At 52.5% G+C, this 70,180-nt stretch overlaps 1 protein-coding gene and 1 long non-coding RNA gene across 4 annotated transcripts; one reads left to right on the forward strand and one right to left on the reverse strand.

Annotated features, from left to right (window-relative positions):
- Positions 1-4,297: 4,297 nt before the first annotated feature.
- On the reverse strand, positions 4,298-44,138 carry KIAA1614 (KIAA1614 ortholog). Of its 3 annotated transcripts, none has more exons than XM_039460262.2 (10): positions 44,050-44,138; positions 39,188-40,134; positions 38,382-38,445; positions 27,656-27,799; positions 20,400-21,967; positions 18,408-18,564; positions 15,945-16,185; positions 11,390-11,517; positions 10,417-10,601; positions 4,298-5,539 (listed from the first exon to the last, which is right to left on the reverse strand). In XM_039460262.2, the coding sequence occupies exons 2-10, from the start codon at positions 40,098-40,100 to the stop codon at positions 5,346-5,348; spliced, it is 3,594 nt and encodes a 1,197-aa protein (XP_039316196.2). In that variant the 5' UTR covers positions 40,101-40,134; positions 44,050-44,138; the 3' UTR covers positions 4,298-5,345. The 3 variants fall into 3 exon arrangements, with proteins under 3 accessions (XP_039316196.2, XP_039316195.2, XP_074245650.1); XM_039460261.2 differs by lacking the exon at positions 44,050-44,138 and adding an exon at positions 43,001-43,118; XM_074389549.1 differs by lacking the exon at positions 44,050-44,138 and having other exon boundaries at positions 39,188-39,448; positions 39,927-40,056.
- LOC141582128 (uncharacterized) lies at positions 32,532-43,037 on the forward strand. The gene is made up of 3 exons (XR_012514967.1): positions 32,532-37,606; positions 37,698-37,861; positions 40,764-43,037. It is a non-coding gene; the product is annotated as an uncharacterized LOC141582128 (long non-coding RNA).
- Positions 44,139-70,180: the final 26,042 nt, after the last annotated feature.

The following is a 70,180-nucleotide window of genomic DNA, read 5'->3' on the forward strand; positions in this document are numbered from 1 at the left end:
TATGCAGGTGGCAGCAGCACCTTTTGAGTAGCTCCAGAACTGGCCTGCGGACTGGGGTGGGAAATGGGTTGGGCAGATGGACTAGGGAAGTCTACTTCTTGTCAGTTAAGTTTGGTGAAGGATAAAGCAATTCTACCTGAAGAATCACAGTAAAGAGCTCTTGGTACAAGATCCTGTGGGATCTAAGGGGAGGAGCTGAAGTCAGCATGCAGTATTGGGAATGCTTCCAGAGACAGATACCTCTAATATTTTTGAAGGCTGCCATGGGGTCTATGCGTGGACAGGGAAAGGGCATTCCAGCCAAGGCATGAATAAGCATGAGAGAGTAGGGGGCGGATGGATGGGTGGAGTTGGGGCTGGTGGGATCCAGGAGTAAAACCAAAGCTCCTGCCAGTAACACCCGCACGGGAATCCCGTGCCCAGAGGCAGTTTGGAGGACTAAGAAGTCCACAGTCACACCACTGCCCTCCTCTCCTGGGTCACAGGCCTCTTCTTGGCACCCCCAGCAAAGAGTGAAAACAAACAGCTGCCCAGGGCACCTATCGAGGATGGAGGCCTCTTCGCCCTACCCCAGAGGCCGGGCCATGGCTCTACGGTGTCTGCCTTCCGCAGAGCACAGCCATGACCCATTTTAAATTACAACTCGGTACACACATGCAGGAGAAGCGTTTCTCAAAACCTAACCTACCCTTGGCTTGTGTAAGGCACTCTAATTTTTATTTTCTATCCTGTCCTTTTTTTTTTTTTTAATGATGGTCTCAATCCGCGGAATTGCTTTTATACCATGAGTGAATTTTGCCTGCAGTTCGGAAACACTGCCCTGGAAAGGGATGGGCCTGCCCTTCTCCAGCCCTAGTTCCCAGAAGGAAAACCGAGATGAAGGCCTTGCATCCTGGTGAGGGTCAGTGGCGGGCAGGCCCAGCAGGGCCTCCAGAGCTGCTCGAGGGTGCCACTCTGCCCCGTAGGCTGTGCAGGCCAGGGAGCCGGGGCTCGAGGGGCTCCAAGCAAGGTGAGCTGCAGTGGGACCCAGGAGGGTGGAAGGATGTGGGCTGGAAGTCGCAGAGGGTCAGGTTCAAATCCTGCCTCCTCTGTTGACTGGCTGTCAGACCTTGGATCTGTGAATTAACCTTTGAGCCTCGGACTCCTCGTGCGTAAGTCGGGCATAATAGTCTCTCCCTCGCAGTGCTGCTGTATGGACTCAGGGTGATTTAATGACCCCCTACAGAGCTCTGGAACATTTGCCGTGCTGGCAGGAGGGCAAGGCAAGGCAAGGGACGGCAACCAGGGCAGGTCCCTGAAGTCCTGGTTAATACTGGTTTCCAAAATTCCAGCCGGCCTGCGGTCTCTCCAGCACGCTTGACATGGCATGCACCAGGCACTCATTCCTGCACACCCCGCCCCCGCCCCACGGACCCGAGGGTCCCTAGCTCACCCCACTTCCTCCCCATCCCTCCAGCCAGCCCCAGCTCCAATTCGTCCTGCCAGTCTGGCTCTCGCGCTGCCTCCACAGCACCTTTCAGCGAGGCCGGGGACCGTCATGCGGTCCTCCAGTCAGTTCCTGTCCCCATCCCCAGCCGCGTTCCTGAAGAACGGTGTGAGTCCAGCAGTGTGTGTGTGTGTGTGTTTGTGTGTGTGTGTGCGCGCGCGCGCGCTTGGGGCGGGGATGTGCAAACCCGGTGAGCCCGCCCTCTGTCCACTCAGGCTGCAGGCCCCCGCGGCTCTAACAGCCGGTGCCCTGCTGGACACACCCTGCCTCGCGGATGCGGCCTTGGCAGGAAGGCCCTGGCGACCCTCAGGCAGGGCAACAAACCCGGCGCCTCTCACCTCCGCCCGCGCCAGGCCCCGCGGGAGGAAGAGGACAAAGGCCGAGCTGCCTGGCCCCGCGCCTCCTGCCGGCGTGACGGGAACACTCTCTGCAGGCGGCCGCTTGGCCGGGAAGGCGCGGCTGGCGCGGAGCCTGCCGGTTGCAGAGCGAGCGGCTGCCCGCTGCATGCCCGGGCCGCAGGGACCGCCCGCCCGGCCGGGAAGACTTGCGAGCACCCGCGTCGCTGTGAGGTTGCCTCGATGGCCTGAGGGCGGGGAGAGCGCGGGGCGGCTGCGGAGGGCACAGTCAGTCTCCTGCTTGTAGGGCACGCGACAGACCTCAGGCCTCACCCCTCGCAGAATACCGGGTACCTCCGTGGCACCCCGCAGCGACGGGGCGGGAGTGGTGGGGGGAGTCCGAGTGACTTCTGAAAGTGCCCCCAACCCCCACGGAGATTGAGGTACCTGAGGCAAAGATGGTGCCACTTTCTGCTCCGTGTAGTCCCAGTGTCAGGGCCTTCTGTGAACCGCGGGATGGATGTACATTAGACACCAGAAACCCCACACCTTTGCACGTGGCTGTTTCTTTTCTGTGCCTGAGCCACTTGGTCCTTGCTGTAGCTTCCTATTCGTTTTAGAAAGTCCTGCTTGGGCTCACCCGCCTGGTCTGCGCCCTCGCCAGCTACCCGGCCAACCACGAATCACGGCCCCAGGCTGTCCACACGCACGGTGGACTGGACTGTAGCTCCTCTTGCAGCACACCCGGCCTCCGGTGCTGTATTGCGCGTGTACCTCCCTCTAGGCTGGAACCCCCTGAGGCTGCGGGTCTTTCTTAAATCCGGGAGCTCTTGCCTGGTGCTAGGCCTGGCTCCTGGTTAATACGTTCTCAGCAAGAAAGTTCTGATGGGCCAGGTGCCGTGGCTCAGGCCTGTAATCCTAGCACTTTGGGAGGCCGGGGCAGGCAGATCACATGAGGTCAGGAGTTTGAGACCAGCCTGGCCAACATGGTGAAACCTTGTCTCTACTAAAAATTAGCCAGGCATGGTGGCGGGTGCCTGTAGTCCCAGTTAATCAGGAGGCTGGGGCAGGAGAATCACTTGAACCTGGGAGGTGGAGGAGGCAGAGGTTGCAGTGAGCCAAGATTGTACCACTGCACCCCAGCCTGGGCAACAGAGCAAGTCCCTGTCTCAAAAAAAAAAGATTCTGATGGTCCAACGTGTGAGGCAGGGCTGCCCCAGGCCTTCAAGGTTAGCAGCTCCCCAGGCAGGCAGATGCGGGCAGATGGGGAAGGTCAGACAAGAGGCTGGAGGAACCAAAGCCCCCTCCCATCCACACAAGGCAGGGCCTACACATTGGGCTGCCCCAGGGAGGCGCTGGGATGCCAGCGCCTTTGCCTCCTTGGAATTAGGTCACCATCCAGAGGCCTCGTACCCTTCCCCTAGCACCAAGCCTTTTCTGGTTTGGGGAGGCAGCTGCAGTGGGAAACGTGGACCCCAAGTCAGAGGGGCAGGATTGGATGCCCTGTCACTGCTGCTGAACTTTGTTCCCCATCTATGTAAACCGAAGACAATGAGCAGCACACACCTGGCAGGACTATTTAAGAGCTAAGTATGTCGCCAGCCCGGGGGTGATATGCCTGAGGCCTTTGCACATCGTCCTCCCAGCCCCAGTGCACCCCTTCCACCTCCTCCCAGTTGGGAAGGCAAGTTGTCCTGGCCATACAGAGGAAAACAGAGCTGTCTTTGGCCCCCAGAGCTTTTCTCAACATGAAATGTCTCCATTTTTGTGATCTTAGGGCTAGGAATTGCGGTACAGGAGGAGCCGGGGTCTCCCCACACTTGTAGTTTCTTGCTGTGGGGTCATTTCTATACTTTGGGGTGTGCAGGTGCTCTCTCACAGCCTGAAGCCCCAAGCACTTGTTTTTCTGGCGCCTCTGCTCACCTGCCAGAGCCGCCGCATTCCTCCTTCACACCCATACCCCATTCTGTGAGCCATGGGGCGAAGGCCCTGGGCAGGGGAACACATCCCAAACCCTGCACAGGACTGCCTCCCCACCCCCACCACCGTCTTCCTGGGCCACAGGCCTGCTTCAGTGCCCTTGCCTGATGAAAGCTGCCCTGACACTCAGGTAAACCCAATTCTGCTGGAGGCTGGGTTTCTTGTTTCCAGGATTTGTTTTCCTAACCACAGCTGGCACCCTGGCAAGTTCTAAAACAGCTCTGGACTTCCTGTTCTGCTCCTCAGTTGTGCCCAGCCAAGGCCCCTTGGCTGCTTCTCTCCTGATGAAAAAACTTGCCCAAGGCTTCTCTTCCTCTAAAGGACGGTCTGGAGGCTTCTGCATCTACCCTACCGTCACCCTAACTCAGGGCCTCCCGGCCTTTCCTCTGGCATGCCCACCACCAGCGCCCATGCCCTCCCCCACTCCCCGGTCCTGCCCATGGCTAGTGAAGGTCAGGTGAGTATCCAGCCCAGAATTTAGCAACTCAGAGTGGGAGAAACTTCAGCCTTGCTTTTTAATAAGTTAAGACTGACACATGGCCATCCACTCCCGAAGAGGAGCCGTCCAGGCAGTGCTGAGGCCCAGGCAGATGGCCCATCCACGCTCTCCACAGCCACTCACCTGCCCACTGACAGCACTGCCAGGAGGTCTGGGAAGAAAGTGTGCAGCTGTGTGATGGCCAGGCACCGCCGCAGCCCTGTCTCCAAGCTGGACAGGAGAACTAAGACGAGGCTGCACAGGGCCGGCTGCAGCAACTCCTGCCTCCATCTGGGCAGAGGCAGCAGGTGGGCAGCTTGGGGCTGGTCTGGCCGGTCCTACTGGCTGGATCCTGGCTACTACAGTAGCATGTCCTGAAATTGGTCTTCATTTTTTTTTCCAACTTTATATCAAACAAAAAAATTTCTTAGAAATGGTTAATATTCTGGCTACCAGATAACATCTCCCAGGTGTTCCCATACCCAGAAAGGGCACAAAACTGTCAGACCACACGTTCTGATTTTGGTTGGGCATATGTTGTCAATGGCTATAAGGCTGGTACTCCAGGACACTGCCCATTTCTGGATAAAGGGCAAAGGCAGTGAATGGGAATAGGGAGGAACATAGATGAAAAGGGGAAGGGTCAAGGCCAATATGGACGTGAGCTTTCTTTGGTTCCACAGTGTTGGAGGCTGGGGTAGCCTTTGATGGGGAGTGGGACCAGGAGGTGGGCCTCTCAGGCATCAACCAAAGGGTCCACTGAATCTCCCTCCCCGCCTTGCCAACAAAGGTGCAAGTCGATGTTGACACCCCCTTAGACATGGAAGGAGACCCATTTTTTTTTTCTCTAGTTCTGCACGAATGGCCTTAAAACACATAGGCAACCAGGCTCCTTGCCTCTCCCGAAGGCAGTGCATCACAGAAGCCCTGCCACAGCGCAAGGGGTTGACGCCAGCAGGATCCGTGTTTCCAGCACAGGGCAGCTCGGCAGCACGTTCCCGGCCAACCACCCTTAGTGGCTCAGGGCTTCTGAGGCGGTGGCAGTGAGGGCAGTGGCACTTCTGGGTCACCGTGGTACAGGTCTCTGCCTCAGGACACGGATTGACAAGCTCTCTGAGTGGGCCAGCAGCTCCTTAATGTGAGCCAAGCCCAGCCCCGCCACCTTGGCCCCGTTCACCTCCAGGATCTCGTCGCCCACCCCCAGCAGCCCCGAGTACAGCTTGGCCGTGCTCGTGTCGGCCATCTCTTGCACGTAGATCCCTGCAAAGGAAAACGGGAGAATTTCACACTGACACCCAAACTGAAGCTGTGCGTCTCTGGCGTGCTGATCATATCAGTGAGGGGCTGTTTGTGTGGCACAGGGAAGTGGTGCTCATTACAGGGTACTTCACAACTACAACTGGCTTTAGGCACAGATACACTGCGCCTCCTCCATGTCTAACTCCATTCCTCTGTCTCCGCTTTTAACGTGGAAATGCTCCTAGTGCAAATAATGTTAAGCTGCTGTTACTCATTTATACCCGACTGTGAGTGAGCTGATCTTTTTCTGAGATGAGCTTTTCTTATAGAATAGGGAGGAAAATACTTTTTAAGAATTAAGAACCATACCTACTCGGTGCCTGGCACTGTGATCCAGTTGCTGCCCTCAGGTCGCCCAGGCCCAGCGTGAAGGCCGGGGTGGTGGGAGGGTATTGTCAGAAGACTGAAAGTGGCTGAGCTACATCCAAGCCTGGTCTGCTGTGCTCTGTTGCCAAGGACTGACCCTGGCCTCAGTCTTACTCAGACATGGTTCCTCAGTTGGGATGGGGAAGCATCTGGGCAAAAAATTCTAGCCACGTATTTTAAAGCTCCGGTGGCCCCACCTCCAGTGGAGGCCTCTGCCTCCACACTGCCTGTCGAGGGGGCCCTGTCCTGCTCGCCTAACAGGAGAGGAGGCTACGGGAAGGCCTGTGAGGACAGACGTTTTGCCTTCCTGAGCTCCAGAGTGGGGAGAGACCTGTCCTCTTCCCCTCACACGCACGTCCAGCTCATCAGCAAACAAATCAACCAGAATCCAACCGCTCTCCCCTCTCCCATATCCACAGCCATTCCCAGCCCAAGCACCACCCCTCTTCTGCACATGCCCCTCCTGCCCACCCCAAAGAGGCCCTGCCTGGGTCTAGGAAGTGCCAAGAGCCAGCCTTGGGGAACCAGCTTCTCTGCTGCTTTCCCAGGCTCCGGCTCTCGGGGAGCCCCGTCAGTGGGCAGGCCCTGGGGGGCTCGGGCTGGCTGGGTTAGCTCCCCTGGCCTCTCTGGGAAGCATCCAGCTGAGGAGGCCTCCCCTGGCCTCAACCACAGCTGGAAACATTTTCAAATTCCCCTCCAGCTGCTCCCACCTGGGAGGGAAAGTGAGGTGCCAGCTCTCCCAGCGCAGGCTGGAGCCCCTGATGCCCATGCTCTGTGCCGGGTGCACACACAGGCTGAGACACAAGCCAAGTTTGCTGGAGGACTGCAGGGCACGCACCTGGCGCGGCCGCCAGCACTGGCAGAATTCACCAGGCCGCTCAGTGCAGCCTTGGCACCCTCGCTGTTCCCAGCCCAGCTCGGCTCACTCTGCATTTCAAAAGCATGAGGCCACTGCCCACACGTTACCGTCTCCACTTCCTTCTCGAATCAGGTTCTCAGCAGGGGCCCAAAAGGGCGGCAGGTCTGTACCTCAGTCTCTGGCTTGACACTGCTCACCGCATCTTGGACTGGTGGAAAGCCGTCTCTCGGGTCCCCCCAGCCCTGGAGGGGCTTTGGGCAGCCCAGCCTCTGGCCCTGACAGAAGTCAGGCATTTTAAAGCCTGCCTCTGAAATGTGGGTTTGCAAAAGCACTGATACCTCCTCCTTCACTGTGGTACCTGAAGGTTTGGGGCTCTGAATTTAGCAAATCTAATCTTGGTGTACATTCCCCCTCCCCGGGCTGAGGTGTGGAATCCCTTTTGTTGCTTCTTGGCCAAGCTGAGCCTTTTCTGCTGGGCTGTCTCCCCTGACAGTACGTCTGCCATCCTGGCTGCACAGGGCGTTTTCGTCAGCCTTGTCTTTTACCTCCTCTAGCTGGAGCTTTTACTGCTTGTCCTCCCTGTTTACGAGTTGGTGGCGCGGGGAGGGGCAGGTAAGAAGGGGCCCCTGGGGTAAACCCAGAGAAGTGTCTGATGTGCAGCAGTTGTTGCAGGTGGGGAATAATGATAAACCCTGAAAGAATGCAGCCAGAGCCAGGCCAGGCACTGACGTCACTCCTGCCATTTTGGGGAGACGGGTAGATTTCACAACCTGAAAGTCACGACACAAATATGACAGAGAGCCTGCTGTCGTAGGCATTTATTGTCTGCTGGAAATGGCCTTTGTTGAGGATGTGTGATCTTTATGTTGTATCCAATTAGAAGCAGAAGGCAAAGCCTGCTGTTCTCACAGGCTCATATAGAGTCAGATATGAACGCCAGCAAGCTAATACGACGACAGCAGGAGCAGGGAGTGCCTGGGCAGGACAGGGAAAGCTGGCACCAACCCAGCGAGGGGGCCAGGGACCCTGGGTCACTAGAGACCCCTGCCCAGCAGACCTCCTTAACAGGTGACAGGGAGGGGCTCCCACTGCCTACAAGGGAGCCAACAGGGACTCTGGGGCGAGTTGGGGGCCGGGTATAAGCCCTGTTGTGCACTCACAATGACAGGTGAGTGCGGATCACCCTGGTCCCTGTCTGCGCTTCTCTTCCCCAAACAGACTTTTTCTTTCTGAAGGGAAGGAGAGAAAATGCTAGGCCTTTTCTCCTGTGTGCCTTCTTGAATGCTCCTTATGACTCTTCTAGGTAGGTTTGTCATCCTCATTTCACAGATTAGGGAACTGAGGCTCAGCTGGGATATCGCCTGCTCAAGGTCACACAGCCAGCAGAGGTGCTGGAGCACAAACATGCTGCATTGGCCACCTCTGCCTCTATGCCGCCTGCCCAGGGGCCTGTCCTGCTCGCCTAACAGGAGAGGAGGCTACGGGAAGGCCCGTGAGGACAGACGTTTTACCTTCCTGAGCTCCAGAGTGGGGAGAGACCTGTCCTCTTCCCCTCACATGCATGTCCAGCTCATCAGCAAATAGTCAAATCAACCAGAGTCCAGCTCCTCACCTCTCTCCCCATCTCCACAGCCATTCCCAGCTCAGGCACCACCATCTCTGTCCTGGACTGCTGAAATAGCTTTCACGTGGGGCTCCCTGGCTCCACCTATGTCCCACTGGGGTATATTCTCACCCTGCTAAAAGTGTACATCAGAGGGTCTCAGTGCTCCGCTCCAAGCCTCTAGTGGCTCCCATTTCACTTGGCAGAAAGCCAAAGCCCCTTACAGTGGCACAGCCTTGTCTTTCCAAGCTCTGCTCCTCCCGACCCCTCGCCCTCTCTGCACTGTCCAGCCTGGCCTCCTTGCAGTCCTCACAGGCCAAGCCACCCCTCCACCAGGGCTTCACACTTGCTGTTCCACCTGCTGGAATACTCTTCCCCCAGACACCCATGGGCTCCTCCCTCGCCCCATCCACGCCCCTGCTCAAGTATCATCTTCTCAGAAAAGCCTCCCCACACTCCTGTCTGCACCAGCATCTGCCACACCTGCTTTATCTGTATGTTTCTCAGAACTTTATTTTCACCATCTGACATATGTAGCACATTACACATAACGAAAGTACACGTTTTATAGATACGGTCTAGCTGTTCACTGGGTAGTATATCCATGAGGACAGGAAGTTGGGTCTGTTGCATTTACTGCTGTATACCCCATATCTATAACAAATAGTAGGTGCTTAGTATATATTTGCTGAAACAATGCATGATGGAAGAGACATGAGAACTCATGCTGCAGTCTGCAAATGTGGCAGCAGGCAGATTTTTTTCCAGGCTAAACAGCATTGACCTAGGAGATCAAAGCCTGGGACTCAACCCCCCATCAGCAGAGCCCAGCTGTAGCAGGCTTCTGCACGTGCCTTTCCGTATCTGTCTCTCCCTTTCTCTCTCCTTCCTTCCCCTCCTCTTCTTCCCCATCCCTGCATACTTGTCTTCCTTCCCTTCTCCTCTGGGGAGTCTTTCATGGGCCCTTGCCCTGAGATGCATTCTGGACCACAGACCTTGAACGTGGGCCTTGGCACGCCACATTGCCCTGAAAGACTCATGGATGGGGCGGAACTGAGAACTGGCCAGAGTGCAAAATGATCTCCAGGACTCCTCCCTGCCCTTGCCTGGGTTGAATCGAGACCCAGAACACACCCCAGCCAGAGGCCTGCAGCCAGGATTCATCTGAATCCTCGGGCACAGGCCTGAGGGAGGAACGGGGTGCAGAGACAGACAGGCAGTATGTGCCCAGACACACTCCGCAGCCGGAGGAAAGGAATTATTTCAACACAGCAGCCACATCAAAGGGACTGCTGAGAACGGCAGGCACAGACAGTTTCTCTCTGGCTCTTCTCTGCAAAGATGGCCTTCAAGATTCTAATTTCTTTCTTTCTTTTGTTTGTTTGAGGCAGTGTTTTGCTCTTATTGCACAGGCTAGAGTGCAATGGTGTGATCTCGGCTCACTGCAGCCTCCACCTCCTGGATTCGAGTGATTCTCCTGCCTCAGCCTCCACAGTAGCTGGGATTGCAGGCATGCACCACCACGCCTGGCTAATTTTGTACTTTTAGTAGAGACAGGGTTTCACCATGTTGGCCAGGCTGGTCTCAAACTCCTGGCCTCAGGTGATCTGCCCGCCCCAGCCTCCAAAAGTGCTGGGATTACAGGTGTGAGCCACCTCTTGCGGCCTAAGATTCTAATTTCAAGATGTCATCAGACAGCAGGGGGACAGTGGAGTCAAACCTGCAAACGCTCCCTTGTCCTGCACACTCCTCACCAGCCACAGCTTCTTCCTCAGCTGCAGTTGCCCAGGGCAAAGGCTCTGCAGGCACAGACTCCTGGGCAGCCCCAGACAATGCAGAAAGAGCCTCTGGGCGGAGAAGCCTAGTCCTGTGGTCAGAGGCTTTCTGAATTCCCGGAGCTCCCCCGCTTAGCCAAGGACCAGAAAAGCCTCTGACCACAGCCAGAAGGCTCTGCTGTGGTTTGCTAAGGCCGCCCCCGGCCATGGGGCTGAGGAAGGGGAGAGGGCATACCTGAGTCCGGGCGCCCATTCCCAGAGGCCACGCAGAAGCCGAAAGTGCCCCCCGGGGAGCGCTGCAGCTGTAGCTGGCTGGTGCCATCTGGGAACACCTCCACCAGGCGGCCCACCGTGCGAGCCAGGCTGGGAGCACCCACATCCTCCACACTGAGGGCACGCCGTGGTGAAGCCCTGGCCGGCCTGTGAGGGAACCAGAGGTACAGTGAGGGCAAAAGGCAGGGGGCACTGGGCGCAGCTCTTCTCTGGCTTACAGATGACTGATACCTCACAGACTTAATTAAGAGTCTGGCATAGGAGACTGGGGTTCCGCTGACCTCAACCAGCAAAAAGAGCCTGCTAGGGCCAGAACTGGTGGGTTTCCACCGCTGTGCAGGGCCTGCTTGGAATTAGAAAGCCCACCCTCCCAAAGCAGTGGTTTCAAATTTGGGGAGATACAGAGACCTCTGTATGAATCTGAGAAAAGGCATAATTTTATGTCACATTTCCAGGATCTGACATACACCCTGAAGGGCGTCCATGAAGCCCTAGGGAAGAGCAGCCCGCCTGCAGGGCCTCACCAGACAGGGTGGGCTTTATCCAAGCAAGTCACGGGTCACATGCCTCTTTGGGGGTCTCTGTCTCTACGTGTTTATTTGGATCTTTAGCTGGGCTAAGAACAGTCTCTAAACGTTCTGATTTCAAGATGTTGTTGGACATCAGAGGGACAGTGGAATCAAACCAGCCAACTCCACCTGATCCAGCAGGCCTTCTCAGAGCACAGTGCACTGAGGGTCGTTGCAGGGCACTGAGGTGCTGAGACTCTGGTGGCAGCCTTGTCTCCACATATCAGATGTGCTGGAGGGAGGCCTTGCTTTCTCAAGGGACACTGCTCAGAGCCATGACGCCAAGGCAGGGAGGAGTGAAGCTTTTGGCTCCACTGGCCATTCTCTAATGAGTTTGTCCTCCAAACCGTGTGTGCCCACTCTTACCTGCCAGCTGCACTGTGGTCCCCTGGCCCCGCTACCAGGTAGAGGCTGGACCGGTCCCCCTTGCCGCTCAGCAGAGAATGGAGGTTCTGGAAAGAGGCAGCTTTCCGACGCTGGTGACAGGGTGACACCTGATGGGAAAGGGCCAGTATTGCAGGTGAGAAAAGCCACCAGGGTGGCGATGACAGAGGACTTGGCCCCCACCATGAACCTGAAGGCCCTGTAAGAAAGTGACAGCACAAGCTTTTATCATTGCTTCCAGGAATTCCACGGGAGCCACCATGACTTTACTCAAGGAGATGGGTCTACATAGGCCATCTGGGGAGTCAAGGGATTTTTTGTTTTGTTTTCTAGCTGAAATGACAACTGTAGTGCTATACTAATCACCTCATCGATTAAGAAAATCTAATGTACTCATTAAGGAAGAAATGAGAGTCAGTTTGTTATAGAGTAATACCACGTTAGAGTTAAAATTCTAGATGCTGTTTTGTGATTCTTTATTATGTCTTTTATGATCACTTTCATTCGAAAATGTAAATTGAATTTTGTACCTTAAAATATTGTGGATAAAAAGATAGACAAGAGATCCTTCAAGGCGTTCACAAAGTGATGGGGGCAGGTCTGAGCACAAGTAAGTTAAAAGGCTCCTGTACACATTAAAAGGAGATAGTGTGTACCGGGCGCAGTGGCTCACACCTGTAATCCCAGAACTCTGGGAGGCTGAGGCGGTTGGATCACCTGAGATCAGGAGTTTGAGACCAGCCTAGCCAACATGGTGAAACCTCGTCTCCACTAAAATTACAAAAATTAGCCAGGCGTGGTGGCGGGCGACTGTAATCCCAGTTACTTGGGAAGCTGAGGCAGGAGAGAGACTTGAGCCTGGAAGGCAGAGGTTGCATGAGCTGAGATCGCATCACTGCACTCCAGCTTGGGCGACAGAGCCACACTCATCTCAAAAAAAAAAAAGAGAGAGAGAGAGAAAGACAGATGATGTGTCGTGTGGCGGAGAGGGACTCTGGCTCGGGGGGTTTGGGACACTGAAGGTGCTGACACTCGAAGCAAGAGCTCTCTAGACGAGGAGAGAGGTAGGATTGTACCCAGCAGAGGAAAATGTTTTATCTAAGGCATGGAGAGATGTGAGAAAGCGCAGTCATTCTGGAGCATATGCATGGTCTGAGTGGCAGGCGGTACAAGTTGTGGCCTGGAGCCACGGACCAGACCTGGAAGGTCCTGATGTGCCCTGTAAGGAGCTGCTGAGTGATGCTAATACAAGTGACAAGATCAGAACTGTGTTCTAGAAAATGACCCGATGAGGAAGCAATTCTGAAGGTCGGGGAGACAGTCAGTGGGGCTTCCATTCATCCTGCATCCTCTTCCCTCCTGCAGTCTGAGAAATGAAGGGGCCAGGGAGGCTGAGGCAGGGAAAAGCAGTCTTTGAAACAAATATCACCCACATTATTGGTTACATTTGGAATCCTTGCTGCTGTGGTCTGAATGTCTGTATTCCCTCCACAGAGTCACAGGTTGAAACCTAATCACCAAGGGTGGGGCTTTTGAGGGTGATTAGGTCATTTGGGCAGAGTGCTCAGGAATGGGATTAGTGCCCTCACTACATGAGGTTGCAGTGAAAAGAAAGCCACCTATGAAGAAGCTGGGCCTCACCAGACACCAAATCTGCCAGAGACTTGATCTTGGACTTCCAGCCACCAGAGAACTGTGAGAAATAAATCTCTGTTGCCTGAAAGCTACCAGCTTTGGGGATTTCGTTATACCAGCCTGAATAGACTAAGGAGTGCTCTAAAGAAGGCAGGCGTGGAATCAAGAAGCTTCAGAGGGGGCCTGACCTCAAACCTGAGTTCAAGAAGGCTTCCTGGGAGAAGTCATGTTGAACTCTGCCTTGAAGGATAGGCAGGAGTTTCCTGGGGGAGAAGGGGGATAAGAAGGAAGGAGAACCTTCTAGATGCAGGCTCCAAGGCTTACGGGGAAGGGCCCCAGCCCACTAGAGAACTTGGGAGCAGCCAGGGTGGGCAGGAGCCACGGCAGGACAAAATAAAAGCAAACCCCCAGCTGGTCACGGTGTTTCACACCTATAGTCCCAGCACTTTGGGAGACCAAGGCAGGTGGATCACCTGGGGTCAGGAGTTTGAGACCAGCCCAGCCAACATGGCAAAACCCCATCTCTACCAAAAATACAAAAATTAGCCAGGCGTGGTGGCTGGTGCCTATAATCCTAGCTACTCAGGAGGCTGACGCAGGAGAATCGCTGGAACCCAGGAGGCAGAGGTTGCAGTGAGCCGAGATCACCTGCTGCACTCCAGCCTGAGTGACAGAGCAAGACCTGTCTAAAAAAAAAAAAAAAAAAAAGATCTACCATTCAAACCTACAGTCCCACGACTGAGTATCTACCAAAGGAAAAGAAGTCATTAAAAAGAAAAAGTTTGGTTCCATATCTTTGCAATTGCAAATTGTGCTGCAGGGTGTGTGCACATGTATAAAGCAGCACAATTTGCAATTGCAAAGATATGGAACCAGCCTAAGTGCCCATCAACCAACAAGTGGATAAAGAAAATGTGGTATATATATGGCTGGGCACAGTGGCTCTTGCCTGTAATCCCAGCACTTTGGGAGGCCAAGGCAGGTGGATCACCTGAGGTCAGGAGTTTGAGACCAGCCTATCCAACATGGTGAAACCCCCTCTCTACTAAAAATACAAAAATTAGCTGGGTGTGGTGGCGTGCACCTGTAATCTCAGCTACTCAGGAGTCTGAGGCAGGAAAATTGCTCGAACCTGGGAGGTCGAGGTTGCAGTGAGCAGAGATTGCACCACTGCACTCCAGCCTGGGCAACAGAGCGAGACTCCATCTTAACAAAAAACCAAAAACCACTAAGCCTCCCAGCAAACACACTCTTGGCAGCACCACACACCAACAGCAAGTATTTTAACCTGAAGACTGTCACAAATACTGTGGGGCGAGACAGATCCTTCCTTTATCTTCTTTTTTATTTTCTTGAAAATGTCTGTCGTCTTTAATTTTTTGAAAATGTCTCTCTGCTGCTCATCCTCCCTGCTCTGCCTCCTACTCCTTCTTGCCCAGTCTATTTCCTATCTCTGTCCACTCAGCTCAGATTGCCTATCAAGGGGCTGTTGAGGGAATCCACGTGGGAAGCGATCTGTGCCTGGGTTCAGAGTCACTTGGGCCATGGAGAAGGTTCCAGGCTCTCTATGACATTGACCGGGGTGGTTTTTCCCTTGAGGGGTTTACAGAGATAGAAGTCCTGAGGACAGTAAGTCTGGATGGCTCAGATATGTTTTGGACAAATCTAACTTCATGAGAACAGTGAGTTCCTGGAGCACAAGTCACCACTGCTGATTCCCCCGAGCTTCAATCTCTGCCACTGTTTCTTTGCCTTCTATTCATTCAACCTGCAAATATTTGTTGAGCACCGGCCACGTGCCTCGAAGTGTCTTTGGTGGAAGACGGTCAATGGGACCTTCATTCAGTCCACATCCTCTTCCCGCCTGCAGCCTTGGAAATGAAAGGCGCCAGCGACCCAAACCACTCTCATCTGCTTCCCTCCAGAGAATTAGGAGAAACAGACTAGCGGGAACTTCCTGGAACAGAAGGGTGTCCAGTGTGCTGGGAAGGAGCACCTGAGCCGGCTGCCCTGCACTTCCTACCCACTCACTGCGGTGTTCCCTCCAACAACTCACACTCCAGTGAGGGCTGAGAGACAAAACTCAACTCAACATGATGCCTCAAGTTCCACAAAGGAGGGATGCCCAGTTTGGCCTGAGGCAGGGTTGGAAGCAGCTCCCTGAGGGGTGTGTGCCTGCAGTAGGGACAGAGGAGCAGGCGGTCCCAGGTGGGGAAGGTGGGAGAAAGAGCCCAGCTGACGGTTCAAAGTCAAGACACTGAGTGATCTGCCGACAGAACTGCAAGACGGTCAACCGCAACCGCGGTCAAGCATGTTAAAAGAATGAGGAGGGATGAAAGCAGACAGATCCCAGAAACCCTCTGGCCATGCTGAGTGGTCTGCACTTTATCTTGAAGGTGGTAAGGAACCAATGACACATGTTCAGCAAGGGGGTGGCATGGCCAGATTTGCATATCAGAAGGACCACTCCGGAAGCCACATGCAGGACCATGGCAAGGAGGCCAGTCAAGGGGCTGTTGAGGGAATCCACGAGGGAAGTGATCTGTGCCTGGGCTCAGAGTCACTCTGGCCATGGAGAAGGTTCCAGAACCACCAGGCTGTCAACTCTCTGGGACTTGGCTGAGGTGGCAAAGCTGAGGGAGAGGGTGGAGTCTAGAGTGAGCCCAGGCCTGGGCAGCTGGCAGGGAACAGCAATGTGAGATGCTGCCCATCCACCCTGTGTCCAGGCAAACCCGAGTCTCATGGGTCAACCGTGGGGATGCCAGCAACTTCCCTTTCTCTACCATGGGCTCCTTGGGAGGCATCCTCAGCACCTTCTCCCTCCTTCCATGGAAACCTTTCATTCTGATGGTGGCTGCGCTGCCTCTGGCTTCACTCCCTGGGCTGGGGCCCCAGGACTCACCGAGTGCAGGGATTGTAATGATGGGGCCCTGGAGTGTGACACCAGGTGGGGCGCAGCGGGCTGCAGCTGCTCCACGCTGTAGCTGCGGGACTTGCCCAGCTTGGGCCGGGAACTCTGGCTCAGGGCTGAGAAGAGCTTTTTCAGCCCCAAGGTGGAGGCAATGCTGCTGCTCCTTTTGTTGTTCTGGTCCGAAGGGGCAGCCGAGGGGGAGCCGGGTCCTGTGCCAGCTCCTGCTGATGCTCTGAAACACAAGGGTGGATGTGAGAAGCAGGGGAGGGCTGGGAGGGAGGTGAGGGCCGGCTGTGCCCTGGGGCCATCTCAAAGGCCACAGATGGGCCAGCACCAATGCCTCTGACACATTTGGGGCCAGGAACTGACAACCAGTCTGCAGAAAGAAAGGCCAAGTAGAAGGCTAATGTGGTGGCTACCGTCTGTGGTCCCAGCTACTCAAGAGACAGAGGCAGGAGGATCGCTTGAGCCTGCAGGTCAAGGCTGTAGTGAGCTGTGATTACCACTGCACTCAGCCTGGGCAACAGAGTGAGACCCTATCTCAAAAAAAAAAAAAAAAAAAAAAAAAAAAAAAGGCCGAGTGGACTTCTGCCAGATGCTCGGCTTGGGTAGCTTTTGGTGAGAATAGCGCAGGCAAGCCCCTTCCCATAACACTCCACTAAGTGCCCACACAGTCGTTCATTCAATTTGTTTTTTCTTTTTTGAGATGGAGTCTCATTCTGTTGCCCAGGCTGAGTGCAGTGGTGTAATCACAGCTCATTGCAGCCTTGACCTCCAGGCTCAAGCGATCCTCCTACCTCAGCCTCCCAAGTAGCCGGGATTACAGGTGCATGCCACCATGCCCAGATAATTTTTGTATTTTTAATAGAGATGGGGTTTCACCAAGTTGGCTAGGCTGGTCTCAAACTCCTGACCTTAAGTGATCCATCCACCTTGTCCTCCCAAAGTGCTGGGATTATAGGTATGAGCCACTGCGCCTGGCCCATTCATTCAATATTTCCTGATGGCCTAGTATGTGGCAGCCTTTTCTAGGCCCTGGGGTGTGTGTATGCAAGACAAGCAAGGTGCTTACTCTCAGGAGCTTATGAACAGCAGACCAGGAAGACAAAGGAGACCTGTCCCATGTGGGTGAAGCAGAGACTGACCAGGCGTCCTTTAAAATGGAGTGGTGGGGAAGGTCTTTCTGAGAAGAGGAGCTTTAAACTGAGAGCTGAGTGACAAGAAGGAGCCAGGGCTGCCACTGCTGGAGGTGAGTAGTCCCGGTGCGGGGAACAGCTGGTGCTGCCGCCCTGGGCAGGAAGAGCTCTCTGTGTTTCAGAACAGGAAGGGGCAGGCCGTGAGGCTCGGGCGTACGTGATGAGAAGGGGAAGAGGCAGGATGAGATGAGGTCAGACAGGCAGACAAGGTGGATTCCACAGAGGAAGGCCAGCCACAGCCAGGGTGTGAAGTCTATTCCAAATGCAGGGAAAAACCATTGCAGGGTTTTCAGTAGGAGAATGACACCATTTAACCAAGGTTTTAAAAAGCGACCCTTGACTCTTGTGTGGGCAAGTGTGAAGGCGGAGAGCAGGTAGGGGCTACTGGAGTTGTACAGCAAAGAGGCCACAAGTCCAGGCCAGGAGAAGTGGCGGTAGACGGGATTCCGGAGCTGACAAGGACTCGCAGAGGGCTACAGTGGGAGAGAAGGAGGAGGGAGCAGCCCCAGACTCCCTGATGTGGGCCTGAGCACTGTGCCGACAGATGGTGACGTGTTTGCCAGGAAGGGGCCATCGGGGAGGCAGTTGTTGCGCTTTTGGTTTGAGGGGTGTATCAGACCCCCTAGTGGAGATGTCCAGGAGAAACTGGGCATGCAGCTCTGGAGTTCTAGAGAGCAGATGGGGCCGGAGATGGAGAGCTGGCTCCGGGTGCCTTTTCAGGCTTGGAGCTGCCTGTGGCCACCAGGCACAGTGTGCCACAGGGAAGAGAAGGCCCTGGCCAGAGCTCCGGGCTCACCAAGGTTTTGAGGCAAGCCAAGGACGTCCCCAGGGCCAGGACTTGGACCCTGCTCCCCCACCAGTTGAAGGAGAAAAGGGAAATGTGACTGCTGGGCTCTGTTTCCTCAACATCTGGTTAATTCCAAGCGCAGAGCAGAAGCAAGCCTCTCAGACAGGTAACCCCATCCTGGGGGCTCCCCCCGGGGTTAGGGCCCTGCTAGCTTTGCCCCAGGAACCGGCACAGCATCTGCAGCTAGAGGCCATTCAATGGATGGTCCATGAATGAATGATCAGGTGCATCAGTCTAAATGGCTCTGGGAGAGGAGTGGTAGGGCTGCCAGGCTTGCTCATAGTCTAGGGATCCTCTGAGGACTAGGAGCAGTGCGGTGGGTCATGCCAGCACTTCAGGGGGTCTCTGCCCCTCCCAGAGCCCCCATTCCCACCCGCTTCTGCAGTCTGGGCTCTTTCTCCGGTCACTCACTTCAACAGCACCTGTCCTCCAGATCCGGACTCTGTCCTCTGCAGGCTTCCCTCTGATTCCTGGCTGAACTCTGGGTCCTCTGAGAACAGGGAGAGGGTGATGCCTGTGGAGTTGATGGTGTCAACATCTGCTGAGCCGGGAAAGCCCTGGGATCCTCCTGAAACAAGCACAGCATCCCACCTGAGTCAGGCTGGCTCATCCCACAGGTCCTGTTGGGGAAAGGGACATTTCCAACGACAGGGGGAGGGTGTGAGGAGCTGAAGAGGCAGAGTCCCAGAGCAGTGGAGAGACCTGGGAAGCAGTGAGGGAAGGTGGGGTGGCCTCTTAGATGACCAGGGCTGAGGACCCCTCATGAGCATCCTCTAGGCTGGAAACTATTCAAGGACAGGGACTGAGTCTTGTTGACTGGGGTAACCTCGTCACCCAGCGCAGCATCTGGTCCACAGTAAATAGTCACTGTGTGTTAAATGAAAGGGTTGACTCTGATAAGCTATGCCCCTTCCACATATTAAGGGACACAGTGGGAACAGGGGACATTTTTGTATTCCTGGGACAAACCCCACAATCTTGTCAGTTATGATTTCTAAGAGCTTTAAAGTAGCCATCATTTCTGGAGATCTTTTATGTGCTAGGCAAAGAATGGAATCCTCTCCAGGGGTGAGCTCACAGGGGTGAGCTCGTCATTGTCCTCACTTTACCGAGGAGGAAGCTGGCAGGCTGAGGGATTGAGGGACTCACCCAGGGCCTCACTCGCTCTGCTCCAAGCTCTGAGGTGAAGGCCCAGGCTGCCCAGAGAGGTCAGCAGGTCTCAGAAAGGAAGCCCTGCAGGAAGTGGTTCAGGGAAAGCCCATGGCCTGCCTAGAGCCCACCAGAGAAGGAACCTGCCACTCAGCACAGGGAGGAAGGGAGCCCAGAAACAGGCCAGTTTGTGTAAGCAAGGGAGGGAGAGGGACCGAGTCTGTTTGTCCCTGTGCAGTGGAGGGGACTTTGCATCCACATCTTCAATAAGGTCTGTCATCTCCACTCTGTTGCCAAGCCCTGGATCCCTCTTGAGCCATCCCAGCCCCAGGACTGTCAGAGCCATGGGCATATTAAAGCAAAAATGTGTGGAGTGCGCCTGTTATCTCTGCCTAAAAGTGATCGGCAGAGTTGGTCACCTGGGATCACAACACTGAGGATAAGGCCTGAGCTGCCAAGCTATGGGATTCTCCCACAGTGTGAGGACCCCTGCCAAGGCAAAGTGGTGAGACCCACACCCTTCAGCGGCCTTGCCTGCTGAAACCTACTGGCCTGTCAACAGGCCCAGGGGTCAGGGAGGGTCTGGTACCAGAGAGCACACCGTCTAGGAGCCCTGTTTCCCTGGTCACCAGATCCTCTGGACAGTGTGTCTGCCTAGCCACAGAATGCCTCAAGGGCAGGACTCCTGCTGATGTATTCACATATGCATCCGCCACAGTGCCTAGTACGGTGCCTGGCACATAGGTGCTCAGCCAATACTGAAGGAATGAATGAGTGAATTAATTAAATGTAACAATGATGCTGAAGGGGCAGGGCCTCTGCCATGTCATTAGTGGGCACCTACTGCTCTAAGCAGATAGTAAATCCTGGAGCTGCTCCCTCTTCCTGCTCTGTTGGGAATAAATCCCTTAAAGCCCAGGCCTCCAGCAGCCACGGAGCTTGGAGCTTCTGCCCACACCTCGGGGTTCTCAGCAGGAAGAGGAAGTCTTCACTGCCTTCCCCGTGGTTCGGCCTCTCCCGGGAGGGAGTTGCTTAGTCGGCCTCCAGGCTGGTGGTGAATTCTCCATATCCAGCCACCACCAGCACCCTGACACTTCAGAGCGGCTGCTGGGGTAGTTAGTGTGACACTGCCATCTGACTATTGAGATAGAAGGGAATGACTCTGAAGGCCTGGGCGTCACAGGTCGGGTCTGAGCCTCTGCTCTAGAACCACACCAGGCCTGGGCTGGGCAGGAACCAGCGGCAGCCCCTTACCATCTCTGCTGTTCTCCAGGGGTGGCTCCGGCTCCCGGCTGCGGGGGCCCCTCTCCACCCTACCCTCGTGGATGGCTCCCCCATAGGGCTCCTGCAGCCCCCGAGGTGCGCTGTTGTTGCAGTTGTTGGTGGACAGGGCCAGCAGTGGGTGCCTGACCTGAGGGCAGCTGGGCTGGGTCTGTGATGGGGACAGCTCACAGGTCCTGAGAACTGCACTTGTTGAAGGAGGCTGGGGGATACCCACAGGCTCTCCCTGGTCACTCAGCCTGCGCAATCCAGCCAGGGCTGCCTTCCTGTGAGATGTGGGCGAGGTGGTTTTCCTTGAAGGGGGAGGGGTTGGCGCCCAGCCTTCAGGGCAAAAGGAAGCTGTTGGCTGCTGGGCTTGGTGCGGGGCAGAAGGCTCTACAGGGCTCTGTTGCAGGGAGGAAGGAGAGACAACCTCCAGGGACTCGTGGCTTCTTGTAACCTGGGCCTGGCCGCCCCGCCCCGATGATTCGGGCGTCATGGGGGAGGTGGTCGCATAGGCTGTCCTGCATGGAGTCCGAGAATCCAAAGAGTGAGACTGGTGACTTCCCAGCCCTGGTCCAGGCTGCCACTGGGGTCCCAGGGACGCCCGCTTCAACTCCAGGCCGGGAGGCTTAGGGACAGCATCTTCTCTCAAAAGCAGAGTCCCCCCAGCCGCGTGTCCTCTATCCTCCTTCACCTCATTTCCCAGCTCCACATCATCAGCCCCAGGCAGGTGTTGCCGGGCCTGGAGGCCCCAAGGCAGCTCCTTGTCAGCCGCCTTGGGCCACCTGTGTCCTCGAGGCCTGGAGCCCCGCAGCCGCAGTCTCGGGCTGCTACCTCGGGTCCGCCCACACGCCTCGCCGGCCTGAGAGGTCCCCGCCTCTTCACTGTCGGTCCTGCAGCTGTCCGAGGTGGTCGTGCTGTCCAGGGCAGAGTGCACGTCTGCAGGGTACACGGTGTCTCCGATGTGCGTTTCCCGGATCCATTCTGTGTGGAGCCCGGCCTCTGCAGGAAGGAGCCGGAGTGGGGAGCTCAGACCACCCAGCAACCCCTCCATCCCATGGGCAGACTGGGGCTCCTGGAGGGCGCTGAGGTTTGGGGGCGCCTTCCCCTGGGTGGGCCACGGGTTGTTTATACAGCTGCCGCAGGCCTGGCACCTCCTCTCGCTGCCCAGTGCGGGCGCCGCCGGGGGGCCCCTGCGGTCCAGGCTGCTCACAAGCCGGTGGAATGCCCCCTGCCCCGAGTCCCGGAGCCGGGGGGCCCCGTTGATGTAGTCAGCGAGGTCGGGCTTGGAGCGCAGGGGGCCCTGGTCCGCCGCCTGCAGCACAGTGCTCAGCACCCGGCGCTGGCGCTGCTGCAGCCGCTCCAGGTAGCGGCACTCGGCTTCGCGGGCGGACTCATCCTCAAAGCGCACGTGCGACGGCGAGGGGCCCCGCCTTGGCCTCGGCCCCGGCCCACCGCTGGACTCTCCACTGGAGGAGTCGCTCGTGTGCCCGTTCTGTAGGCTGTCTCTGCAGGCAAGGGTCATCCTGGGGTCCCGGGCTGGGCTTCTGTGGCCATCTCTGATGAAGAGACAGGAGGAGAGAGGTCAAGGGCAGAAACGTGGGGAGGCAGCATAGGCCCTACCCGCTCCACGCTGGGCTAAGTCTCCCACCGGCCTCAATGGCAACTGCAACCCACAGGGTTACTCCGCAGCGCGTTTCTGGGGAGTCTCCGCAAACCAGAGTAGCTTGCAAAGCCGATCCTGATCCTGAGACAGCACTAAACAGAACCAAGGCCACCTTCCCTGCTTTTGGCTTTCCCTCTGTTTCATGACTCAGCCTGAGTTAAGATGAAACACTATTGGATGGGAAGATGCCACAGTCCTCGTGTGTGTGTGTGTGTGTGTGTGTGTGTGTGTGTGTGTGCGTGTGTGCGCGCGCGCGCGCGCGTGTGCTGTGTGCGGTGGGGGGGCTGTCGGTGTGTATGTGTCTGTTAGGGAGAGGAAGTGAGCCTGACCACCATGTATTTTTGGTAGTGATTGTGGAAACATGTATTTGCTATGATGCTCTCACGGAAACAGGACATTTTAAGTCTCCAGAGGCTGTGTGAGAATTGAAGTCAGGGATTCTTTTTTTTTCTTAGTGGCAGGATCTTGCTGTGATGCCCAGGCTGGAGTGCAGTGGCACCATCTCGGCTCACTACAGCCTCAATCTCTGGAGCTCAAGTGATCCTCCCACCTCAGCTTCTCAAGTAGCTGAGACCACAAGTGTGCATCACTATATCTGGTTTATTTTGGTTGTTTTTTGTACAGGTCTCACTATGTTGGCCAGGCTGGTCTCAAACTGCTGGGTGCAAGTGATCCTCTCACCCAGCCTCTCAAAGTTCTGGGATTACAGGTGTGGACCACTGAGCCCGGCCTGAAGTCAGGGTTTCTAAGCTCTTGCTCTGGAAGTTTCCGCTCAGGGTTCCACATCACTTTGCTTAGGCAAAATTCAGACAAGGCAACAGTAACATTTCTCCTTGGCACCTGAATCTTGACTGTTCCAACCCCCACTTCATACCTGTCCCTCCCCAGCCTGCCCCTCCCCAGCCCTCACACACAGTCTCATCCTGCTGTTACTGGGGATGGCACTGCTATGCTGGGGAGACTCTGCCCATCTGTCATCCAGTTCGGTTCTGGGAGACACTGTGGCAGGTGGTCAAGTCCCATTCTGTTCCAGACGACACCTGCACACATCTCACCCCAGGGCCCCCTGGAGCCAGGTAACCTGAGTTTCAGGCCACTATGCAAATGGACCCAGGCTCATGGGCCGTTTTCTATCAGAGAGCATCCATTACGGACCATAGTTCCCATGGTTCCCCCTTCCTTTTCCCAGCAGTGGCCTCCCCACCAATCCACTGCTAACTGCTGGGATTCAGTTTCTTGTCTCTTTCATGTACCACTTTTTCACCGTCACAGGACCCCTGCAGTGGCCTCTTATCCAGCCTCTCCACTGCCTCCTGTCTGTAGGTCCAACTGCAGCATAGCCTTTATCACACTAACCCAGAAGAGGGCACAGGGTCAAGTGCAGACACTTTGGAGGGAAAATGCAGGCCCCGCACATTCCTTCCTGCTTCCTCTTACACTCCCAGGCCTTCAGGCCTCCAGGTCTCCTTCCCTGACTTCATGCAACCCTCCTGCCTCATTTCCTGGATCTTTCTTCTTAGCCTACCCGCATTTGACTTCTATCTATTAGATGCTGAATGCTCAGGGGAATGCAAAAGGCAATGGGCAATGGGGGCTCCACACCTGCTTCTACCTCTGACTTCAGTCATTTCCCCCCATAAGCACTGCTCCAGGGTGAGATTTTTTTACAAAAGAACTCCTGCTGGCAAGGCATGGTGGCTCATGCCTGTGATCCTAGCACTTTGAAGGCCGAGGTGGGCAGATGGTCTGAGCTCAGGAGTTGAAGACCAGCCTGGGCAATGCCATGAAACCCCGTCTCCACTAAAACAGAAAAAATTAGCCCAGCGTGGTGATGCGTGCCCGTAGTCCCAGCTCCTTGGGAGGCTGAGGCATGAGAATAGCTTGAACCCAGGAGGTGGAGGTTGCAGGGAGCCGAGATCTCACCACTGCACTCCAGCCTGGGCAACAGAGCGAGACTCTGTCTCAAAAAAAAAAAAAAAAAAAAAAAGAACTGCTAAGCAAGTGGATCTGCCTGCTTTGAGATATCATAGCCCCCAAAAGGAAGGCTCCATCCAGATAAACAGCATCACTCACCCCCCAGACACAGGGGATTTCCTGCTGAGCAGATGCTTTACCCCACTGCACAGACAGGGCATCTTCCCAGCCCAGCCCAGCCCAGCCCAGCCGATGCAGGCAAAGGCCCACAGGGAGAGTCTGCACACAGCTTCACACAGCAACCCCTCCACAGGCCCCAAAGGTAGTACCGTAGCTGCAGGACGTGGGCTGTGATTTCTAGGGAGGAAAGAAGCCTAGCTTTAAAGGCAGTGCAGTCCTTATCTAACAAGGGATCCCAGGTCCCATGAGCCACATTGGTGGCCTTAACTTTCACACATCGGATGGTGAATTGAGCCATCCTGGAATTCACTGCAGAGGCAGACATTGTTGTTCCAAAAAGAGAAATTCGGGAGTGCTTAATCACATAAGGTGCTTTCAACCCAATTATTCCAACCCAGAAGCCCCACCGGCAGTGTCAGCAACAGCGCATAAAGGCAGGATGAGGATTTTGAAGACAAGTGCAGGGCGAATGAGGTAGCTGAGCAGTCAGCAAATCCCACGCCCCCCCCCAAGTTCTCAAGGGGAGGCTCTGCAGAGGCCCCAGCAGTCACCCCGCTAGTGGGGGATCCCACCACAGTCCTGGACACATATGGCTTCACGGGGACCCCTTTACAGAGTCCCACTTTCCATAGCATTGCTGCCCTAACCACACACTCAATGTGATGTACACACGCTCTGCAGTCTCGGCACAGCCACTCTCTCTGACGTGGGACAGTAACACTTACAGTGTCACCCTACCACTGCCTCTTGCCAACATGTCCTGCCCTCCCGCCTTCAGAAACACCAATCTAGGCGTGTCTAGCCTCAAAACGGCAAGATCTTGTGCTTCCAGGAGCGGCTCCATTTCTGTATTAATTTGTTTCCAGAAAAGTGCAGCTGCTGCTACCTCTTCACCTCCTGGAATCCCTGTCTGTTCAGGCTTGCCCCAGCTGCCTCTAGCCAGACCTAGGATAAACAAGGCCCTCTGAGACTGCTCTGCCTGCCCCTTCTCTTCCATCACCTTTCACCAAGTCGCTCTTTAGAAGTGATGCATCTGGGCCAGGGCTGGGGCCTCCTGTGTCTAACTGAGGCCTGGGACCTGTGTGCCATTGCCGTGTTAACTCAGCATGGCCCTCCAGGGTGATTTGATGGAGCGTAACCTTTAGAAGCATCTGCAGCAAGCCATCTGGCGTTGATTTTTCAGCTAGACCCTCTGAGGATTCACCAGCGCTGCCAAGTCATAGTAATTCTTTTCTGGACATAGCAGCTGCTAAAGTGGGTCACCTTGCATTTCTATAGCATTTCTATGGCCTGCAGACAGCCTGCAAAAGGGAGCCTGCTTTAAAGTTAGCGATTGGGGTTATTGTGAGCTGCTGGAGTGATCTGAGGAAGAAGTGTCCAAGAGGACCTTTACACAATGCAGACTGTTTTGCAGATAGTCTTGACTATTTTGAGGCTACCCGACCTAACCTAAATGCCTACACAAAGTAGGACAGGACAGTTGCTTGGAAGTCTAAGGTTTCTCACCGTATATAAATGTGAAGAATAGTTAGGATGCCCCGAAGCAGCCATGTCCATTCCTAACGAGTGCCCTCCATCTAGAGAGAGAGGCAAAGCACAAAATGTGGAAATGCAAAGGTAGTCTGTTTGGCACCCCTTGCCAGGATTTAGGGTCCTCTGGGCCCCTCTCCTAAGGGTCACAATGACCTCCGTTCATGAAGGAGTCATCTCAATGGCTCCATGAAGCTCCTTAGCCTTTAATGAGCAGTTCGGCACCCTCCATCAAAGAGCATCAGAGGAACTGGATCTTGGTCCAGTTCCACCAAGATCCCCACTCCCTCAGAAGCCCTGCTCCCTCCTGTGCCACGTGGTGATTCAGACAGGCAGATGCAGCATGTCCACCATGTCAGTGAAGCCGCAGGCTTTGCTAGCTACAGAAGGGGGCCTGTCTGGGCCTGGGGACACCTGGCGTAGCCTAGCAGCCTCATCTCAGGCCCAGGCGCATGACTGGAAGATGGCTCTGCGTGGTGGTGAAGGCCATGTGTAAGTGGTTCTTTAAGGTACACCACAGGCAGAACAGGCAGGGAGGTGGGGATGGAGCGTGTTGCTCAGGGGGCAGTCGTGTATGTGATGTGCTGGTCTGAACGTCCTTGACCTCGTTGTTTTCTTACTTCTTCATTCCTGACAAGCTCTCCCTCACCGTGGGTAGCATTGTGAAATCAGGGATGATGTCCAGATCTTCAGTTCGGATCTCTCCTTCTCTAAAGATCCTGTATCCAACTGCCTGGGGGGATTGCCAGTGGATGTTCTGAGAGCACCTCCCCCTCCAACGCCTGACCCTGCACTGACCCCTTGGCTGAGGCCCCACCAAACACAGACACCAAGTTGGAACCCTGGGGGCATTTCAGATGCCTCCCTTCTCACACTTTCCACACCCCTGCAACGAAACGAGGAGTAGTTAGAGCTCACAGTCCTGCAGCACTCACTGCGTGGCGGGTGCTGTTCTAAACTTTATGCGTATTAGCTCACATTGCCCGACAGCAACCCTGTAAGACAGGCACTATTACAATTCTCATTTTGTGGGTGAGGAAACTGAGGCACAGAGACTTCCGCAGAGGCACCCAGCTGAGTGCCAGAACCAGAAGTCAAGCCCGTGTGGTCTGGCTCTAGGTGTGGCACTCCTCTGTTGCCTCACTAAGCCTGTTTGCTTCTGGTGCTTGGGGTCTCTGTGACATCTCCACACCCTCCTCTTCTGTACCGGTCAGCGGGGACACAGCAACGTCTTCCTCACCACACCTGTCTCCCAGACCCAGCACATCTCTGCAGCTAGAATGGCATCACTGAAGTGCGATCATGCTGCCCACGTGTCCAGGGTCCTTCCGCAGCTCCCAGATATTGCAGCAGACATCCAGCTGTCTAAGTGTTCTGCAGGCCTGGAGGCCTCCATGACCTGGCCCTACTGAGCCCTCCAGCCTTCACGCCATGTGGCTCAGCACACCCTTACCCTCTAGCCTGGCTGAACTCCTGAGCACAGTGCTTCTGCTCAGTTTCTGTCCCCAGGATGCTCACCCTTGCCTCTCTCATCTACCCAGTGCATATCTACATTTCCTTCAAGTTTCAGCTGAGAAGTCACCTCCTCTCAGGAGCCTCACCTATCTTTTCCAGGTGGAGTTAACAGTTTCCAGCTCAGTACACACACTTTTCCTCTCTTACAACACAGTCCACGGAATTGAGTATCTGTTTGCCTTTCTCCCTGGAGACTGTGACCTATATCCCCTCAGGGATCCAGATCATGTTTAATTCATCTTTATATATCAGTACCTGACTGTAGGCCCTCAGGAAAGTTGTGTGACTAAATGATCAAAGCAAGAGCCTTATATGGAAAACACACACACACACACACACACGAGGAGTGAGCAGCAGCATTTGGCTAGATCCCATTTCTTCCCAATGCTGACCCTTCTCTGCTACGGCCCTCCCAGGCCAGCCTGGCCCAGGTCCCACTCACCGGCTGCCCTGGGCAATGGTGGGCACAATGTCATGGCTGGCACGAAGGGGCCGGGTCCTGGCCTTCATGCGGGCACTCTGCAGCAGATGCGTGGCTTCCTCATGCCTGGGGCTCAGCACAGGCTCCGGCTTGGGACCAAAGGACCTGTAGGGTGGCACACAGGCCAGGGTGGTGGGGGAGGGATTAGAAGAAAATAACGCGGATTAGGAGGGCTTTAGCAGTGTCAAGCACTGGCCCTGCCAGAAAAAGCCCTGCATGTGCAGCCTTCCTCCTCTAGCTCCCACGCATAGGGAACCCAGCCTGGGGTCCTGCAGCCTGGGGCTGGGAAATGGCCCTTCGTGGCTCTGGATGGGGGCTGGGCTGCTGGCCCGGCCTTGGACATCTGCTCAGGGACTGGAGACAGAGACCTCAAGAGGATCTAGAAAGGAGAGTCTCCAGATTATTCTATTGTTTGTTCCTTCCCCAGGCAGGCAGCAGGAGCTATCTGGGAGGAGGCGGGAGAAAGGGCCTAGGGTTGTTGGGCTGGGCCCGTGCCCAGACAGATGGTCTCTCCACGCATCACCTCTCTCTCCTTCTGTCTCTCTGCACCCACACACACAGCACCACACTAGCGCCCACTGCAGACACAAAGAATCAGGGCTCTGTCCAGCATAGATTGGGTCCTTTGGGGGAATGGCATTTTTATAAATCCTGGTGGTTTCTAGCCTTAGTCCCAATCCACAACCATCAGGCACCAGCTCAGGGCTCGCGGGCTCAGGGCTGAGGGAAATGAAGCTGGACCCAAACCAAGTCAGCAAATGGCTCCATTTTCATAATAATAAGGGTCCTCCACCAGCCCCCACCCCCTACCAGATGTGCTGCCTCCCTGGCCAGTCCAGAGTTGCAGAAAATGACAGCAGTCCTTTTTCAAAGCTGTCTCTCAGCTGGTGACACGCAGCCCGCGCTGGGTTACAGCTATAACAGCAGGCCGCAATCTCCCACTGACAAGCCGTTGTTCTCCACGGAGCTTGCTCTCCCCAGCCAGGCTGGCCGAGGGCAGGTGTTCTCTCCACGTGACAGATGAGGGTGTCCAGAGCAGACAGGAATGCTGGCACATTGTTCAAGGTTGAACGTCAATTGCAAGCCGAGCAGAGCACACGACAGCCAGCCCCACTGCCTTCAGCACCGTTCTGTACCCGCTGTCCTCTCTCGCCTTGGGTCCCAGGGCAGGCAGAAGATGTTTGTGGCTGGGGGCAGACACGCTCTTTGGGGTAACTCCATCATCCCCACTGGCTGCCCGTCCTTGCCGTCACATATGCTGGGCTGTCCCCAACAGTGCGAGTACACAGGGCTCCAGCAGGTAAAGACTCAACACAGTCTTAATCTCAGAACTGCAGCCTCCCACCCTACCCTGTATTCCACGTGGAAAAGGGGGCCTGGTCCTGAGCGGGGGAAGGAACCAGGCAGTTTCCTGGGTGACAGAGTGAGAGTGGGAATGGCACAGCCCTGAGTCCTCCAAGGAAGGCTTCCTGGGACGTCCTTGGACAAACTCTGGGCGGACTATGATTTCTTTTCTTGTTTCAGTCTCTTTTTCTTCTCCCCATTTGCATCCAACCCTGCTCTGGGACCACTGGGGAGCAGGAGGAGACTGCTAGAAGAAAGGCACCATCTGTGCCTGTGAACCCTGGCAGGGCCCAGGCATGGCTTTGGAACAAGGAGGGCTTTACTGGAGAGATGTGAAAGCGAATTTCCAGGCCCGCTGCCCCATGAAGCCTTCTTTGGCAGGAGAGGCCTCCCTCTGCACAGCTTACGGAGCAGACAGCTCCTCCAAGGCGGCCGAGAGCAGCTGTGCTCCCTGGGGCTCCTGCTCTGACAGCAGAGATAATGAGGTTACCAGCCCGGAGAGGCGCCCCTGCAGCCGTGGGCCTCTGGCCGCCAGCCCGAACACTCGGAGCCTTCCGGTGACAGCTGTGGTTCCACGGCTGTCGGAGGGTATTTGTCTCAAGACCTGGTGGGCAGGCAGGAGGGCCCCCAGGCAGCTGGCCAGATGCTGCCAGGATCAGCCTTGCCCCCAGGTTTTTAAGCCATTTTCCAGCTTTGCTGTTTCCTTTCTGCTCCCTCCTCTTGGAGCTGTTACTTTTTTTTTTTTTTTTTTTTTCCCCTCATCAGCTGTCTTGCTTCAGTTCCTGGCAGACAAAGCTGGTTCTCCACAGATTAGAAAAGCACGGCTTTTTAGGCGCCTGGAGGCATCCATGCAGTACCACACTGAGCAGGGAGGAGTGGCAGTCACCTTCACAGACTGCAGCCAAGGTCAGTGTGCACCCTGAGGAAACGCGGGCCTGGCCAGCCACGTGGAGGGAAGGTCGTCTTTCTCCAGGGCAGGGAGCAAGCAGGCACGGGGGTGGGTGCTGAGTCTGCCTAGTCTCACTGCCCACCTCCCATCCCACACCACACTGGTCCACCCGAGGCCCACCCAAGCCCTCCAAGCAGACAGGTTCAGACTCTCTCATCTGAGGAAGACTTCCCGGTCTAATCCCACGCTGGCCTCTGCTGAGGGCACGAAGCCCTAGGGCTAGCCCCTTCCCATCACGGACTCAGCCACAACCCCAGTTCCCACAGTTGCTCTCGAAAATTCCTAGAAGGGTTGGGGTGGTCATTGCACGGCCAGGCAAAGGCAATTTCTACCTAAGAATAGACAGCTTTTTGCCACTCTCTTGAAAGCCTGTGTTTCTGAAGCTCATTAGCTCAGAGGATGGAACATATGAATAAAGTGGCTGAGTGCTTTTCCTCCCTGGGCCTCAGTTTCCCCATCTGCAAGCAGCGGGGGCTGGAGAGGGGAGAGGACTCACAGTGCTACCCTGCGACCCCGGATCTTTGGCCACATTGTCTGACATGACATAAGGTGGGGTATGAGATTTCGAGGTCCCTGCTGGGGGGAGTTCCCACCACAGATGTTTGGCTGTCACGGAGTGGCAAAGCCTACAAAGAGCTCATTGTTTGGGAAAGCTGGCGTTCCACTAGTGTATACTGGCCCTTCCCCAGCCCCTCCAGCCACCTGTGTCCTCAACTGCTTCACAAGCACAAAGGGCAGCGTATGGTCCCCTCCACTATGGCACTCCTTTCTTGACCAGTTTCCTGGTGGAGGGACAGGCTTAGCTGTGGCTTTGCTCTTCCCCCAGCCAGGCGGGGCAGGAGAACCACCATTGCTCTCCTAGCCAAGGAGGTCAAGGGGACAGAGTGGCCTTCTTCTGCAGCCATCATAATCCTGGATTAAAATAATGAGCTCAGCGGGTCTGTGTTTAACCCTTTCAACTAGTTACATGGATGGGGAAATAATTTGGAATGTAGAGTGATCTGGCACTTCCCAGATTCCAGGATGCAGCCAGTAGAGGGAGAATATGTAGTGTACTGAACACAGAGAAACTTTGGTGCTTAGCATTTGTTCCATTTTTGCTTATCTGAAAGCTTTCTGATGACCACTGATAGAGCTCTCTTACTGTTTGTTATTCTGTGTGCAATTTTCTGAATGAGGGGAAGTGAAAAAGGTGCACCTGGAACTGATTCTGGCTCATGTGCTCCACGAGGGCAGGGACCTCGTCTCAGACAAACATGGTTGGTTGCACAGGTGCCTTCTTCCCAGGTTTGTAGGACACAGACAGGACACAGCCTAGAGTGGCGGGGAAGCGTGTGGCTTGGGGGCAGCCTGCCTGGGGTTCTAATCCCTGGATAGCCACTTCCTAGCTGTGTCACCCTGGCAGGTTCCTTAGGAATTCAGCTTCAGTTTCTGTATCTGCTAATAAGGGCTCATTTGTCAAATTAAGTGAGATTGACTCCCTTAAAAGAGATTATTAGCACAGAGCTGGGCGCTTGGTGCTATTATTTTATCATTAGCACCACTGTTTTGTTAAATTACTCTGACCCCCTTACTAAGCAAAGGATGGAAGCCCCGAACATGTACTAAAGTCACCTGCAAAGAGGTCACCTTGTTGTCTGCAAGGAGAAGGCATGTTTGGAAGTGACAAACACCATCTTGTAGCTGGAGGGGGCCTGGTGGTTCTGCTCTAGACTTTGAAACGCCTTTGACAGGGCTCCACAGAAAAGGTGGCTTCCATAGGATAGAAAACAGGAGGCAGCCGGCTGCTTGATCATGGAGGAAAGCTGATTCCCAGACAGTCAACAGGCCCTCCTGTCAATGGAGAAGGAGGAGTGGGAGTCCTCCGGAATGGCAGCTGGGAGAATCCACCTCCTTCAACATCTTCAAAAGGGTCTGCATGGAGGCCTGCAGTGGGTGCCTAAGACACTGACTTCTGAGCAGAGCAGAGCCACCCTGTCCCTCCCTTCCTGCAGATGAACAGATTCTCTGCTGAGCCCCTGCTTGTCCTTACCGCTGCCTCAGCTACCATGTGGGAGACTTTGGGCTGCCCCTTTGGTCAGGGCCTCCTGGCCTCAGGTGTGGGACCTGGGTGGTCACAGAGGAGGTAGGTGACTGAGACGCCCTCAGATGGGGGACCAGTGGCCTATTCAACTCTGGCAGGTAGGGGAGAGGGCTTTCTTTTCTAGAATTTCAGACCAGCTCCTATCAGATGAATGGCCTTGGATAAATGGACTTTCTGGAGCTCCTTGATTGGTAAAGATTGGGACCATCATGAGATTTTCATATGTGGTGTGTACATGGGTGTGGCAATGACACAGCATGGGACGGGGTATCTGGAAGCTCCAGGTGGCACTGGGTTTGTGGTGGGGCTTCCTTGTCCACCCAGGATCAGACACTGAGAGAGTGTTAAGAATCCGAAAACATTGTTGAGTGGTTAATTTTTTCTTTTGCTTTAGTCTCGGTGGGGCTGGGAGTGGTAAGGGGACTTTCCTTTGTGCGTGTATATCAGTGGGGTGGGATGGGAGCCGAGGGGAGCGCTAAGGACAGGCAGGGGTTCAGCTGTTTTTGGTTACACCATGCTCTGGGGTGTCCTCAGGCACCTCTACAGCCCTGGGCATGCTGGGGTGGTGCAGGAGTGTCTCTTCTCCCACACTCAGCCGGGACTCCCCATTCCCCCTTGCCGAGCCCTCACTCACTCTTCACTGTGTGCCTCTGCCAGACGCTTCTGACTGAGAGCCTATTCCCCGCACACACTTGCAGGCACTGGGGCCCCGAGAGACAAGAACAGCACAGTTCTTGCCCCAGGAGCTGAGGGAGGAGATACATCAGTGCTAGCTATGGCTGCAGCCGGTGCACGGCACAGAGAGCAAAAATGGGCAGTTCCATGTGAGACTGCACTGGATCGCACCCAGTGGCTGGCTCGCAGGGGAGCTCTGTGATACTGTGATCTAATAAATGCGGATTTGGTCCCTGCTCCTGGTGCGCCTGCCTGGCACGCAGCTCCTAAACCCTTGGACTCTCAGGAATGATTAGAGTGCCTTTTGTATGGTAATGAGATGGCTGGTGGCTGAGGCTCCCTAGATAGCTTCAGGATGTGGGCTGGCCACCAGAAAGACCAATCATTTTGAGGGTTGAAATTTTCAGCCCCAACCCCTAACCTCTGGCAGGGGAGAAGGGCTGAAGTTTGAGCTGACCCCCAGTGGCCAATGACATCATCAATCATGCCTACATAATGAGGCCTCCACAAACACCCAAAGGGCCGGCAGGGGAGCCTGGGGACAGCTGGGCTTGCGAAGGTTTCTGGGGGGTGGTGCCCCATATCCCAGCGCTTGCCCCATGCTTCTCCTCATGTGGCTGTTCGTTTGTGTCTTTTGTAATATTCTTCATAAGAAATGGGTAAATGCAAGTCAATCGTTTCCCTGCGTTCTGAACCATCCTGTAAAAAGTAATCAAACCCAAGGAAGGAACAGTGGGAGCCCGATTTATAGCTGGTTGGTCTGAAGTGCAGGTCACAAGCTGGGACTTGCGACTGGCATCTGAAGTAAGCGTAGCCTTGTGGAACTGAGCCCTCAACCTGTGGGGCCCGATACTGCCTGCAGGTAGACAGTGTCAGAACTGGATGGAATCAGTGAGACTCAGCTGGGTCCCCAGGAGAACTGCTTGGCGTGTGGGGACAGCTGCACACGTTTTGGTGGCTCAAGGTGAAGTGCTCTGTGCCGGGCTGAGTGTGTGAAAGTAGGAAAAAACATTTTGGTTTTTTCCTATCTGTTTCCAAAAATGCTAATTAACATATTAAGCTTTAAAAGCCTGGGATTTTTGTCACAGCTGTGGGCCTGACCACTTTAACCATAGGCCAAGTCCCTGAAATTCTTTAGGGCTGCCTGTCTTTAACTTAAGAGTGTAGAAACTGTTTGAGGGGAGGGGAGTTCTGATTGCTCCCCCTCCAGCAATCCCAGCAAGGGCCTGAAGATCGGGACCGCCCTCCCCTCCCCTGTGTGTGAAGTGATCTGGCGATCACTCACAGGGGTTTCCTGAAGGGTTTGTACACCAGGGACTGGGCTTGTGGATCCCCACATGGGCATGACCCTACCACAGGGATGAGGGGAAATAAACAACCCAGGACGTCCCCTGAGCTTCCCTCATCACTACAGCACAAATAAACAAAACTGAGACCTTCTCTTCTCCCTTCTCCCCACAGTGACCGTAACTAAAGTCCCTGCAGACACACTCAGGACCTGGGGCCTCCCAGATCACACACACACACAGAAGGTCCTGATATGCACCAGGATGGGCCTGGGCCACGCAGCAGCACTGCCTCCATGGAGACGGCGAGGAGGAGGCCGCTGGCCGCCCTGGCACAGGCTCATGAGCGTCCCAAGTTGATTTGGTGCGGGGTCTGGAGCCAGCATTGCCCTCATTGCTGTGCTCCTCACTGTCACACCCTTTCACTTGCGCTGGGTTATTGGGATCCTAAGGCAATCTGCGATCCCAGAATGTCTCTCAGAGGCTCACGGAAGGGAAGGGGCCAGAGCTGGTCCAGAGACAGCCTGAACGCGGCCTCCCCATTTCACTGTCCCCTCCCCTTCTCTCTTATGGGTCCTTCCAGGCACAGATCCCCTTTGCCCTCTCTGAGGCCCGACCTCTTACCTCATCCTCTCCCCCAAAATCCAAACCCCATTTCCTGAATTGTCCTGATAGTGACCTAGGAGAAAAATAAGTGTATCCCATGGAGTCCATCACCTGCCCTTCTTTGCCCATACCTGAGAACAGAGCAGGCTGGGAGGGGAAGGGGACCTCCAGATACCTAGCCCAAGGGGTGGCCTGTGGAGCAGGGACAGGGCAGCTCATGGCAGTGCCGCACGATGGTGAGAGCACCACCCATGAATCCAGGCAGCCCTGACTGCGAATTCTGGCTCCAATACTTGGCAGCTAGAGGATCCTGGGCAAGTCACTTAACTCCCCCCAGAGAGGTCTCTCTGTCGGTGAAACAGGAACAATAAACAGTTTGTTATTAGGATAAGATGGGAATGCAGGAATGGCACTTGGCACAGCACCTGCCATGTAATAAGAGCACAAAAACGGCAGCTGCTGACATGGGCTTTTGCCTGCCACTGGGAGGCTCCAGTCCTCTGCAACTGAGCCTTCTCTTACCCCTCAGTAGAGTGGGGACAACCCTGGGGTTGGGGGTGAGGAGTCTCCTCTGCATTTGACACTTAGCCTTTAAGGTCCTGGGTCCTTGCCTCCCAGGCTGACTCCTGGTGACTGCCCCCAGCCTGCCTGCTGTGTTGAACTCTGCAGTCACCATCACGTCATGAGCTCCTCATCCTACTGCCCTGCAGAGCTGTAACCATTATGGACACCATCAAACGCATGCTGGCTTAACTCGGTTGTCATGGTGATTTGATTGCAACACTTGACTGAATGTGAAGCAGGACCTCAAACCCTCAGAAGATCCAAGGGGCTCACGACCTCATGAGTGAGGTCCTGCCCTTTCCTCCTGCCAGAACACATCCAGACTGATGTCCTGGGGCCCCCTTTGGGGTGGCCGTCTAATGGTCAGCCACAGCCTCAGCATTCTCTGCCCAAAGTCCTAAGCCCCTTAGAACAGACACTAAGCCCCATGACCCTGGCCTTGAGTGGCACTCCCCGGGCATAGAGCCGAGGGAAGCATGCCTTACTCCAGAGGTCTCTTGGAAAATTCACCGATACAGAAGTAACATCCATCACTCCATCCTACTCTGGGGAGAGAGGGAGCCCTGTAGGGTTTTAGGGACCACCTTAATGTCTGCCCAGGGGACTCAGGAATACAGCCAGGCAGAGAGCCCTATCCAAGGGGCTTCAAGACATGGCCCTTCAGCTTGGGTGTCTACTCAGCAGGGACCTCACTGCAGAATGCCAAGTGAGGATACAGGGCACTCAGAATGACTCCCAAATAATGTGTTTCCTCACAACACTCTGTGCCCTGATCTGCCAGGCACTCTAAGGGGATATTTTGTTAACAGTCTTTGAACAGGGTCCTAAAACTCACTAAGAGATCTTCTTTCTCTACACACACACACACACACACACACACACACACACACACACACACATACACACACACACGCACACACAGGCACACACTCTACAGTACACAGGTACACTCACCCTGCCTGAACTCTGAAATGCAGCCCATGGCTGCTGGGGGCCTGGGCAGCTGTCCAGAAACCCCAGTCCCGAGGATGCTACACAAATGCCGTTTCCTCACAGTATTAAGGGAAAGTCCCTCGCCCATGGTTGAGGTTCTCCTCCGTGAAAATGAGTGGGTTTTATTCCTTAGTATCCAATGGGCTGTGAGGAGCTTTGGCTGCTGTTTTCAACAGTGACCACTGAGCAGAATCCCCAGTGGCTGCGTCTCCCCACTGGGCGCTTCCCTCGTTGAGGGAGGAAGTGTGGGGGGTGCAGCTGCAGGGAAAGGCGGCACCTCCTCCGCAGCGGGGGCATCTGCCCAGCCTTCTCCTCCAGGGCTCCGCACAGGAGGAGAGAGAAACACAGAAGGCAAATTGAACAGGGGAGCAGAGCCGGCTGAGGCCCACGGGTCTCTCTGCAGTCACCCTCCTCAACACTGTGGCAGGGCCAGCAGGGGACCACAGGAGGGCCTGAAAGCAGCCGCCATGGAGGTGGGGGGAGAGATTCCTGGCAGAAGGGGAGGCAACTGTGATTCCAAATCATACATGGCAAGGGACGAAGGAGCCATATATCCCCCTCTCCACCTGACCCTCAGCCAAACAGAAGCCCAGCTGCCTGAACCTGGGCTGCCTTCGCTTGCTTAAGGCAGGTGCGGGGCTGGGGGACGGCAGTGGACTCAGTGTTTTGTGTCCCCTGGAGATTCCTATGTTGAAACCTAATCCCCAATATGAGGGTGTTAGAAGGTGGGGCTTTGGGAGGTGAGCAGGTCATGGGGCACAGCCCTCATAAATGGGATTAGTGCCCTTAGAAAAGAAGCCCCAGAGGGCTGCCTTGCCCCTTGCTCCACCTGAAGACACAGCAAGAAGGCACCATCTATGAATCAGCCAAACGCAGCCCCCTCCGGACCTGAATCTGCTCGTTCCTTGATCTTGGACTTCACAGCCTCCGGAACTGTGAGCAATACATTTCTGTTGTTATAAGCCACCCAGCCTGTATAGGTTTTTGTTATAGCAGCCCAAGTAGACTAAGACAGAGGTCCATCCACGTTTTTTGGAGGGTTGTCCTAACCAAGTAGGATTTGTGCAGGAGCTGCCTTACACCAGAGGAGCAACGGTGTGGACCTCTGCCCTCCGCAGAAACCACAAGACCTCACGGAGGCTGACAGCACCAGACAGCTGGGGAAATGAGAGCTCCATAACGTCTCAGCCTCATGGACCAGGAGCCTGGCAAAGACCGAGGCGGGGTTCAACCTGTGTGCAGGTGCCGGCTGCAGTTCAGGCCTGCACATGGCCCCACTCCCACCTCGAGTGTACTCTTCTCACCCTGCCTGGCTCAGGACACTGCCCCACTTCCCCTGCTACACCTCAGTGGGTCCTGCTTCCCCCAAATATTTGTTGGAGGGGCTGGAGCGAAGGCCGTGGGATAGCACGGTAAGGCTGGAGGTGAAATCCTTGACATGATCCCAGCACAACCCCTTGACTGGGAATGGAATTGGGGTAAGCCTTTGTATTCTTTCCCCAGGGATTTTCACATCCATGATCTCACCTTGGCCTCACAATGGTCCTGTGAAGTGAACCAGACAGATGCTATTTCCCCAACTTTAAAGATAAAGAGGCCTGACCGGTGGCAGTGGCTCACACCTGTAATCCCAGCACTTTGGGAGGCCGAGGCAGATGGATCACAAGGTGAGGAGTTCCAGACCAGTCTGGCCAACATAGTAAAATCCAGTCTCTACTAAAAATACAAAAAGATAGCCAGGCATGGTGGCACATGTCTGTAGTCCCAGCTACTCGGGAGGCTGAGGCAGGAGAAGCACTTGAACCTGGGAGGCAGAGGTTGTGGTGAGCTGAGATCATACCACTGCGCTCCAGCCTGGGTAACAGAGTAAGACTCCATCTCAAAAAAAGGAGAAAGAGGCCTGGGCAAGGGAAATGGCTCCATGGACATGAAACAGGTAGTTAGCAATGCACTTTGTTTTCTGGTGGTTTTGCTCAAGTAGCAGACAGGCACCGCCCTGGGGGATGGGGGTTGCTGGCACTTTCTACAGGGTCTCAGGGAGGATGATGCCCACTGGTCTGCTGGTACAGGAGTCTGCCATCTGCCTGAACTCTCATTTTGGGAGGTCTCCTACTGTCCTGATGCTGAGTAAATAGAGGGACTGTGGTGAGGAGGGAGGGAGAGAACATGTGGGCTCTGAGCTCTTACCTGTTCTGGCCGGAGTCCTGCAGGGAGATGGCTGAGTCCCAGTCCACATCCCCCATGGGTCGCTCTAGGATCCAGAGCAGAAGCAGAGATCAGGGCAGAGCCAGAAACAGGGCTCTCAGCTGCCATTTAGTGAACACTGAGAAGGTTGTCTCCTGAAGCAATTTACTCCCAGGACAAATCCAATACCTTGCCTGAAAATTGGAGGCCGAGCTTGTCATGAGGACTGCTGTGGCCGCCACATGCTGAGAGAACCACGTGCATCGGCCCAGGCATGGGGTAATGAATGAACTTGTGAAATTTTGGGATGAGAAGGCAGGAACGGAAAGAGGCTGTCCTCTCGGGCCTGGACATTTGTACATCCCATTGGTGCTACTGTCTGAGCTCAGCCCAGCTGCTAGAACACCCAGCCTCCTTTTAGGAAGGGGTTCCTGTCTACTTGCCCCACAAGAGGGCCCTCACTAGGGGTGATGGCATGTCACTAGAGGGAGAGGCAAAAAGCCACTCTGGAAAGGAATCCAAGCCACAAGGAAGACATCATGGTGGCCTCTAACCCCAGGCACACAGGGTGGCCTCCCATTGGAGTGCAAGATCATGGGGGTCTTCAGCAGACAGGCTGCCTGTGAGGTGGCAAAGAATCTATATCACCAAGAATAAGAGGCTATCCTGATGATTTTGGTGGCAGGCACCTGTCACGCTCTCTCTCCTTTCATGTCCCACTCCCTCTGTGGGACCCCCTCCTCCCCCTTTCCTCCCTCTGGACTCCTTCCTGCTCTCCCCACCACCTGGACCTACACAGTACACTTCACCTGGTGCAGCTGTGTCCCAGGATGGAGTCCAGGCGGGGGTTTCCACCTTGTGGGGGCTCTGCCCAGCAACACTGAGCATCTCCTGCAGCAACAGGCGGTTCCTCTCCACCCGGTCAGACAGGGACAAGGTGCTGCTCCCAGCGCCCAGAGTCTGCAGGTCTCCAGTTCTCCAGAGCTCCCCCAGAAGGGCTGTCCTGGGGGCAAAGTCCTCCTCGGAGGTCAGGGATGTGCTGTCCAGATCTCCCTCTGTGACCACGTCATCTGGAAAAGGGTAGGACCTTCCTGTCCTTGGGCTGGGAATGTGGATGGTTTTGTTACAAAGACCAGGACCCCCGGATTGTCCAGGAGTAACTCCATGGATGGGGCTCTGTTGCAAAGAGCTGGGCCCCGGCAGCGGACCTCTCTCATGGTCGGGCAGTGTCCATTCGGCCTCTGGAGGCCACGGGCTCCTCCTGTTGCAGTACTCACGCCCAGGGCCAGGTGGCCTGGGAGGCCTGGGGTCCCCATCCCTGGCGGGTTCCTCCTCACTGACACCGCTGTCCAGCTGCCCATCAGGCAGGTTCTGGGTATGAGGAGCCACCACAGCACCTGGCAGGAAAGACCCCTCTGACGGAGTCCGGGCTCCCCCTGCCTTGCCTTGTCTGCATTTGGGTTTCTTGGGGGATGACCACTCGTGGGAAGTGGGACAGGGACTGACTCCCTGTTTGCCCCCTGTCATCTTCTCCTTCAAAGCCCTCACCTTGGATTCCAGCACAGAGGGGCCTTGGAGCTGTGTCCCCCATACCCTGGGAGGCTGGGGAGCCATCAGGCTGGAGGTTCTGCTTTCCTGAGGGCAAGGCCAGGGTCTTGGAGGGTGTCCATTATCCCGTTGTGGCTCAGGACCACTCCACTCCACAGCCGAGATCCTCTCCATGGGCCTGGCTGCTCCACTCCCTGTCTTGGGCCCTCTGGAGGAGAAAACAGACAGAGCTCCTGAGACCCAGCACAGGACTAACCCCCACAACCTCTCGTGCCCCAGTGTCTTGGTGTTGAGTCCTGTCCAGATGAGAGTAACTTGGAGACAGAGCAGAGGACACCCTCTAGACCAGTGGTCCCCAACCTTTTTGGCACCAGGGACTGGTTTCATGGAAAACAATTTTTCCATGGATGGGGTAGGCTGGGGTGGAATGGTTTTGGGATGAAACTGTTCCACTTCATATCATGAGGCATTAGATTCTCATAAGGAGCTTGCACCCTAGCTCCCTCACATGCGCAGTTCACAACAAAATTCACGCTCCTATGAAAATCGAATGCCGCCACTGATCTGACAGGAGGCAGAGCTCAGGCGGTATTGCTCACTTGCTCGCCCGCCACTCACCTCCTGCTGTGTGGCCTGGTTCCTAACAGGCTACGGACTGCTGTGGTCTGTGGACCACCATTGGTTCATGGCCTGGGTGTTGGGAATCCCTGCCATAGATGATATGAAAACTCTTCTTTAAAAAAAACGCAAATCATTGAAGAGTACAAATAAGTGATTGCTGAATTTTTTTCTTCCAAGTCTGAGCAGTGTTCTGGTTTTTCTATCCTTGTTTTACAGATAGGCAAAATGAAGCTTCAAAGGACAACTAATCCTATGCCAAACGTGGACCAGAGTGAAAACCAGGGTGATTTCCCAATCCCTGGCCTCTTGCTTTGCTGAAGAGTAGTTTCAGTGGAGGATGCCCACATCTGCTAACTCTGCTAACAGGAAACATGCTCTTTCCTCTCCAAGGGGAGCATATGAGGATGATGGACATCAGGAAGACACCAAGCAGGTTCTGACCCTCTGGTAGAAGGTGCTGCACCCAGCCTCACCCTGACCCCTGATGAACAAGCCACAGGACCACAGCTCGGGGTTGTGCTCAAAGGGAGACCATGATCAGTCTCGAACACCAATCAGGCGTCTGCTGTATGCCAGGCAGGACTGTAAGTGCTTTCAAACTTGCTCACTGCCAAGAATCCTGTTATAACTCTGACAGAATGGCATTATTGACCGGGCACGGTGGCTCACACCTGTAATCCCAGCACTTTGAGAGGCCGAGGCAGGTGGATCACTTGAGGTCAGGAGTTCAAGACCAGCCTGGCCAACACGGTGAAACCCCACCATTAAAAATACAAAAAATTAGGCCGGGCGCGGTGGCTCAAACCTGTAATCCCAGCACTTTGGGAGGCCGAGGCGGGTGGATCACGAGGTCGAGAGATCGAGACCATCCTGGTCAACATGGTGAAACCCCGTCTCCACTAAAAATACAAAAAATTAGCTGGGCATGGTGGCACATGCCTGTAATCCCAGTTACTCAGGAGGCTGAGGCAGGAGAATTGCTTGAACCCAGGAGGCGGAGGTTGCGGGGAGCCGAGATCGCACCATTGCACTCCAGCCTGGGTAACAAGAGTGAAACTCCGCCTCAAAAAAAAAAAAATACAAAAAATTAGCTGGGCGTGGTGGTGGGCACCTGTAGTCCCAGCTACTTGGGAGGCAGAGACAGGAGAATTACTTGAATCTGGGAGGTGGAGGTTACAGTGAGCTGAGATCCCATCACTGCACTTTAGCCTGGGCAACAGAAAGACTCCATCTCAAAACAAAATGGCTTTATTATGCTTCTACAGATGGAGAAACTGAGGCATGGATTACAACACACACCAGTTCAGAATCCAAAGCTTCTCATTCCAAGCCAAGGCCTTTTCCAAACCATGTAGTGATCACTTAACCCCACTCCCCTTATTTCATACATGAGAATGTTCCATCCCAGAGGCTGTGTGACTTGCCAGCATTGCACAGATCCTTAGCAGCATGCCTGAGTTTACCCCTTCACAAGGAATGAAGGTTAGCAGGGATTTGACTCAGGGTGTTGCATGCATACCTACATGCCATTAAGCGTCTTAATATTTATTATACCTTTTGAGAAAATGCAACTTTAATATCATATATCTAGATGTGCCCCACTTGAAGTAAGCTTCATGTATAAAAATCCATATGTATATAAACTACAAATTGTGAGTTATCCACTTCATAACACTGACCAAGGGGTCACCATAAATTTCTCTTAAATGGCAAGTCCTTCTGTAGTCATTTATTACAATTCAATTTATACACAAGCTTTCAGGAATGCACATATTTTATAAAGCAAAATATACATATAATGCAAAATGTCACATCAGTTTTAAGCCAGTAAAGTTTAAGGATTATCTTTAGGAAGACAGAAATAATTTGTTCTATGAGTTAATAGAGAATGCAGCAAGTTTCTCTTTGCACCTCCTTCTCTCAAGTCCAATCCAGAAAACAGGGGATTAGAATGTGATATGAGCATTTTCTACTAAGTTAAAAGAACTTTTTGCTTTTGGGAGGCTAAAGCCGGAGGATGGCTTGAGCCCAGTAGGTCGAGGTTGCAGTGAGCCGTGATCGCACCACCGCACTCCAGCCTGGGCGACAGAGCGAGACCCTGGCTCCAAAAAATAAAAGTAAGAATTGTTAATGGGTAAACTCTGGCACAGCATCCCAGAGACCTTAAAGAATGAGACCCTCCCACTGGGGTCCCATTGGCACGGGCTTTCGGGAAGATCGGTCAGCTCAGAGCCGCCTGGTTCTGTGGCCCAAGCTCTGTGATGTATTTCCTCTAACTCAGAGAGGCCAAACGAAGATGGACGTGAAGGGCGGGCCTCCCCACGACCCTCCAGCTCTGAGCCCTTGGGAGGCCCGCTTCCCAGCGGCCAGGGCGACCCGGGTTCCCCGCTCCGCCGCCCCTCGGGTCCGCCGCCCCCGCCCGGCAGGCCCGGCGCCGCTTCCTCCATACTCACTGGGGGCTGCCGCCCGCGGGTTTGGCCGCCGCCGCCTCCGTCCCCTCCATCCCTCGGAGAGGCGAGGCCCACTCCAGTCCCTTCTCCCTCCCAGACCCGCTGCTGGGTTCGGGGAGGGACTTCCAGCCCCAAATCCGGGCGGGAGGGAGTGCGGCCCGCAGGCCTCGCCCCTCGGGGCGCGGCCGACCAGGGGTCCGAGGCTGCGCCGAGGCCGGGCCAGCTCCCAGCTCTGCGGGCAGCCCCGGGGTCCCGGGTGGGTCCGGCCCGCGCAGCGCCCCGCGGGCCGCACTCCCTCCCGGCGAGAGGAGGGGAAGCGGGGTCGGGCGGGGAAGAAAGTGGCATCGGCTGTCCGTTCGTGGCCTTGCCGTGGAGGGGAGAACGGCCAAGCCCGCGCTTCCCGGGCCGCGCCGGGCAGAGGGAGCGGAGCGCGGAGAGGAGGGGCCGCGGGAGGGGCTGGAGGAGCCGGGCCTGGGCTTCCCGCTCGCCCGGAGCCCCGCGGAGCCGCCTCTCCGCGCCGCGGCCCAGGGAGCGAGTGGCCCCGGCTGTCAGGGGCGCGGGAGGGAAGCCCCGGGGCGGCCCCGAGCGTGGGGACGACGGGGCGGCCGCAGGCTCGCCGGGCGCTGGCGCCTTCCCCACGGGACAGCGGGCGCGAGAGCGAGGCCCGGAGCGCGGGCGGGAGCTGGGGCGCACCCGCTTCTCGCCTGCCCCGCGCGCCGCCGGGAACCCTACACCCGGGGCCCGCCTTTCGGGTGGAAGCCGGGGAAAGCCTTTTGTGCGGACTTTTCCGGAGGAGCCGCTTCCTCCGAGGTCAAGGTCGTTGGTTCTCGCCCTCCAGAGGCGCGAGGGAAACGCGGAGGGGACGCGGTCCGCGCCTCCCGCCTGCCACGGTGCCGGTACTGCCCGCCGCCGCCTCGGTGGAGACCGGGTCTCGGGGTCCTGGGGTCTCCCTAGCCCACCTCGCCACTTTCCCCAGCGCGCGGTGGGGGTCGCGGCCGGAACCGACGGCGCTTGGTTTCCCCTTCCACCCGGAGGGGATGACCGAGCCTCACCTGTTTCCAAGCCTGTGTTTCCATAAAAGACGGGAAGCAATAAAAGTGCCCCCCGGAGATTCCGGAAATCTCTACAAAGAGCAAGTGGCCGTTCGCCTTTCCTTCAGCCGACAAGGCTTCACTGTCAAGCATGGGGTTCTCGTGAACCTCCAAACGACACGACCGGCACAGCAACAGTAAGGGCCGCGCCGTGTGCCCGGGCGGGGAGGAGGGAAGGAAGCTTTCTAGAGGGGCTGCCTCCTGAGGGAGGAGGGGGTTGCGCTGCACAAGGCGGGGGACGGGGTGTCTGGCAGGCCACAGGAGAGCGGAGCCTGGGGTGCCGCGAGTGGACTGGCCTCTTGCCAATCTGGGAACTTGAGGATTATCCAGGGCAAACCCTCTGTGCCACAGTACAGGCCCAAGGTTATGTCACAGGCGTTCGAACCAGAGCGACTCCGTCTTGTGTGAGGGCGGGGAGAATGAGTCTGGGGCTTGCTGGGGTGCATTCCCAGTAAGTTAGCTCTTCCTAGCTTCTAGATGTTTACGGCTAGGGGAATAAATTAATAACGTTTACTAAACAGACCCAGACTTAGGAGGGTCCTGATACCCTGATATCTTGAGAACAGGCTCATTCCTAATTTGGCGTTTAAGTTAATAATATAAATTATTGCAAAATATAGTGATTAAGAAAATTAATCCTTTATCACAAACCCTTGTAGCAGAGCACATCTCCCCATGATCTTTTTTTTCATCCTATATAAGTGAGTATTGTACCTAGGGCAGACGCGTTCGTTCCTCTTACTTTCCAGAACTCCCCACTCTGTGGAGTAACTGTACTTTCACCACTTTACTTTCTTTTTCCGTCGTCGTCTTCTTCTTCTTCTTCTTTTTTTTTTTTTTTTTTTTTTTTTTTGAGACAGAGCCTCGCTCTGCTGCCCAGGCTGGAGTACAGTGGCGAGATCTCGGATCATTGCAACCTCTGCCTCCCGGGTTCAAGTGATTCTCCTGCCTCAGCTCCTGAGAAGCTGAGATTACAGGCGTGCGCCACCACACCCAGCTAAGTTTTGTATTTGTAGTAGAGATAGGGTTTCACCATGTTGGCCAGCCTGGTCTCAAACTCCTGACCTCGTGATCTGCCCACCTCGGCCTCCCAAAGTGCTAGTATTACAGCGTGAGCCACCATGCCCAGCCCACTACTTTACTTTCTTACTAAACTTGCTTTTGCTTTGCACTGTGGACTTAACTTGAATTTTTTTTTTTTTTTTTTTTTTTGAGGCAGTGTCTTGCTCTGTTGCTCCGGCTGGAGTGCAGTGGGGCAATCAATTCTCCCACCTCAGCCTTCTGAGTAGCTGGGATTACAGAAGCGCACCACCACACCTGGATAATTGTATTTTTAGTAGAGATGGGGTTTCACCATGTTGGCCAGGCTGGTCTCAAACTTCTGGCCTCAAGTGACCCACCCATCTCGGCTTCCCAAAGTTCTGGTATTACAGGCATGAGCCACTGCAGCTGGCCTTGCCCTGAATTCTTTCTTGTGAGAGATTCAACTTTTGGGGTCTGGCCAGAAACCCTCTCCTGTAGCAGTTGTACAGCTCTGGTGACAGGTGGTCTCCAGGGTCTGGTTGGCCTCTACCCTCCCCGAAACTCACCATGTTCCCAGAACAAGACGTTCCTCGAACAAAGCATCAACTGCTTTTGCTGATTAGTACTGATCGTTTCGCAGAGTGGTGCCTGCATTGTTTGCAGAGGGCTTACTGGACACCAGGTGTTGGCTAAGGAGTTTAAATTCGTTATCTCATATTTCAGCCTTAAGAGGTGGGCACTGGCTATTGTCTTCTTTCTGCAGACACTGAGTGTAAGTGAACTCCCCAGGATCCACAGCTGGGTAAGCGGCAGTCCAGTCTCTTAGAGTCCAGGCCCTCAGGCATATACACTGCACAGTGCTGTCGCAAGCATCAAGGAAAGATTTGGTTTAAAAAAAAAAAATCAAAAGATTTGTGAAAAAAAATCATGAAATGTTATGATACTGAAACTGTACTGGCACAGCGGCTTGGCCCTTCCTGGCTTTCTTGTTCCTGCCCTCTAAGCTGAAAACCCGTCAAGACTCCTTCTCCTGCATGTGCAGTGGTAAGTCTGACAGCAGCAGCACTGTTACTGTTATTGGGGAGTCCTGTGAGCTAAGGTACCCAACATAGCCTCTTTTACATCCTTACAACAACCACGCAAAATAGGTATAGTGTATCTCCACTTTGGTGATAAAGAAATCGAGTTGCAGAGAGGTTAAGCAGCTTACCCAAGGCCACACAGCCAGTGTAGCTAGAATCTGAACCCAGCTCTGTCTGACTCCAGGATTTTCTGCCTTGTTTCCTCTTTATAGAGGCCCCTCTGAATTCAGACTCCACAGCTTCTGCTTCCACCCTCCCCCAGAAGTTAATGATCTATAAGGCAAGTTTCTGAAAGTTCCAGCAAAGGCTTAATGTTTAAAGAAAATCTGCCTCCCCCCAGTCTTTTGAGATGCAGATAATCTCTTTCATTTTATTTGGGTTAAAGGCTTTGTCTTTTTGGTTTTGTTTTTTACAGGGGAGTGGGGTGTCACATCTATACTGAGGCTTTAAAAGCTACCTGTCCTAAAGATAACCATGAGCAAATCCTTAGAATGCTGTTAAATTATGACATCTACGTGTTGGGGGTATTCTTGTTCATCTGGATTCCGGTTGGTGTAGCAGATATTTGTTGAGCTCCTATGATGTGTCAGAGACTGCAGAGACAAAATTTAGCACCCAGACCCTATCCTTGAGGAATTTCTGATCAAGTTGAGTTGGGGATGGGCAGGCACATAAACTTTCTATATATGTGCTCCCATCCAGGTCAGCATAAGGTGGTGTCGATTGCTCACAGAAAAGGCTACACTGAGCGGTGTGTGTTGGGTGACAAGAGGTACCACAGCTAACTGGGCCTTGGAGAATGAGGAGGAATTCGCCAGACAGAGGGGGAGGGGTGAGAGGGCATTTCAGGTGAAGAGATTAGCATAAATGCAGGCTCAGAGGTGTGAAACTGCCTGGTTTCAGTGTTACTAAGTGTAAAATTTAACCCAGGAAAGGCAGGAAGGATGAGGCTGCAGAGCAGGGGAGGTTGGGTCCCAGTGAGCAGCTCAGACTCCACCCTGTGACTGGCAGCACCTCCATGTGGTCTTGACCCCACCTTAGCCCTTGAGCCTGGCACATTTCTGGGCTGGAGAACAACCTTGTTTATTTCCTTATACACCAGACACTTTCATTATCATCTTCTGAAGGGAGGTCTAGGAGGAAAACAAATATAATGTAAACTGATCACAAAGCCCCTTCCTCTGCTGACAACTAGGGAAATGGACCATTCCAAGGAGCCCCTTTGACTTACTCTGGGTGAAAACACAAGCTTCGCCCCTTCTCCCAACTTTCAGCATGCTCTGAACGTTGGAAATATGGAGCGATGTGGGCTGTGGAAACCAGGTTTCACTCAGGATGAAGGGAAAAGTGACAGAGATGGTCCTTCCAGCTCACACCATTAGAGTCAAGTGGGACAGGAGTGGGGTGGGGGGACCCTTCTGCCATCCCTTGGTGGTCCAGCCTAAAGGAGCTTGTCCAAATGGAAACTTGCACTTTCTGGAGGAGTCCTGCTGACTCCTGTCTTGCTCACAGGAACATGGTCCAAGGAAGCAACTGATCTGAGCAGCAGCTGCTAAGGACACCATTCCCAGACCCAGGTCTGCTTTCATCACTTTCTCCAGCAGAGGAGCAAGGGCACATGTGGGGTCTACCACGAGCTGCTTCCTCCTTCCCCGAACCCTCCTGAGGCTCCCCTGTACTCCCCACCGTGTGGCTGCGAAGGCTGATTCTGAGCCCCACCTGTGCAGATTCTGATTCCTTTGGTTGGATCAAAGCCCAGGAACCTGTTTCCTTCCAAATTTCCCAGGTGATGTTGAGGACTGGTCAGTTTGGGGAAGCACAGGTCCTCGAGTTAAAACTCAAAAGCCTTTTCATGGCACATGGGTCCCTCCAGCCTCATCTCTCGTCCCAACCCCCAAGAGCCTGCCCTGCTTCCTCACTATATTGAGTTGCTTCTAATTCCCTGGCTGGTGACACTGTCCTGTCTTCTTGCCTTTGCCCAGGCGTTCCTTCAGCCTGAAATACCTGCTTCACTCCACACGCACATATCCTGCTGTGGACTGAACTGTGGCCCCCTCCAAATTCATATATGGATGCTCTCACCACCTCTGTGGGATAGTATTAGGAAGTGGGGCCTTTGTGGGGTGATTAGGGTTAGAGGAGGTCATGAGAGTGGTGCCCCCATGATGGGATTAGCATTCTGACAAGAAGAGACCCCAGAGAGCTCTCTCCATGCCCACCCTCCCCACCACATGAGGACATGATGAGAAGGCAGCTGTCTGTAAGCCAGGAGGGGAGTCCTCCTCAGTGCTCCCCCGAACTGGGATGTGACCTCAGACATCCGCCTCCGGAACCATAGAAATGATTTCCTGTGTTTTAAGCCACCCAGTCTATGGTGTTTTGTTACGGTGGCCCAAGCAGACTGACGTCCCCATCCCAACTTGTCTGTCTCCTCCTAGACCTTCCACACTCAGCTCACATTGTCACCCTCCTCAGGGAAGTCTTCCCCCACCCCTCCACAGTCCTCCCCTGGTGGAGCACCTGCTTCTTTCAGAGCACTTGTCCACAGTTGCACACATCTGAGCCCTGTGTCTCCCACTTCACAGAGACTTCTTGAGAGCAGCACCGTGTCTGATCCTTCCTGTGTCCCTGGCCCCTAAACAGGTGCCCATCACACAAAAGGTATGGACCAAATGCCAGGTGATTAAATAAAAGAAAAAATCCCTATCAGATAGCGATGCCCAGGAGAGAGGGGCCACAGCTTGCTAAGAGGATCAAGGTCATCTCCACAGGATTTGTTCGTCCACTCAGTATGGCCAGTCATGCCCCAGGCACTGTGAGAAAGTCAGCCACCAGCAGAGCTGGGAGCTGTGCCCAGGCTTCTGACTGAGCTGCTTACATCCAATGCCCAGGCTTCCTCACCCCTGCCCCTCTTCCCTCTTTTCTCTTCCCCAAAATGCATCACTGGCAGCAGTGTCAGGCTTACGCTCAATTCTGAGTGAGCCTGGAAATTTGGAAATAAAATGCCTATCAGAAGAAGTAATAGATAGAGATGGGGAGAGGAGAAGGTAGTGAGAGAAAAGCGTACAAAAACAGGCTGGGAGAGAACACTAGGAGAGATGCCATCAGACAGAGGACCAGTTGGGCACCTCCAGACTACAGCTGCTGGTCTTCCTGTCACGGCTTTCTGCATGCTGCAGCACACATGGGCACACACACACACCAGCTCTGGGCAGTGCACCACCCTGAATCTACAGATGCCTGAAGGAGAAGAGACGCATGGCTCTTACCTGGTTGGGGTCAGCCTGCACCACTCCCCAGGCTGGCAGGCAGGAAGCCCACTGGGATGGGACCAGGACCCTGTCTGGGGATTTTAACTGCAAACTTCACCGTCTCTGCTCACTCACCCTGCATCAACTCTGACTCTGCCAGGCATCTGTTCCCATGCCCAACCCCAGCTGCGGCTTTTCATTTCATAATCCTAATCACAGGGAAATGACTGGGATTAGGGAATTTTTTCCCCCCGAGACAGGTCTTGCTCTGTTGTCCAGAGCTGGAGTGCAATGGCGCAATCTTGGCTCACTGCAACCTCCGCCTCCCAGGTTCAAGCAGTTCTCCTGTCTCAGCCTCCTCAGTAGCTGGGATTACAGGCATATGCCACTACACCTGGTTAATTTTGGGATTTTTAGTAGAGATGGGGTTTCACCATGTTGGCCAAGCTGGTCTCAAACTCCTGACCTCGTGATCCACCCACCTTGGCCTCCCAAAGTGCTGGGATTCTAGGCATGAGCCACCGTGCCTGCACAGGAAATATTTTAATACTTTCCCTCCTAGTCTACCATGCCTGCTCTGTAGGAGCAGTCATCAGTATGAGGGAGGATACCCGGCTTTAACCTGTCTGTCAACAGTCACTGTCAGTTTGGCCAAATCAATTTTCTCAGCTACAAATGAAAAGAGTCTCAGAGAGAAAGATCTTGGAGGATGACTGAGACCTGAAGTTGTATTTGTGACCATTTTTGGTCTTGAGAATAACCAGAAAGTGTCCATACTATATTAATGATTGGCTTAATTCATATGAGAGACTATGAAAACATATATTAGCATGATTCTCACCTCAATAGTTCAACGAAAAATTATGATCATTTCAATGGAAGCTAAAAGAAGTATTTGACAAAACTCAACACTCTACCTAGAAGTAGAAGCTTTCCTTAATATAATAAAAATATTATTTCTCAAAGCCAACATTTAACAGCCAACATATAGCATAGTGAAACTCCAGGATAGTCCCACCAAATTTAGGTATGAAACTGGAATGCTTTGCAGCACCATATTCATTTAATAATGGTCTATGATTCTGAAATGTATAATTATTAAAAGGGAGTAGCCCAAATAATTATACTTTATAGATGATATTATTGTTTATGATGAAAAACCCAAGTAAATTGTACTCAAATTGGACACAAAATGAATGTTCAAATCTAGTTTCCCAGGCCAGGTGTGATGGCTCATACCATAATCCTGGCACTTTGGGAGGCCAAGGAGGGAGGATCACTTGAGGCCAGTAATTTAAGACCAGCCTGGTCAACATAGTGAGACCCTGCCTCTACAAAATTTTTTTTTAAATCTAATTTTCCTAAATACCAGCATTAATCGAAGACAGAACTGAAAGAACAAAAAACTCATCTGAAAAATAATAGTCCATTTAGAAAAAAAACTTTTACACTAAAGACATTTACAAGCATGTTAATAGCAACATTGTTCATAATACAAAATAGCTGAAAATAATTCAAATAGCCAGTGATGGTAGGAAGGATAATTGTGGTATATTTGTAAAATGGAATATTATATAGCAATGAAAATATAGCTACAAACCAGGCATGGTGGCTGAGGCCTGTAATCCCAGCACTTTAGGAGTCCGAGGTGGGCAGATCACAAAGTCAGGAGTTTGAGACCAGTCTGGCCAACATGGTGAAAACCCATCTCTACTAAAAATACAAAAATTAGCCGGGCGGGGTGGCGGGCACCTATAATCCCAGCTACTTGGGAGGCTGAGGCAGGAGAATCACTTGAAACCAGAAGGCAGAGGTGGCAATGAGCCGAGATCGTGCCAATGCACTCAAGCAGCCTGGGTAAAGGAGTTTAACTCTATATTGAAAGAAAAAGGAAGGAAGGAAGGAGGGAGGGAGGGTGGGAGAGAGGAAGAAAGGGAGGGAGGGAGGGAGGGAAGGAAGGAAGGAATGAAGGGAGGGAGAGAGGAAGGAAGGAAGGAAAATATAGCTGTAGGGAAAACATTACTGATTGTTACTAACATGTTGAACAAGCAAAACAAGTCAAAAACACAAAATTAAAAGATGCATTATTTTGGGACACATACATTTGGAGTGAAACTGTAATAAAAAGCAAGAGATTTATTAACACAGACTCAAGGTAGTACCCTACTCAGGGTGGGAAGAGAAAGGGAGACAGAAATTGGGGAGAAGGACATGGAAGGGTCCAAAGGCAAAGGCAATGCCTTCTGATGTTGGGTGATGACTGTGTGGGTGTTCATGTTATTCTTATTAACATTGTGGGAGATATATATTGATAAATATATGTACAAGATAAATATTTTGTTTGTATATATAACATATTATAATGTTTTAGAATGTGGAAATCATATGAAAAATCTTTACCATGTGTATTAGTCCATTCTCCCACTGCTAATAAAGACATACCTGAGACTGGGTCATTTATAAAGAAAAGAGGTTAAATTGACTCACAGTGTCACATGGCTGAGGAGGCCTCGGCAAACTTACAATCATGGCAGAAGGGGAAGCAAACACCTCCTTCTTCACATGGCAGCAGGAGAGAGAATGAGAGCTGAATGATGGTGTATGCCCCTTATAAAACCATCAGATCTTGTGAGAACTCGCACACTAGCATGAGAACAGCATGGGAGAAACCACCCCCATGATTCAGTTATCTCTGTCTGGTCCCACATTTTACACATGTGGATTATTACAATTCAAGGTGAGATTTGGGTGGGGACACAGCCAAACCATATCACCATGTATATGAAAGAAAATCTGGGTAAATGGAGGAATATTTATTCAGTGCTTCTGGATACTTATTACGAAGCTGAAAATTTCCCCCAAATTAGTTAAAAATTGTAATGTAATTTCAGTCAAGATCCCATAAATAGGCCAGGTGTGGTGGCTCATGCATGTAATCCCAGCACTTTGGGAGGCAGAGGTGGGCAGATCACCTTAGGTCAGGAGTTCGAGACCAGCCTGGCCAACATAGTAACACCCCATCTCTCTACTCAAAATACAAAAATTAGCCTGGCGTGCTGGTGCGCACCTGTAATCCCAGCGACTTGGAAGGCTGAGGCAGGAGAATTGCTTGAACCCAGTGGGTCAGAGGTTGCAGTGAGCCAAGATCATGCCACTGCATGCCTCTGTGACAGAGTAAGACTCCATCTCAAAAAAAGAAAATCCCATAAATATGTCATAATAGTTTTGCAAAAGAAGAAATGTGGAAGGGGGCTTCTTCTATAAAATATAAAATTGTATCGTAAGGTCATAATAATTAAAATAGGAACTAATGTAAAAATACACAACCAGAGTAATGTCATATAACAGAAAGTAAAAGCAGACCTTAACTTCATCTGTTAAAGGTTAGCTATTAAAAAGCCTATAGCTAACATGATATTCAGTGGTGAAATACTGGACACTGATATGGTTTGTCTGTGTCTTCACCCAAATCTCATCTTGAATTGTAGCTCTCCTCATTCCCACATGTCGTGGGAGGGAGCTGGCGGGAGGTAGTTGAATCACTGGGGTGGGTTTTTCCCATACTATTCTCATGATAGTGAATGTCTCATGAGATCTAATGGTTTTATAAAGAGGAGTTCCCCTGTACATGTTCTCTCGTCTGCCACCATGTAAGACGTACCTTTCACCTTCCACCATGACTGTGAAGCCTCCCTAGCCACTTGGTACTGTGAGTTCGTTAAACCTCTTTTTCTTTATAAATTACCCAGTCTCAGGTATGTCTTTATCAACAGTATGAAAATGGACTAATACAGTCACTTTCCCCAAGTTCAGCAACATGCAAAGGATGTTCAGTGTGCCACTTCTACTCAGGGTTGTCACAAAAATCCTAACTAGTGCAATAAAGCTAGAAAAAGTGGGGAACAGTATAAAAAAATGGAAGAAATAAAAATGTTATCATTTGCAGACTGCATGATTTTGGATGCAGGAAAATCCAAAAGCATCTCTACACTCTCAAAATTAAGAAATAAATTGAGCAGGGATCTGGATACAAAGGCAATATCTAAAAATACGTCCGAAATGAAGATGTCAGGGCCATGTTTCCTCTGAAGGCGCTAGAGAAGGGTCTCTTCCAGGGCTTTATCCTAGCTGGCTTTGCTTGGTTTGTGGAAGTGTGAGTCCAGCCTTCACGTGGCATTCTCACTGTAGTGTCTCTGTCCAATTGCCCTCATTTTATAAGGACATCAGTTGTATTGGACTAGGGACCCACCCTGCTCTATTCATCTTAGTTGATTGCATCTATAATGAGCCTATTTCCAATTAATGTCATTTTGAGACACTGAGGACTTCTACATGAATTTTGAAGGGACACAATTCAACCCATAACAGGACTAAATGCATTCCAGTCAAAAATTATAATAGTTTTTTTTTTTTTTAAATTTTGAGACAGGATCTCACTTTGTGACCCATGCTGGAGTGGACTGGTGCAATCATGGCTCACTTATATTTTGTTTTTGTAGACATAGGGCTTATGCCATGTTGCCCAAGGCTGGTCTCAAACTCAAGCACTCCTCCCACCTCAGCCTCCTAAGTGTTGGAATTACAGGTATGAGCCACTGCATCTGGCCAAGGGATGTCTTCTGAACCCGAGACCTCCACACCATCTATCCTTGTGTGCTGAAGAGTGGTACTCTGCCACCTTGAGTTGCCATCCCTGCTGCACTCCAGCTTGGACTCCAACCATATTCATTCAACAGGTATTTATAAAGCTTCTACTATATGCTATGTTAGGAATGGAATGTGTCACCTTTCCCTTCTGTGAACCCTTTCCCAGTGACTGGTACTATCAACCACCCACACCAGCAACTTGAGTGATTCCCTCTCCCTCAGCCTCCACAGTGACGCCGCCCAAGTCCCAGCTCTTGGAGCCACCTCGTCTCCCCTCTCTACTTCTTCTACCTCAGTTCTGAGCCCAGGATCCTCCACCACAGAACAGAACCCCTTCTTACTCTGCCCCCCTGCCTTCAGGGTGCCCTGCCCTCTTCTCTTACAGCTGGCCAAATAACCTTTCCAAAACCCAAAGGTCATCGTGCCTTCCTAGCTTGTAACCCTTGTGACCACTGAAATGTGGTTTACAGCTTTGGCTGAGGGAACTGAGAGCCTCTCATCCACCTCCTCCCACGTTCTGTATACACCTCACACTTCCTTTCCATCCCCCACCCTGCTTGCAGTTCCATGAACACATGTGCAGTCCGTACGTGGATGATTCCCTCCTTCCCCACCTGGGGGACCCTTCAGATCATCCCCAGCCAGAGTGAAGTCCCTATTTCTGGTGTTCAAACAGCGCCCACTGTCTGCAGCTCCTGCCGGGTGGGTTTCTTTGTCTCTTCCATGATTCCATAAGCTCTTTTCATTGGTTACAGCTTTGAGTTTTTGGAATCAGGCCAATGCTGCCTACAGCACTTAGCCTGATTCACAAGGCAATCCTAAGAGTTAATTTTATCATCCCTATTATATAGATGAGTAAACTGAGGCTTAGAGAGGCCAACTATTTTGCCCAAGGTCCCCCAGTTGTAAGTGGTGGTCCCACCAGGCTTCAAAGGCTGGTCATGTGTCTCGGAAGGCTGTCTGTAGCTACACAGGGATCTTGTCAGTGGGGCGATGTGACCGTCCAGCTTCTATTTGAAGAGAGCCTGTTTTGTTCATGTGGCCCATGTATCCATGTATTCATTTTTTTTTTTCTAAGACAGCGTTTTGCTCTGTCTCAAAAGTGCAGTGGCATGATCTCAGCTCACTGCATCCTCTGCCTCCTGGGTTCAAGCAATTCTTCTGCCTCAGCCTCCCAAGTAGCTGGGATTACAGGCATGCACAACTACTGCCTAGCTAATTTTTGTATTTTTAGTAGAGAAGGGGTTTCACCATGTTGGCCAGAATGATCTCGATCTTGTGACCTCAAATGATCCACCCGCCTTAGCCTCCCCAAAATGCTGGGATTACAGGCGAGAGCCACCGCACCTGGCCCCATGTATTCTTATTTCACCTCTCCCTTCTTTGTTAGTAAGATCTGAAAATGAACCCAAGTTTACCTGCTTACCTTCAGGAACCAAAGGAATCTTAAGCTCATGTAAGCTGTGTTCCTCGCCCCTTTTCCTTACCCTGCAGTCTCTGAGAGGTCCCAGATTGGCGGGGGACTAATTTGGTTGAGGGTGTAGCTCAGATTTGGGTATGAACATGATCAGGTGGGGTGAGGGTGATTAGCATGGCAGACATGCATTTTGCTTGCTGAAGAAACTCTCAGAGAAGGTTTCCACTCAGGACAAATGTGCTGCTGGGGTCTTGGGTTGTGGCAATCCTCCCCACACAGCGCCCTCCACGTCCACAGGGACAGGAGTTAAAACACTGCCATCCGCCTCTGTCCTTATGTTATGAAGGGCAGATACCAGGATGTGTGTTAGAACAGCACTAAATTGCCTCCAACAACCCCCAAGTTGGAGTTCACAGAGGAAAAGCCAAGACCCGAGGAGGTCCAGGAATTCACCTCCAGTTACCAGACTGGAGAGCCACTCATCCCCAACCCCCTGCTCAGGCCTGGAAATCAGATTTCCAGTTCTGCTATAATTAGCAAGAGCCTTCCAGAGAGAGTCTCTCACATTGCTCCACCAGACCACTACTCTCAGCTGGGTACCCCCAAAGAATGCTTTCCTCTCAAATCAGAGCCCACCTGCTAATTAATGTTCAAAGAGAACAGAGCCAGTGCTGGAGGTGGTGACTGCCAGGAGGGCGGACAGCTGCTTGCTGTGACCTCCCACATTCTAGGGGCAGGTGGGAAGGAGGAAAGTCTGGCTCTGTTAGAGTTCTTAAGCTGGCCAACCCGTGCCACTCAGTGTTGGGGGTAAGAGGGTCTCCCAAGTGGCAGGAGCTGCTTTGGGTGAGGGGAGAAGCAGTGCACCCCAGCTGAAGGGAGGCAGTGTGATGGCACTGGAGAGCCCCAACTCGGCTTTTTTCAATCTTTTCTTCGTCCTTCCTGTGGGCTGGCTCGGGGAGGCCTCTCTGGAGGTGGATCCCAGTCCCTCTCTTGCTGTGGACAGCACCTTGAACATTGCCTCAAACAGGTGGGAGGTCAGCATGGGGCCCTGCCTGCCCCTCGCTTCTGGCTGGGGGTGCTGTGTGTCAAGCTCTGAAGAGTAGCCAGTTCTTCTCTTCCTCTTGGGGACATTGTCCCCACTGCAGTTGGGGGCAGACACCATGGAGCCTCACCAGCATCTGCAGGCCAGATGGCCTCCAACTGGCCCAGGCTGTGGTACATAAGCTTGCCTCCTCCTCCCAGAGGAGGCCCTGTCTGTGGTGTTGGGGCTGGGGGGCTGTGCTTGTGCCTGTGTGGAAGCTGCCTGCTGGGCTTTTCTGCTGCAGACTGGCTCCCTCATGGAAGCCGTGCGGCCCCGGGCTGTGCAGCCATGTCTGTGGGGACTCCTGCCTCTTCGCTCCCTCCTGCCTCCACCAGCCTGGGGGATTCTGCTGAAGACACAAATGAACCTCAGATGCAGCCTTTCTTGGGCAGAATTCGTTCCGTTTCCATGGCCTGCTGAGAAGTTTTTTCCTGGGTTAAATCAAGGTGTGTGGTGAGCGAGCGATGGAAGGAAACGCCCACGTCTGAACAGTCGAGGCTTAGACTCTGTCGTCTGGCTTCGGCCCTGGCAGGGCCACATCCAGCTGTGGGACCAAGTGCTGGTCATTCCACCCCCATGGAATTCTGTATCCTCATCTGGACATGGCGGCTGAGACTAACATTTCCAAACCAAGTTCCTCTTGTTCATAGCTTTCCCATGAAAAAGAACATTCAGGTCCAATCAGTGTGGAGGTAGTGTTTGCCACCTCACCCTCCTGTCAGAGACTTGGGACCAAAGGCATTTTACAGGCCCTGGGAAGGCCTGCAGTAAAAACAAAACAAAACTTCAACTCAACCGGTTTACCTTTGTTGAACCCTGTCTTTCTCATAAGTAAATGACCACAGATGACTTTTCCCTCGAAATAGCAATTAGCATCCCAGGAAACACACTTGGGGACAGCCTAGACCAGATCACCTCTCAGGCTCTGTCCACCACATTACTCCAGGCTCTGGCTGCAGGATGCTGAGGCAGCTGCTGGCCAGTGAAGCCCAAGATCCTGCAGGGAAGGCCAGGCTGCGGCCAGAGAAGGCTCCCTCAGGGGTTGGTGGCAGCTGATTGCAGCTTTCTTATTTTTATTTTTCAGAAACAATAGCGCTATGAGGAGTTAGGGACCAAAAAAGGGGAGACTTTTAAAATCTGTTTCTAATCTGATTCTTTGTCAATTTAAGCTAACTCATGTCAAAACAGTTTGGTTTGCCCATCTGTGAAAAGCAAGAACCACGGAGATTTTGTGGGCACTCAAAGGTAACCCTCAGAATGAAATCCCTCCCTGAGGTCCCTAGATACCCAGTGGAAAGAAGGGCACAAGCAATTTCCAATATTTAAAGAAATCTAGTGGAAATTATGTTTGCCATGAAAAATGTCTTTGCTTTTGGCTGGCATTGTATCAACTCAGTATGATAACATTGGTTGTCATGGGGACAGGAATTATTATGCAATAAATATGTCTGGCTAATTGAACAAAATCTTTAAAAACATAGGGTTCAGGGAAGTAATAAAAAGATCAGTTGATAGTGAAATGGTAAGGAGCTATTGACTCAGGACGTCAGGTGCAAAACCAGTTTAAAAGTGGCATGGTGGGGGTGAAGGGGCCAGAGGGAGGTTAGGGTCTGCTGAGGGAGCTGCTCTCCCAAAGAGCCCCTGGGGACACCTGGGGTTGTGTGCAGAGTAGGTGTTTAATTTGTGAAGTGGCTGCAACATAGTGGTCCTTGTCAGAGCATATTAGGGAAGGGTGTCCTTGGGCTGAGATAGGGTGCCAGGTGCCACCTTTACTGAGCAGAGCAGAGCCCTGGGGGCCACTGGCCTCAGGGATCCCCAAAGTGGCTTCCACAGATTGCTTAGAAGCCTTCCCAAGTGACACACACTGAGGGTTTTTCAAGCTCTTCAGAGCTCTGGTTTTATATTGGCCCACAACCCTCATTTAGCAGCCACATCTGAAAGGTTCCTGGGTGTTCAGTTGTCTCTCTGATACACTGTTCACACAGAATCGCCTCTCCAGTCCCTCTTTCTGTCCCTCAGACCTCTCAACCAATACCCCACCCGCCTCCATTGTGGCAGCAGCCGTGGGAGCAGGGCCCAGACTTGTCTGTCTTCTAGGAGAGCTGCGGTGACGAGTATAGCTGCTAAATCCTTACAAACCAGCAAAAAGGTAGCTAGACTCTTTCTTTTTCATTTCTTTCTTTCCCTGCCTCCTTTTTCCCTCTCTTCCCCTCCCTCCCTCCCTCCTTTTCTCCTTCCCCTCCCTCCCTCCCTCCTTGCTTCCTCCTTTTTTTTTTTTTTTGAGATGGAGTCTTGCTCTGTCACTCAGGTTGGAGCACAGTGGTGTGATCTCAGCTCACTGCAACCTCTGTCTCCCAGGTTCAGCCTCCTGAGTAGCTGGGACTAGAGGCATGCACCACGACACCCAGCTAATTTTTGTATTTTTAGTAGAGACAGGGTTTCACCATGTTGGCCAGGCTGGTCTCGAATACCTGATCCCAGGTGATCTGCCCGCCTTGGCCTTCCGAAGTGTGGGATTACAGGCATGAGCCACTGCACCTGGCCCCCAATGGCTTTTCAACAAGGGCCAAGATCATTCCATGGGAAAGGAATCATTTAACAAATAATGCCAGAACTATAAGAAAAAGAAGAAAGTTTTGGGCCGAGCACAGTGGCTCATGCCTATAATCCCAACACTTTGGGAGGCCTGGGTGTCTAACCTAGGGAAATAAAATCTTAGATTCAAGGTTGGGTATGGCATCTCACACCTGTAGTCCTAATACTTTGGGAGGTCTAGGTGGGAGGATCACTTAACCTCTGAGGTCAAGGCTGCAGTGAGCTATGATCACACTGCTGCACTCCAGCCTGGGAACATAGCAAGCCCCTATGTCAAAAAGAAAAGAAGACTTACATTCATACAAAAACCTATACATAGATGTTTAGAGCAATCTGTTCATCATCACCCCAAATTGGAGACAACCCAATTTAACAGAGGAATTTAATAAGCTATGGTACATCCACACCACAGACTACTACTCAGCAATGAAAAGGCGTGGACTACTGATAACAACCAGCAACTTGGATGAATCTCAAATACTCTGTGTTGGGCAAAAAAAGCCAGACCCAAAAGTTCACATCTACAGGAATCTATTCATCTGACACTTAGGCATAGCTAAAACTCTAGGGACAGAAAACAGACCAGTGGTTGCCAGGGGCCAGGAGCAGGGGAGGGGATGACCACAAAAGGGTAGCAAGAGGAAATTTTTTGGGGCGATAAAATTAGTTTGTGTACTGGTTGTGGTGGTCAGACAACTCTCAGCTGTGCTAAAACATATAGAATGGGGCCCGGCACAGTGGCTCACGCCTGTAAACCCAGCACTTCGGGAGGCTGAGGTGGGTGGATCATTGAGGTCAGGAGTTCAAGATCAGGCTGACTGACATGGCAAAACCCTGTCTCTACCAAAAAAAAAAAAAAAATTAGCCAGGTGTGGTGGTGGGCGCGCATAGTCCCAGCTGGGAGGCTAAGGTGGGAGAATCGCTTGAACCCGGGAGATGGAAGTTGCAATGAGCTGAGAAAGTGCCACTGCACTCCAGCTTGTTCAACAGAGCAAGACGCTGTCTCAAAAACCAAAAAAGAGTTCTAGAATGGCACATACATACCAAGAAGAGAATCCCAGCTCCACATAAATGACAACTTGTCACAGGTGATGGCCCAGCTGGAAAACACTTGTTTCCCTTTCAGGGACTTCAGCCAAGAAAACCCGGTGGTACCTAAGTTAACTACCATGGAGAAGAGGGAGTGGAGAGTGACTGCTTAATGGATACAGAGTTTCCTTTCCTTGGGGGATGATGAAAATATTTTGCAACTAAAGAGAGGCGGCAGTTGCACAACACTGTAAATTTACTAAACATCACTGAATTGTTCATTTCAAATTAGTTAATTTTATGTTATGTGAACTTCACTTACATTTATTAAAAATAGTTAAAGGTCCAACACAGTGGCTCACGCCTATAATCCCACATTTTGGAAAGCCAAAGCAGGAGGATTGCTTGAGTCCAGGAGTGAACTCCTAGGTAACATAGCGAGATCCCAGTCTCTACAAAAAATTAAAAAATTAGCCAGGCACGATGGTGTGTGCCTGTAGTCCCAGGTACTCGGGAGGCTGAGGTGGAGCACTTGAGCCTGGGAAGTTGAGGCTGCAGTGAGCCGTGATTGAGCCATTGCACTGCAGCTTGGATGACAAAACAAGACCCCGTCTCTAAAAAAAGTAAGTAAATAAAAAAGGTTTGAACCACCCCACAAAAAAAGTATCCAGGGATAACTGTGCCCTAAATCTACCCCCAAGAAATTCAGGCGGTAGAGAGGTTAAATAGCGTACCCAAGGCCACACAGCCAGGATGAGGTTGACCCTGAAATCCACCTACCTCCAAAACTCCAGTTCTTTCTACTGGAGACAGGGGAGAAAATGGGTTAAATATCACCATCGCTTTGTCTCCAGGGAATTACTCGGAGATTTCTTTCCCCCTGAGCAGTGCGATTTTATTTACACAAAAACTCTTCCAGGGACATAAACAAGAAACTCAGGCCTGTATATTGTTGTACCCTTTTTCTGAAAATAACTGCAATTCTGTGAAAGTGGAACTGCTGTAGAAAATCGAGACCGCACATCACTCCATCTGTTTGCACGGAAAGAAACAAATCTTCTGAGAAGTACACTGAATCCAAACGCCTGACTTCACAGGGAAGGAACGAAAAGCAGGGACACGAGACGTTGAAATGCACCCACCACCCGCAGGGCAGCAGGGGCACTTTTCTGAGTGACTTTGGGACGGGGTTAGGTGGAGAGGCACGGGATGGACAAAATGAACACCTGCCAAAGCCCCAAAGCAGTTTCTCCAACCCAGAATGCCCGGACCTCCAGTGTTGGGGAGTTTCCCAACTGTCCTGAGATGAGGTTTTCCGGGGGACCTGACCCCCATTCTAGGTTCACTGAAGCATACAGCACCCCTGCACTGGAGATTGCACCACTGCATTCCAGCCTGGGTGACAGAATAAGACTGTCTCACGGCCTGTAATCCCAGCACTTTGGGAGGCTCAGGTGTGTGGATCACCTGAGGTTAGGAGTTCGAGACCAGCCTGGCCAACATGAAACCTTGTTTTCATTAAAAATACCAAAAAATTATCCAGGCATGGTGGTGGACACCTGTCATCCCAGCTACTCAGGAGACTGAGCCAGGAGAATTGCTTGAACCTGGGAGGCAGAGGTTGCAGTGAGCCGAGATTGCACTATTGTACTTGAGCCTAGACAACCAGACCAAGAATCTGTCTCAAAAAAATAAGACCCGGGCGCGGTGGCTCATGCCTGTAATCCCAGCAATTTGGGAGGCCAAGGCGGGTGGATCATGAGGTCAAGAGATCGAGACCATCCTGGTCAACAAGGTGAAATCCCGTCTCTACTAAAAATACACACACACACACACACACACACACACACACACACAAAATCAGCTGGGCATGGTGGTGCGTGCCTGTAATCCCAGCTACTCAGGAGGCTGAGGCAGGAGAATTGCCTGAACCCAGGAGGCGGAGGTTGCAGTGAGCCGAGATCACGCCATTGCACTCCAGCCTGGGTAACGAGAGCGAAACTCCGTCTCAAAAAAAAAAAAAAAAAAATAAGAGAAGTCTTGACCCACAATCTTGGGACAGCTGTTCACATCAAGGATGCCATCTTCTTCTGGGGAGAAAGTTCTCTCTTGTGAGACTATGAACCCAAAGGATGTCAAGGACAGTTTGTCTCTGATGTTCTCAGATCCAGTCTTCAGGTTTTACAATTGTGAATGGGTTGATTGTCCTCAGTCAGTGAGCCATTAAAAAGTTTTCTTTACCTGGTGAAAATACACTGTAGCAAAATAATCTACTGTTATAATATCAGCCTTCTCGCATGGGAAAACAACCAGAAAACATGCATTGAAAATGACAATTGCAAGTTGTAAATGGCCCACGAGGTAGCTGAACGCATCCGAAGCCTTGATTGTCTTCCCAGGAACATGGATTTGATCAAACAAACATTGGTTATAAACTGTTTTAGCAATTTAGAAGTCACCACACCAATACATATTTAATATGGATCATTTCTTCTTTTCCGTGACTTATAATGGAACCCAGAACCTTTAATAGCAAACGCTTTAAGGACTCAGGAAGAACAAGGCGGCCATCCTGGTTCTCCACGAGTCCATGCTTAACTTTGGACTTCTGTGCTCTTGAAGACTGGTTGTTTCTCCAGTTTAGGTGCATAGGCCCTGATAACTAATGAGTTATCATAGGTCAACTGACTTAGACCTTGGATTTTCTTCAAATTGTGTATCTAGGATGGGCACACCCACAAAAGATTAGCTGGCCTTGGTGCAATCCCAGCTATCTGGGAGGCTGAGGTGGGAGAATCACTTGAACCCGGGAGGAGGAAGTGGCAGTGAGTGGAGATCACTCCACTGCGCTCCAGCCTAGGTGACAGTGAGACCCTGTTTCAAAAACAAAAACAAAAAACCAAATTGTATATCTAAACAAGTTTGGTATCGACTGGTTTATCATGAAAATTTGGCAAAGTATTTTTTTTTTAATTCAATTTTTTTTTTGTTCTACTTGTGTTAGCAGTTTTATTTATTTACTGAGATGGAGTCTCACACTGTCACCCAGGCTGGAGTGTAGTGGTGTCATCTTGGCTCACTGCAACCTCCGTCTCCCTGGTTTAAGAGATTCTCTCATCTCAGCCTCCTGAGTAGCTGGAACTACAGGGGTGCCCCACCAGGTCTGGCTAATTTCAGTGTTTTTGGTAGAGATGGGGTTTCACCATGTTTGCCAGGATGGTTGCAGGCTGCTGACCTCAAGTGATCTGCTCACCTTGGCCTCCCAAAGTGCTGGGATTACAGGCATGAGCCACGGTGCCTGGCCCAGGTTGGCAGTTTTATATAAAAATATTTGGTCATTTCTGTTGTTTATAATAACATAATAACCATAATTATGATTGATAGCATATGCAGACATATTAGAATTTTAGAAGTCCCATACAATTTTGAAACGTGTATTATCATTCAATAAAATATAGCCTGAAAATAATCAGAGATCATCATTATTAATTATTATTATTATTTTTGAGATGGGGTCTCACTCTGTTCCCCAGGCTGGAGTGCAGTGACACAATGTCAGCTCACTGCAACCTCCATCTCCAGGGTTCAAGCAATTCTCCCTGCCTCAGCCTCCTGAGCAGCTGGGATTACAGGGACTCATTACCAGGCCTGGCTAATTTTTGAATTTTTAGTAGAGGTGGGGTTTCACCATGTTGGCCAGGCTGGTCTCGAACTCCTGACCTCAGGTGATCCACCCGCTTTGACCTCCCAAAGGAAATATTTTTTATTTTGACAATGCTTCCCGTGTAACTAAACATGTCAAATAATTTCATTTACCTCTCTTTTGGATGTTTCAGAAGTCCTCTATAGCATCCCAAAATTCGAAGTCAGAAAAGACAATTTTAAAGCTGAAATTTGATTTTGGAAAGCCTACTAAGTATATTACAGGTTTACAAAAATTTACATTCCTGGCCAGGCATGGTGACTCATGCCTGTAATCCCAGCACTTTGGGAGGCCGAGGCAGGTGGATCAGCTGAGGTCAGGAGTTCCAGACCAGCAGGCCAACATGGTGAAACCCCATTTCTACTAAAATTACACAAATTGGCCCAGCACAGTGGGTCATGCCTGTAATGCCAGCATTTTGGGAGGCTGAGGTGGGCAGAACACCTGAAGTCAGGAGCTCAAGACCAGCTGGCCAACATGGTAAAATCCCGTTTTTACTAAAAATACAAAAATTGGCCAGGTGCGGTGGCTCATGCCTGTAATCCAGCATGTTGGGAGGCTGAGGCAAGTGGATCACTGGAGGTCAGGAGTTCAAGAGCAGCCTGACCAACATGGAGAAACCCCATCTCCGCTAAAAATAAAAAAAATTAGCCAAGCATGGTGGTGCATGCCTGTAATCCCAGCTACCTGAGAGGCTGAGGCAAGAGAATTGCTTCACCCCGGGAGGCAGAGGTTGCCATGAGCTGAGATCATGCCATTGCACTCCAGCATGGGCAACAAGAGTGAAACTCATCTCGGAAAAAAAAAATAGCCAGGCACGGTGGCTCACACTCATAATCCCAGCACTTTGGGAGGCTGAGGAGGGTGGGTCACCTGAGGTCAGGAGTTCCAAACCAGCCTGACCAATATGGTGAAACCCTGTCTTTACTAAATACAAAAAATTAGCCAGACACAGTGGTGTACGCCTGTAATCCCAGCTATTCAGGAAGCTGAGAAAGGAGAATCGCTTGAACCAAGCAGGCGGAGGTTGCAGTGAGCCGAGATTGCGACATTACACTCCAGCCTGGGCAACAAGAGTGAAACTGCGTCTCAAAACAAACAAACAAAACCCAGAAAATTAGGCAGGTGTTGTGGTGGGCACCTTCTCTGGAGGCTGAGGCAGGAGAATAGCTTGAACCTCTGAGGCGGAGGTTGCAGTGACCTGAGATCACGCCATAGCACTCCAGCCTGGGTGATGGAGAGAGACTCTGTCTCAAAAACAAAAAATAAAATAAAAATTAAAAATTAAAAGCTGGTGTGCTCCATGAACTCCTACAGGCCAGACAAAGGTAGCCTAGGAATTCTAGATAAATGGAACAAATAATGACTTGCTAGAAACACATAGGAAACAAAATAACTATTCATAGAACCAAATAAAAGCCCTCCACTAGAAACAAACAAACAAAAAAATCATGGTTTTATATGTATGCACACAGAAGCAAACCCAGAGGAGAATAAACAGCAAATGAATGAAAATTAGAAAAACAAAAACAAATAAATAGTTGACCAACCCTACATTTTTCCTACTCAGTCTACCCTGAATGCTACTGTGTCAGCCAGGGCTGCAGAAAACCCACATAATGAACATTTTATTCCTAATACACAATTCCATGTCCTTAAGTCCACCAATATCACCATACATCCTGTGTAATCAGGAAATTTACCTGGGTGGGGGTGGGGTGGGCTCACGTGTGTAATTCCAGCACTTTGGGAGGCCAGTGCCAGTGGATCACCTGAGGTCAGGAGCCTGAGACCAGCCTGGTCAACATGGTGAAACCCCATTTCTATCAAAAATATAAAACTTAGCCGGGTGTGGTGGCACACTCCTATAATCCCAGCTACTCAGGAGGCTGAGGCCGGAGAATCGCTTGAACCTGGGAGGGGGAAGTTGAAGTGAGCTGAGATTTTGCCACTGCAATCCAGTCTGGGAGACACCGTAAGACTCCGTCTCAAAAAAAAAAAAAAAAAAAGGAGGGAGGCCAGGTGCGGTGACTCACACCTGTAATCCCAATACTTTGGGAGGCCTAAATGGGTGGATCACCTGAGGTCAGGAGTTCAAGACCAGCCTAACCAACATGGGGGAAACCTAGTTTCTACTAAAAATACAGAAAAATTAGCCCGGGTACGATGGCTCACACTGGCCTATGGTGTGAAAGGCCTATGGTTTCAATATGGTGAAACCCCGTCTCTACTAAAACTTAAAAAATTAGCTGGTATGGTGGTGCAAGCCCGTAGTCCCAGCTACTTGGAAGGCTGAGGCAGAAGAATTGCTTGAATCCCAGAGTGGAGGTGGCAGTGAGCTGAGATAGTGCCACTGCACTCCAGCCTGGGCGACAGAAGGAGACACTGTCTCGAAACAAAACAAAACAAAACAAAACAAATTAGCCAGGTGTTGTGGTGCACGCCTGTAGTCTCAGCTTACTCAGGAGAATTGCTTGAACCCGGGAGGTGGAGGTTGCAGTGAGGCGACATCGCCCCATTGCACTCCAGCTTGGGCAACAAGAGTGAAACTCCATCTGAATTTAAAAAAAAAAAAAATCTGACAGCAGAAGTATCCACCCCTTGAAGTTTCCATTAAATATTTTAATCAAAGTCATTTCCTCTCATCTAGAGACTATCAAGCTTCAGATGATCATGTGACAAGAAATCCAGCTGGTTCCAGGTGAAGACATCACCCCTGGCCATCAAGATCAAGCAGCCACCCACCTCCACTAGACAGAGCAGGGTGACACTTCCATGATCCCTGATAGGCAGCATGAAGAAGCTACGAAAGAAAAGCCATTGGTCCCTACATGTCCTGTAAAGATTTATGGCAGGCTGGCAAGGTGGCTCATGCCTGTAATCCCAGCACTTTGGGAAGCTTAGGTGGGAGGATTGCTGTAGTCCAGGAGTTTGAGACCAGCCTGGCCAACACTGGGACACCCCGTCTTTACCCGCCCCCACCCCACCCCCCGACACACAAATTAAAAATGTAGCCAGTGGTGGTGATGTCTACCTGCTTGGGAGGCTGAGATGGGAGGATTGCTTGAGCCCAGGAATTTGAGACTCACTCAAATTGACCGCACCATGGCACTCCAGCCTGGGTGACAAAGTCAGACACTTTCTCAAACAATAAAACAAATAAATGAAGCAGGGGGTTAATAGTGAGACGTGCAGAGAAGGCGTGTTAGGCAGAGAGACCTCCGTAGGCAAAGTCCAAGAGACGTGAAAAAGCTAGTGTGCAAGAGGAAATTCCTGCACTAGATGTCAGAGAAAGCTGGTGCAGGACTCCACCTGGTGGACAATCTGGGCATGAATCTCATACCAGGAAAAATGACATTTTCTTCTGGCTTCTATCAGGTGGAAGAAAGCATTTTCTTCTTTTCCTTTCCTTTATTTATTTATTTTTATTTTTTTGAGACCGAGTTTTGCTCCTTTTGTCCAGTCTGAAGTGCAAGGGTGAGATCTCAGCTCACTGCAACCTCCGCCTCTGGGATTCAAGCAGTTTTCCTGCCTTAGCCTCCCAAGTAGCTGGGATTACAGGCGTGCACCACCTTGCTGGGCTAATTTTGTATATATTTTTTTAATTTTACTAGACACAGGGTTTCACCATGTTGGTCAGGCTGGTCTTGAACTTCTGACCTGAAGTGATTCACCCACCTCGGCTTAAAGTGCTGAGATTACAGGCACGAGTCACTGCACCCGGCCAGCATTTTTTTAGAGTAAAGAAAGTAAAACTGTGGACGGTTATTGAAAGAGAGAAGAAAGGTGGAGAGTGAATCTTGGTAGGAAAAAGAAAAAAAGCAAAAGGAAACAAAAACTTTCAGCTGTCTGGCATGTACTGGTGTTTACAGTGTTTGCGTGTGTCTTGCTTAGATCAGTGACGTGGCTAGGAGGAATCTGTGTCACTTTTTTTTTTTTTGAGAGAAAGTCTCACTCTGTCACCCAGGCTGGAGTGCATGGCACGATCTCAACTCACCACAACTTCCGCCTCCCAGGTTCAAGCGATTCTTCTGCCTCAGCCTCCCTAGTAGCTGGGATTACAGGTATGTGCCACCACACCTGGCTAATTTTTGTATTATTAGTAGAGATGGGGTTTCACCATGTTGGCCAGACTGGTCTCAAACTCCTGACCTCAGGTGATCTGAAGGCCTCAGCCTCCCGAAGTGCTGGGATTACAGGTGTGAACCACCATGCCTGGCCACCTGTGTCACTTTTTACCAGAAACTTTCAGAGTCAGCAAGTGGCTGGGTGTCTCTTCTTTTTGCCACAGGACTCTTGATGTTTCTAATGCAGACAAATGTTAGGCTGCTGTGGATGTGTCGTGTGGGACAGAAATCAACCTTTGTTGTTGTAAGCTATTGAGAATGGGGGTTGCGCCGGGTGCAGTGCTCATGTCTGTAATCCCAGCACTTTGGGAGGCCGAGGCTGGAGGATCATTTGAGGCCAGGAGTTCAAGACCAGCATAGCTAACACAGTGAAACTCTGTCTCTACTAAAAATACAAAAATTGGCTGGGTGTGGTGAAGTGTGCCTGTAATCCCAGCTACTCAGGAGACTGAGGCAGGAAAATCGCTCTAGGGTGCCATCCTGCTCCTCTTTATCACCCAGGGGCAGTGGGCGTGGCTTGTCCTTCGGCTGCTGCGGGCCTGGGCCGCCTGGATCAGTGTGGCGGGCGACAGCACAGTTCCCGCCCTAGTGTGGTGCCGGCAGGTGCAGCCCTGTAGGCTAGCGTGGGTGCCGCCTGGAGGTTGGTGCGGCGCCCCCGGGAAGCTGGTGTGGGCGCCGCCTGGAGGTCGCTGTGGCGCCTGTTGGTGCCCAGCGCCCTGCTCGGGGCTTCCTGGCTGTGTCTTTGCTGCCCCCTCCTGGGGCGGCAGGGCCGGGGTTCCACTCAGCTGCATTGTCTCGCGAGGCGCCTTTGCTCCTCCGGGAAGTTAGCGGTGCAGCCGCCGAGGCCCCTGCTGCCCAGGTCGCCATGTTCCCCGCGGTGGCCAGCCGGGCTCTCGCCGCAGGCCGCCCACCCCACTCCGGCCTCCACCGCCTCTCTCTTCCCGCGGCGGAAGGAGGTGATGGAGCGACCTCCAGGCACTGGGCAGCCGCGGCTTCCCCAGCAGCCGGCGGGGCGAGGAGAAAGACGCCAGGAAGCAAAAGGTGCCGCCAGCCAGAGGGTCGCCCCGGGGCTGCGCCCACTGGTTCCTGCCCACGAGCAGCTGCCGGGACCCTCCCTGCCATGTTGCTCCCTGGAAAGTACTAAGGCTCTCCCGCCTGCAGGGAGGGACACTTTTCCTCACTGTGAGTCTGCAAACTCGGGGCCAGGCATTTTCTGCATGTTCTTAAATAGGATGCTTCAGTCAAAGGTTGATAATAGAATCATTTTCTGATTATCGCCTGCTGATAATGAGAACATATGAGCAGAAAATAAGAATATTTATGAATAGGTTCCAAACTTTGGAGGGATCAAGTAGGGAGGAAAAACAAATGCTTCCACCCACCTCTGTTCACAGAAGTGCTTTACCAAGTCGGTGTAGATCATAGATAACTTATGAAAAAAAAAGTTCCTTAAATCTAGAAAACAAAACCAGTAAAGGGCGGGGCGCAGTGGCTCACGCCTGTGATCCGGCACTATGGTAGTACTAGGCGTGGGGAGGGTAGAATGGGGATCACCTGAAATTAGGAGCTTGCAACCAGCCTGGCAACAAGGTGAAACCCCGTCTCTACGAAAAATACGAAAAATTAGCTGGGCATGGTGGCGCGTGCCTGTAATCCCAGCTACTCAGGAGGCTGAGGCAGGAGAATTGCCTGAACCCAGGAGGCAGAGGTTGCGGTGAGCCGAGATCGCGCCATTGCACTCCAACCTGGGTAACAAGAGCGAAACTCCGTCTCTTAGGTGGGTGTGCTGGGGAGCGCCTGCAGTCCCAGCTACTTGGAAGGCTGAGGCAGGAGCATAGCTTGAACTCAGGAGGTGGAGGTTGCCGTGAGCCGAGATCGTGCCTCTGCACTCCAGCCTGGGCGACAGAGTGAGACTCCGTCCCCCCCACCCCCAAAAAAGTAATAAATCAACAATGTTTTAACTACAAGTTATAGTTGTAAAGACATTATCTTAATGGATTTTTTGTTTTGCTTCATCTCACTTAGCAGTTTTTTGAACACAAGTTTCCTTATTAGCGTTCTATAAATTGTTTTCTAGTTTATTTTTATTTTTATTTTTGAGATCGTGTCTCCTTTTGTGTCACCCAGGCTGGAGTGC

The sequence above is a fragment of the Saimiri boliviensis genome, chromosome 19, assembly GCF_048565385.1.
Source record: "Saimiri boliviensis isolate mSaiBol1 chromosome 19, mSaiBol1.pri, whole genome shotgun sequence".
Taxonomy (NCBI): domain Eukaryota; kingdom Metazoa; phylum Chordata; class Mammalia; order Primates; family Cebidae; genus Saimiri; species Saimiri boliviensis.

Excerpts from the sequence above, each read along its gene's own strand:
- KIAA1614 (XM_039460261.2), bottom strand. The coding sequence starts at position 43,050 with ATGGAGGGGACGGAGGCGGCGGCGGCCAAACCCGCGGGCGGCAGCCCC. Across the intron at positions 21,968-27,655 it reads ACCATTGCCCAGGGCAGCCG|AGATGGCCACAGAAGCCCAG; the intron begins GTGAGTGGGACC and ends TCTCTTCATCAG. Across the intron at positions 11,518-15,944 it reads CATTACAATCCCTGCACTCG|GTGTCACCCTGTCACCAGCG; the intron begins GTGAGTCCTGGG and ends CTTTCCCATCAG.